Here is a 57,116-nt window from a genome sequence, read left to right on the forward strand (position 1 = left end):
GTTTGCTTTGCTCCTATTTTGATTTGTTTTATGAACTTTTGAGCTTGATTTTTGTTCAATATTTCCATATATTTCATTAGATATGTGAAACATTGTCCTCTAAGGTAAAAAAAAAACAGGCCATAATAAACTATTTTACCTTTAACGTGTTAGGTAATTGCTGAAAATAATAATTTTCTCGTAGAATTGCATCTAAGCTTAAGAAATAATGCACTATCTCACCCAATTTTAAAAATAATAAGATTTTCAAAGCGGTCACTTGATGGAATATATGGAGATAACGTAAAGTATTTAACCTCATTGGTTAAAACAATACAACTAAGGAGCAGAGCTAACACGGTCCTCTTAAACATTAGCCGTGGGATCAGGTGCCATGGAGGAGTTAGTATTCCCTGCCGACCGGTCAAACTCGTTGTGTTCTCTTTTTAATTATTGGGAAAAAGGGACAAACAAAGACAGTTTATAAATAATGGACAAATAATTACAGTGTATATGAAAACACTCCAAAAATTAATATTTAATTTAAAATGCATTATTATGAAGCTTGAAAATGATTTTTTTATGCAACAATTTTCATTTTATTCATCTTTATATGATTCAAGGTTTTTGGAAGTCTTATAAAAGGTCTTATGAAAAATTGACAATTTTACCCTATCAAAGAAAGAAAATAAATACAGTTTTAGAGAAAATATATTTTCTTGAATTTATCCTTAGATACCAATGCTTATTAGCATGATATGAATTAAGAAGTGATTTGTGATGTCTTGCAATGATAGCAAAAGCATTTTACACTGTGTATTATATAACACATGAAGGAAATCGAAGACATAAAATACCAAATAAGCATAAAAATCATGACAATTTCTCTGAATGATTGGATACCTATTGTTTTTTAACCTAAAATACATTTGTTGATCAATTTGCAAATAGAAAATGTATAACTGATATTTCTATTCGCTTTTTCTGCATAAATATTGGAGATTTGACAATTTTCCCTCTATAAAATGATCAACTTTAATGTTTAAACTTAAAGAAAAACTGTGGGTAATTTCACATTATTTTGTGCGTTCAGGGATATTTTTATGGGTATTTTCAATTACTTAACTGTTAATTTTTACGAACCTGAGGATCGGACTACCTTAAAGACACAATCATCTTTTCACGTAATAAGTTAATAAAATTTCTGGATGAAAAATTTCAAGCAAAATATAGAATATTAGAGTCAGAATTTAAGAAAATAGTTGTGTTGAACATAAATACGTACTCATCAAATGAGTTATCTCTCTTACCAGAGAGAAAAGGGAGAAAGAGAAAGATTATATGGTTATAGTCCTGGATAACAATTTCATAAACATTGAGTTATAACAAATTCTCAGATGTTCCGTTTGGCAAGGAAAAAATCCTTTGTATAAAATTTGTAATTCTCGTAATTCGCAAGTCCCGTTGTAATTAGAGTATCTTAAAGCTGACATGAACTCTTAAAAAGCCATAATTTTTCATCTTCGTACGACTTACTACATTCCTGTACGCCTTTGTCCGCCATATTTCTTCGATTCCGCCATATTTAATTGAAAATTTTGGTCACCTGTACCTGCTATATATAGCCTTGTACGATTGCTTCACTTGAGTGATTTTCTAGCCTGACTGTCGACATGTACACATCTCCGATAACAAAGTTTTTAGAAGTCCATAAACTGACCAAATACATGTTTGAAAAGTAAAAATTCAACAAAAAATAGAACTATACCGAGAATTAAATTATTTTTGAATGCATTTGCTGCAATATAGAAAACAAACTAACACGGAATACATACATGTACATCAAACACCCATTCAGGTCGAGAAAACGCGTCAAACGCAGTGATAAAAACATTTACCTGACTACTGCTATCGTTTCAGAGATGTGCACATGTCGAAAGAATTATCCTATTTTACTTTTATTGAAAAATGCATCTCAGAATTCATGTAATCCATTGCTAACTCAACAGTAAAAGATGCTTGGACACACGTGGCCCATGCCGATCATTTTATTTGGTAAGGGAAAATATCAAAGGTTGAAAGCTCAGTTGGGTTGACTGAAAAAAATGCAAGTAATTTTTTCAAAAATAAACATTACTCTTGTCTTGACATGTTGTAAATAAAATTTACGATTAAGTACATGGTTTAACTTCATCAAATTCATAAAAAGCAGGCATTATTACGAATCATTCACCTTTTGAAGATATTTTCCCGTGATATGAGGGGGGGGGGGGTGTAATAAAACATGCATAACACTCTCATAAAAATAATGTCAGAAAAACGTCTGAAACAGATTGGATTTCTTTATGATCAATTATTATCAAATAAATACTGTGTATTGGCTTTATTAGACCTAATATAATTTGATTTAAAGTTATTTATAATTTTATGCACTATGAAAGAAAAAGTGAGCACGTTCACATACCCCACGCTCCCCCAAAAGTCGAAGTGCTGAAGTTCCCAGAAAAAAATAAAGGAATCGTAATTTCCTTGTAATATGCTTATCTATACACATTGTGTCCTAAATATCTGCAAAGTTTGACGAAAATGTGTGCAGCGGTTTATGAAGAGTTGCGCTGACAAACTGCTCACCTCTATATTCAAGATATGGCCAAAATTTAAATGTAAAAGTGCGGAAATTCCCGAAAAATAAAGAATTCGGAATTTCCTGGTGACATGCAAATCTACACACACATTGTCTCCTATAAATATCTGCAAAGTTCGACAAAACTCTGTACAGTGGTTTATGAGAAGTTGCGATGACCAAAAAAAAAAAAAAAAAAAAAAAGACTGACTGACGGGTCAAAAACATTATACCTCACGCGTGGGGTATAATAAACGAGTTTGATTCTTTGGTACAATGATAATGAAAATAGAATTTAATGTGAATTAAATTTCTAGGCATAAAAAATTAATGATTATTAGAAAAAGCATATACATGTAGGAAGAGAGAGTAAACTCCTCGTGAGAGTTCCACATTCTACCTAAAACTAGCTTTTTAAAAGTTCTCTTGTCTGTTGTCCAAGTTCGACACATAGGTTTGAGAAGGTATTCGAGAAAGTTCTCAATGTTTCCATTCCTGTGATTTATATTTCACGTTTATCATATCCCCCGCCTGAAAAGTGGGAGGTAATCGTTATGTCCGTTCGTCTGTCTGTTACGCTTTGGGGTACCCATCTCTTATCCGCAAATCCTCTTACACCACTTAGAGAAATTTAATGAAACTTTCAAAGAATCTTAAGTTTATTACATATTACATGTACCATTATGCACCTTCTATTTTACTTTTTGATCTGACACGTATGGGTTTAGCGAAATATGGACTTTGCCATTATAAACATATGGGAGGCAGGGGGTATCATATAGTGAGTTCATTGCTCATAATACATGTACGTCTAGTTTCTCTTTCAATTTGGGCGTTTGTGTTAATTTCCTGTCCAAAGTAAAATTATTATTCAATTTATGAAGTTTCGACATCCCGCCTGAAAAAAATCCTTGATCTGCCCTAAGGCATAATAAATGGTACAGCACAAAGTGCGTAGGATTTTATACCTATCCTAGCCCCAACGGGTGGTTACAGAAAGAGAGAGAGAAAGCGTTCAATATACAAAAGAATAAATAATAATTATCCGTATTCAACCAGTGTCAAGTATCCCTACCCTAACTTTTAAAATTATCTCCCAAATTCACCTACAGAAATTATTTATATATATAAAACAAGATGTGTTTGTGAAACACTATGCGCCCGGCGGCAGCAAAGTTAGAAAAACGCTATTATTAGCATATAGGTCACAGTCAATGTCTCAAGGTCATTGACCTTGGTTTCATTTGATAGACCTTGATTAGTTAAGTTTGTATGCCAAATATGAAGTCTGTATCTCTCATGGTTCAAAAGTTATGGTTAAAGTTCAAAAAAGCTATTTTTAGCATATAGGACACAATGAAGGTCACAAGGTCGTTGACCTTGGTGTCACTTGAAAGAGCTTAATTAGTGGAGTATTCAAACCAAATATAAAGTCTCTATCTCCTATGATTCAAAAGTTTTGGTGAAAGTTAAAAAAAAGAAGCTATTTTTAGCATTTTTAGCATATAGGTCGCAATCAAGGTCACAAGGTCATTGACCTTGGTGTCACTTGAAAGAGCTTAATTAGTGGAGTATGCACACTAAATATGAAGCTCTCTATCTCTCATGGTTCAAAAGTTATTGCGAAAGTTCGAAAAAAGCTATTTTTAGCATATAGGTCACAGCCAAGGTCACAAGGTTATTGATCTTGGTGTCATTTGAAAGAGCTTCTTTAGTGGAGTATGCATACCTAATATGAAGTCTCTATCTCTCATGGTTCAAAAGTTATGGCGAAGGTTAAAGTTTGAAGACAAACAGACAAACAGACAAACAGACAGACAGACAGACAGACAGGACAAAAACAATATACGCCCCGGATCTATCGATCCGGGCGCATAAAAAAATACTTAGACTATCAGGCAGGGATACTGAAATCTCGAAATACTTCCTGTAACAACATAATTATAAAACAGTTACATTCCTCAAAATGCACATACTTTGTGGTCGGAGTGACACATTTTAAAAAAATCTCAAAACTGAATTCGGCAGAAATGTCTGTCTTCCAAGAATATTTAAATAACGGTCATGTCAATTATTTCTGTTTGCCCCCGCCCCCCCCCCCCCCCCGGTCCAAAAAATCAAATGCCTAAATGTCAATCTGAACAGGGGATGGCCTTTCTCCGTGTGTGTGTGTATGTGTTAAAGAATGTATAGATGTACACATAAAAATTTGTATTCTGGTTAATAGCTTTTAAGATTTGAAGTAAATTATAGCCGTACATCAAATTACTTTGTTTAGATTTGAGATTAGTACTAAAATAATCAGTTATAATGGACAAATGAATTTTGCGACGCAAACCAACTGCAGACTATATACATTACTTTGTATAGAATGTATATTAGAACTACATGTAGATAAACAATTCACAATTATAGCTTATGAACATCAGTTATAATATCCCCCCCCCCCTTTCAGCCGCGCAAATACCAAATAACTTCTCTTTCCACTTTTGATATTTTCCCTGACCAAAATCTGATCAGCACGGACTAAGTGTATCGTCGTGCTAGTGTGTACGGAGTAATGACAGTGTGTTTACTATTGAGCTTTTATGGAGTTTATTTCTTTTTTGTGATGCATATTTCAATAAATGGAATTCAGGGTGTATATCACTTGACTTGTGCACATCTTCGAACCGATGCAGTAGCCTTATTACCAGGTATGGGTACGTTTACAGCGTTCGAGGCGTTTTCTCGATATGCATCAATTGCATAGGACCTGCAAATCAAAGACGTTGGGTGTTTTGTTCCATTCAAATGATATAATTTCAAAATGTGTTTGCAAATTTTACTGCTTTTTATTTCAAGTTTATTCTGCATAAATTGGCGCACTGTAAAAATACGTACTCATGCATCTAAATTTCTCTTCCAAACTTGCATTTTTTTCTTTTGATTCAAATCAATAATCATTCAAAAATATAATTATTAAGTTGTTTATTTTGTTTTTGAAATGTCTTGATCACCTCATGTGTTCTCATATGCTTTACCATCGGAGATGTGCACAAGTCGATACCCAATCCAAAAAATCATTCAAGTGTAACGAGCGCATTGGGGTATACATCGTTACAATGAGACAAGGTATCTGAAAGAAATATGGCGGAATACGGCTATAATTGGTATGAAACAAGTCGTACGTAGATGAAAATGTTGCGTTTTTAAGAATACATGTCAGCTTACTACAAATTTGCTAACCTGGCGTTAAAGATTCGTTTTGAGTCTTGAATTAATTACGATGATTTTTTTTAACAAATGATATTATCCATATAACAAGTAATTATCTTTGCGGTAGAATAGTTTTTATGTCCAATAGACGCGCGTAAGCATTTCTTGTGCCGTGGACTTTGGGAAAGAAATCCACAAAGGGATTTCGATACTACTAGCTATAGGCTACTGGGACAGTTAAAAAAAATGTTTTTACATCGGTGAAAAACAATTGAAACATATTTCCAGGTGTGTAGCATGACGTTGCAAAATGTAGAGCAATTCATATCCAGAAGTATATGTATAATAAGAACACTACCCGGAGTATATTTCTTAACTTGAAAAGTTGAAAACTCCTGGAGTAAATTTATTAACTTGTGTTCCTAGAGTACACATTTACAAAATTAGAGACCCATAGGCCTCAACGGTAACTTTAGCCAATATGGTCTTTTTATTTAACATTTTGCAAAAGTTCTTTCATTAGTTTCCGATCATGACAAGAAGCGCGCGGTTATCTCTAACGAATAATTCTTTTTCATTCACAGAATCTTTAGAAATTCTGTACTTCAGAAGTAGCAAGTCAGTATTCCGTGAAGAAAATGAAGTATTGTTTGAATCGGAGATAGCAGATAACTCAAACTTTACTGTCCAATGGTCTCGCGATGGAGTTATAATAAAGTGGTATTTTGTCAGGAATACTCATCACTTCTTCTGCAAAGGCCAATGGTACATTTCTACATCAGCTAAGGATATCAAGTGTTTATGAAAGGGATGAAGGTATAGTTACAATAATTCAGTTTTTCGTTTTGAGAGAAAAGGAAAGAAGAAAATCTGTTTTAGAACTTTATGTAAAAATTGAAGTTCGAATGTATTGATTTTTTTAAAGGAAATTGGAGTATAATGGCTTCCAACGGGGTGACAGTGGTGAACAAGGGTATCATCATACGAGGTGAGAATAAAGAAAGGAAAGGATATTTTGTCAAAGCCATATTTTCTTTCAATATGAAAAACAATTTCGAAAGAAATTTTGACTTTTATAAAGAAAATTAAGTTAAATTTATCTTTTTTTGTTGCCATATACTGCTTCCATTTTCTGTTTTTTGACAAATAAATTCAACAAGGTGGAATTGTATCCCTTTTAATTCAATACATTTTTGATTCTATGAAGTTCACTTTCTCTATTGTTTTTGTTTTCCGTGATCTATTATCACTTTTTACCCGGACATGACAAAGGACAGATGCAAATGTGACAGGGAATGGTTACTCCTCCATTGCATCCTATCCCTCTTCTGATGTTTTCAGTTGCCTCTTTGATATGCTGATTAACTGTCTTTTGAACATGATAACTGTTCATTAACGTCATATTTATCACCTAACCTCAACATTTAATGAATTTTACAAGTTTATTTTTTGTTTAGTGCTACCAAAACTGGTGCTGCTGATGATACCACAATATGATCTCTCAATTGAAACCAAAGAAAATTTCACCCTTCAATGTGTTGTGGTGAACCCTGGATCCCTGATTAATTTGACAAGTGGAAGTCTTATCTGGGTAAAAGATGGGAAGCCTTTATTGACAGGTTATTTTTACCAATTTTTAAAAAAAGATTAAACATGACAAATATATAAATAGATGCAACTCTAAAAAAGATCAAGGATCTTTTTTTCTCATTTGTCCTTATTTTCTTATAGTGTGCATGGACATTTTCAAATTGATATATCTTTTCCTAATATGAGATTTTACATCATTGCAATATTGCTTTTTTATATTACCTAAAATGTTTAGGTTCTATATTCACCATTAATACAACACAAACTTCGACAATTTTAAATAAAGCCTCAGCAGAGATCAGTGATTCTGGAAATTATTTTTGTTTACATTCCACCTACCCTGACCCATTAAATGTTTCCATTCACGTAAACATCACAGGACCAGGTTTGTTATTCATTTAATTAAATTATGAAATACTATTTATTCAAAAAATATTCTTTTTGTCATAATGACGTAGACAGATTTAATCTTTACAATAGTAAATCTTGAATTTCATTTCTATTTGTCGATAAGAAAATATGTCTTTATTTAAGAAATAAGGTATCATTTTTTCACTATTCGGATGTAAAACGGGTTGGCACATAATCAAACTTCCATAAAACCCTTCGGGCTTTATGGAAGATTATGTGCCAACCCGTTTCGGGCTTTATGGAAGATTTGATTATGTGCCAACCCGTTTTACATCCCAATAAAACTCAAAAAATGATACCTTATTTCTTATATTTGCATTTGTGAGTGATTTATTACAAATAGTAACGTACTTAACAAATTAAGTTTGAAAACCATAACGTTTTCTTTTTCAAAATTCAACGGTATAAATTGAATGTGTTTATAACGTCGATCGCTTATGACGTCACTATCAAACTACGTAGATCGATTATGACAAACAATCGATTTTTGGTACATATATAGATGTAAAAACGCCTTGTTTAAATAGTTTATATAAGGGAAAACATTTGCAAATGTAAAAATAAAAAAAAAAAAACAATTTTATTTTTTACAATATATAACAAGAATAAGATTACAAGAAACAGCATTTGGATTGTATGAAAAGGCACGGATCTGTCTCTGTTTAATTTTAGGATATTTTAAAATTGAAAAGAAGGAATCCTAAACTTTTTTTTTAAATTTACAGAATCTGTGGAGATACTATTCTTCAGAATTAGTGATTCAATATCACGAGAGGGGAAATCAGTTTGGCTTGAAACAGAGATATATGACATAAGCGACCTTAGTGTCCAGTGGTTTCACAATGGGAACTTGATAACCAACTCTTCATTGAGATATAAAATAACATCATATTCAACCGGAAATGGTACATTACGCAATGTGCTCAACATACCAAATGTTCTACAACAGGATGATGGGTTCTAAAATTTTTCTGGGAACATTTTGTCTTTAGGGCTGTTCAATAAATAATGTCCTCGGTGCTCGAAAAGAAGCAAAAGACGCTTTTCAATGATTTAGTCTTAATGATTTAACTTAATATCCTCTTTTAACTAGAACACATGTCCGTAAATTTTTTTCCCCAATTTCTGATTGTTTTTAGAACTCATTTTTGTGTATGACCCTTAGTATACTAAGAAATGGCAGATGTTATGGTTTCCTGGACTCGTTTTCTTCTTCTGTAAGGTATTTTTTCAAGTTTGGAAAATGAAATAAGTCAAAAGGCGAAGATCTGGCTAATATTGTTAATGTAAAAAAAAATTAATAATGCCTAAAGATCCTTTACTCTTCATGGCGTGCGGATTTGGACGCTCACACAAAAAAGGAAGAAATTTAATGTAGTGGATTCCATTCTGGTTCTTTCCTCTTTATTAACCTTTCGATTTTTTAGCAAAAAATTTGCTTTACTCTTCCAGAAATTAAACTGCCGCCCCGAATAAGAAATTGAACAACAAGACCACTTATATTTAAGAAAATTGCATATAAATCTGTCTTTGTGCTCTTGCAATTCTTTGCTCTTTTCAGACCTTTGCCGTTTTTGTTAAGTTCTTCTTATTGTAATTTTTATTTCCAGAGTTTTAAGCAATTGATTCAAGTTTCATTATCTGTTTGAATTTCAAATAAATGCGGAAAACTTCAATTACTGATATTTTAAAATAGTTGTTTAGATATTCTTACACGCTGTCGTTTACACAAATTTATCAAAGCATAGGGTAACTTTTGAGAACTAAGTTTTTTTACTGTCAAACGTATCTTTAAAACTGTGTGAACTACTCCCGAAATGATGTCTATCAAATTTGACAAATTTTTGTGTGTCTTAAAGTCAATTATACAACATTAGTAATTATTTGTTGAAATTTGTCAAACAGTACATAAGTTGTTATATTTTTTGTTGGCAAGGACGGTACCCATTTTTGATGCCCAATATTTAATTATATATCATTGAAATCCACCTGCTCATTTGTCCATAAAACAGACATTGGTTGCCGTAGATGTTACATATTTCAATGAATATATCTTTGGGATTCTTTACGAGTATTTACAGCACCATTAATGAAGCGTTTAATTTCACTCTAGTATACTGATTCTTTACCATTCATTTTTAATACAGTGTCTCGAATAGCTCTTGTTTTCCAGCTTCTCACAATGAAACTATGTGATGAAAAGTGGACACATAAGCTGTTATAAATTCATTAAAGTTCAATAATGCGAAAAAGTCAACCTTAATGTCATATGATGTCTGTATTTTATGTCATACAGTTCAGTACATTATTTATTGAACACCCCTCGTATTTAACTTTTCGGAATTATAATGTTGATTTTTAATATAAATGTTTATTACTTATTTAGGAGACTGGAATATCACGGCATCAAATGGTAAAACAACAGAAAGTATGAGTGTTTTCTTACGAGGTGAGGAAAAAGAATAAGAAGAATGCGTTTGTCATTTCTAAGTCAAATGTTTAATTTCTTACCCTTTTGAAAAACGAAAACCATTGCTGGTTTTTCCCTCTCTTGGAACAATAATCAGTTATGCTCAGATACATGTATAAGAATACAATATTTGCAGACAATTTTTTACATGGTGGATGGGGTCGGTTGGGTTAAGGGGTTGGTAGGTATGTGAAAAAGAATTAAAAATAAAAAAGAATCCTTGTATAAGAAATATTTTTCCTTTTCATGATATCTCGGTAAATAAGAAATATAAATTATATAAGTGCATTAGATACAATAATCTTCTTTGCTATGATAAATTTAGTCCCATATTTATTGATTGGTTAAAAAAAATATTCTTTACGATTTTTTCTTTTGTAAAGTACTTCCAAGGCTTGTGCTGCAGGTGATGCCTCCAAATAATATTTCAGTTGAAAGCAAGAAATCGATAAACCTTTCATGCGTTGTTACCAATCCTGAATCCTTATTTAATTTGTCTGGCGGGGGTTTATTCTGGGAGAAAGACGGCAAAAAAATATCACCAGGTATCAATTTTGTCTTTTTAAAAATAAAATAAAAATGACCTTTTTCCTAATTTGGCAATTATTAAGTTGTTTTAAATATACAAAAATAGAGAAATGTTTTACTTTTTTTTTTCAACATGTTATTTTAGTTATTGATAATATATAATATAATTGATATTATACTTTCTGCAAGGCAATTTGATGTTTTGTAGATTCTGGATTCAATATAACTACAACAGACACATCCACAACTTTAATGAAGTCATCAGCAGAAGTTGACGATTCGGGAACTTACTTGTGTGCTCACTCTTCCTATCCGGAACCTTTTTATGTCTCCATCTATATAAATATCTACGGAACCAAGTACTTCAGATATTTTTGTTATACCTCTTTTGATTTTTCGCCTATATAAAAATTAAATAGTAAAATGTGAATAATTTAATCCTAGAAATTAATACAAAATGGACTAATCCACGGCCTTAGAAACATCAGAAGTGGGATCCCTGCCATGGAAGCTGAGCATCCCCTGGTTATCCTCACATCCGCCATGTGCTACTTTCGTATCAGTATGATATGTTATTCAGGACAAATAAAGCGTTAACAAGTAGGAAATCCCCGCGTCGGAAAGCTTTTCCAATGATAAATTGGTATCCTCTACAAGGTCATTGTATCGACCATTGAACTTACGAAATGATGACTTTAAACAGGATATTCTTGTTTCATCAGCTTACATGTCAATAATTTACCTCGTTTTAGAAATTGTTCATTCGTAGAACAAGCTCTTGCTTATCGAATCAAGCTGAGATATATACTACATTCCGTACACGCAGGTGATGAAGGTATATTGCTGCATAAGTAAGGGAGTTGAGGATAGAAAAGGTAATGTCATCACTTTTATCATAGAGCTTGGTTGTTGGATAACCATTAACGTCTTTTTCAAGTAAAATATCCAAATAATAAACAGATGTGTCAGACTCTGTGGAATCTTTTATCTCAAGCTCACCAGGATATATCGTATCGACAAGAATGGAAATTACCGCTGTTAATTGACAATTCGTCGTCGATATATCTAAATGTCGGGTTGAAGGCCACGTCAAGTGTTTTCTTCTTTCCACACATAAGATTTTGCACAATTCTGCTACATATGAATATAAAAATAGGTCCGCTAATAACGGAGCGCAATTGGTACCCATGGGAATTCCAATAGATTGTTGGAATACCTGGTCTCCAAAAACCACGTAGATATTGTCAATCAGAAACTCAAGCATCTTTTTGATGTCAACTTCAGAGTACTTGTGTGTGTAATCAGAATCTTTTTAACAAAACAATTTGCAAATGACCAATGATCAGGTTAAAGTAAATTTACGAGTTCCATTTTTATTAAAGAAGCAGCTGTCAATGATATCAAAAAAGCATGGATTTTAATTTATCGTGGGGAATGGTTGTATATAAAGTTGAAAAGTCGTAAGTTTTTAAGCTGTTGATTTTGGTAAAATCTTGTGATTTCAAATTATCCAAAAGTTCTTTGGAATTTTTGAGTATTCACATTTGATTCACACCACTTCTTGATTATATTGTTGCACAGTACTCCTGAAGTTTTTCCTTCACTACTGTCAATATCTTCGTGAAGAGTAACGAAAGAGGCTTGGTTGAACATTTACTGGAACCCGCAATGTATCTTTGTTTGTAAGGATTTTTATGAAATTTCGGAATCCAATATATATAGATATGGTAGTTCAAATTCCTTTTGGATCTATGGAATATTCAAAATATTTAAAACTGACATTTGATTTTGAAGAATTTCTTCCTTAGAAAGGGAAGTATGAGTATAAGTAGGATTACCACCGGTAGAGTTAAATCCAAGTTCTTCTAAAACACAATTTATATAATGAGCCTTACAAACGAAGACAATGTTGTTACCTGCTTTGTCGGCAGGGAACGGTACGTACTGATCATGTAATCAATCTAATTCTTTCAATACGCGACTTTAACATTGATCTAATTAAAAATTCAATCCATTCTGACTAGGTGTCAACGTCTTCTTTTTCATATCTGGCCCATCGTCTGGATGTAATTTTCAACGGAATCCATAATACTTATGAAATTCTGACTCAAGTTGAAAGATCGGGGTTCTCTATATTTAGGAACTTCTAAAATAAGTGATCTAAGGTCCTCATTATTAACTATATTTACGTCACCTCTAATAACGTGTCCAGCAGGACTATAGTTATAGGGCGAAAATTATTGAACATGATGGATGACTATGTTTCAGATACTCAGAATCCAGGCCATGTAAAGTTTTTTTTTGTAAAGTTTGGAAGCAATGGTCGATGTGGATTTGTAGGAAATACAAGGCGTGCAGTCTTTAACTTAAAATATGGTGGAATACAAGACTGGACCCTTTTGTGATTAAGAATATTACTCATATTAACTACGTCAATTCCCTTATTGGCATATTGAAGTTTAAGGAAAAGACGGATTGTTTTAGCTGCATTTTCTTCCGTAAAACGTGCTTTCTAAAAGTCTATGATATGCAATATCCATAATCACAGATCCGAGCCTTTATTCTGGTGACGAGGAATCAAAAATTGGACATTCTTTGGCCTTTTCAAGAAGACTATTAAAGTTTCAAAAGGACAGAGTAAAGTTTTGTGCGAATATGCTGTAGACCTACAACTGCTGATTTACATAAGGTAGTAATGAATGAAAAGCGACGTCGTGTATTGCAGGTTTATTGTACGAACGATCTTTAATAAAAATCTTTTGTTTTTATTATACTCAGGTTCTTTTGGCATTCTTTAATGCAAACTTGCATATCATCATGACTCGGCAGGTTCCTATCCCCCACTTCCCGTACTGCCCATCCTTTGCAGGGGAAGTACCCCTTTTCTTTGTTATTCCACACGAACAAGTTTCTTAGCAACATATCACACCCCATAATTATGTAATTTGATATTGGCTTTATCCCGAGCCTAGAAATACATCATTTTCGGATCTCTGAGGACCCTCTGACGTCACTTACAGGATCTCTAAAAACCCTCTGACGTCACCACAATACTATATATACCCATGCAGCAATGTTGCTAGATATCGATAAACGTCTTTTACTGGTTTAATTTCAGATATAAAATTTAAAACAGATGTGTCAAACAACTGCACTATTTGGTATCTTTTATTGCATGCAGTTTGCCTTGGGATATGTCGTGTCGACATTAGAATGGAAATAACAAAATGAATTAGTTATTTTTGTCAATACATCTAAAAAAGGCCGCAGCAAGTGTTTTCTACTTTTCACGTTAAAATTATTCAACACATCGGCTCCATAACAATATTTAGATTTAAGGAAAAATTCTCTAATGTCATAAAATTGGTTCCGCTGTCTGAATTGTCTAAAGGTTCATTACTCGAGCGGCACAAGTTGGCTGTTCAAATGCACGAGCTTGCGACTGCATTTGAACAGCCAAAGCAGTCCGATGGGACTGTAAGTTCTAACTCCTTTATTATGTGTAAACAGGTTGGGTCATAATTTGTAATAATTATTTCAATTAAAAACAGAGACAAATTTTTTTTTAATACCGATATTCAAATTTACGTCTGTCCTGTAATCAGAAAGCCTTAACCAAGTCGATTATGATTTAGAATGTTTACAATGTTCTAATACGTACAAATCTTTAATAAAAATTTCAATTTGTGTGAAAAATAAATACATCTTACCTAAATGACACTTCATTTCATTAAAAATTATTTAGCTCTGAGAATTTGACCAGACGACTTATTTTGTTTACAACGCGGCGTTCGATATTGAACGCTCGTATTCGGAATGTTTCGGTGTATTCCCCCCCAGCACGTAGTACAAAGTCAGCGTTCAATAAAACGTCAAGATATTGAACACTAAAATTCTCTAAATTTTTGGTAGTATTTTATTAGAGACTATTTATCAGCTATATAATAATAGTGGTTATTGCACGCATAGTTGTGCAAAAAGACACTCATTTTTGTTGCTTTCTTCAAGTTTCTCTTGCCCAGGTTTGGATCATAAAAAGTTGATCTTACTTTTTTACTTTTACCGATTTCTTTCTTAAGGTTTTTTCACCCTCACAATTTCAATGGTTCAAAGTACAAGAACTGCATTTATTTTCATTTATTATAGTTAAAATTACCAATTATCGCAAAAAAAATTATAGATCACCATATTATTTAAGACGGGAGACATAGATGAACAAACGTGTATGTTAACATGAAAAAATCGTCTATTTTTTGAAAATATTACCTGGCCCAGTATTCTGTAAAAACTGGTTCAAATGCATATATTCTGATACTAAGAGCTCCAAAATACTTGGCCCCACTTACATGTATAAGAAAATTTTGAAATGCGAATACCTAAGAATCTATTTTACATTAAAAATATAATAAGGAAAATGTCATAATGAAAATATCTGAGAAGGAGTAACTACCCTTTTCACATTTTTTTAAAGATTGAATATATTGATCTAATAATGAAAATATACATTTTTAAAGTGCTTTTGCTGAACAATATTTATCATTACACCTATTGAAAGCATTCTTTCAACAAACTTTGTTTTAAGTGGTATGAATTTAAATTAATGACAGTTTTTGCAAAACCCTTTGACATGATATTGGAGGATGGAATTACCTTCAGGCCAAATTCAACTTTCATAGCTCAAATCGTCAGAATTTGCCCAAAGACCCAACTTTGTCAGCGTATCAGTGTTTTAGTTAATTAACTTTCCACTGAACCATAGGATCGTATGAGAAGAAGATTTTAAAGTTTTAGATGAAATACTTTTATTATACACACGTACTTTTTCTAACCTTAAGCTGATAGTATAGACTACAATAAATTTAATTCACGGATTATTCTCACATCGAATCATCTTACTAATATATGTGTTCTTTGTTTAGTTCAGCCAGGGTTTTCGCTACAGATGATACCCCTATATATTCATGTAAAACTTGCAAGGAAGACATCAACCCACAATGCCCTGGGGGTCAAGTTTCTGATCAGTTTAATTGGGGGAAGTTTTATTGGGCAGAAGAATGGAAAGAAAATTTTATCTGGTATTGAATGAAAATTGTCTAGAGTTTTGTTTTACTCTTTTTAAAATAAGAAACTAATCTATCATATAAAACATGCCGAGGTAATTTTTAACAGTAATATAATGTAAAATTTTTATGTAAAAGGAAAATGTTTACTTATGTTGCATTTAATTTTGATTACATGTAATGAGTTACATGTAACAACATTTCGATTTGTTCTTCTCTGAATCCTTATTGAAAGCCTTATTAAGGCTTCTTTCAGAATGTTCACATTGTTCCTGACTCTCACTCAAAATAAAAAAAAACCTTTCAATGGACTTGATTACTGTTTGTTGTTTCCATATTTAATATTAAAAGGAATGCTCTCTTGTTTTTTTTTAAAAATATAAACATAGGAAGCACCAAAAGTCTTTGTTATGTAAATCCATTATTACAGTTGAAAATTAAGCATCGATACCAATATTTAAGTAGCTTTATGAACCCCCTCAATTTATTTTAATCCTGCTAAAGGCAATATAATACACATAGTAACATACATAATGATAGCCTTTAAAAGGGTGATTAATAATAAATTAATGAAAACATAGTATTGTGGACGAATGAACAACATCACTGTTTCTCTTAGGTTCTGGGTACAATGTGACCTCGGGAAAGATGTTCACAACTCTGAGGAAACCCTCAGCGGTGCTGGAAGATTCTGGAACTTACGCATGCTCACACACAGCTTCTCCGGAATCAGTGCAGGTGACCGTTTATGTTAATGTCACTAACTCAGGTGAGTGTTGTAAAATTTTGAGCATGATTAAGTACGTCACTGTGTACGAAGTCTGCTGATTCCGGAATATCATTCTTCCACTAAATGCGGTGTTCATTTTCTTAAATATTAGAATGATAATTATGATAATTAATAATTGTTTATCTTTTTTATTTCATTGTAGTTTAATATTTCTAGCTGTAAAGAATCCACTTTTTACATGTTGATGTACATGATTGCAGATAAGACTTGCACAGGTGCCTGGGTGGTGAAATAGGGAATGTAAAATGCTATCTCCAATTATCTTAAAGATAAAATCAAGTTGGACAGAGAGATAAGAAAGAAGGCAGAAGAAGGAAAACTAGATATAGAGAAAAGAAAGCAGGAAACGGAAATGTTCAAAATAGAAAAGGAGGAAAGTATTGAATTGCTAAAACTGCTGACACTGTTAATCAAAGATCAAAGAGACAAGTTACTCAAATTATTATCGTCATGGCCAGAAACCATCGTAATTCCGTAAATCACTGAACATTGAATCCTGTATGAAATTTATAAGATAACTAACTTCAACAATATTTTCATATATCATTGCTATGTGTCTTCATTATAGAACTTGATGTTCTATTAAATTGTAAAGCTTTTCTACTAAAGTGTTGTTTAAAGTTATCATTTTGCAAATATTAAACAAAGAAATGCAGTCAGTTTAAAAGTAAGAGGGCTTAGATTAAAGTATGTACGTGTGTCTTAAAGAAAAGGTGATTGGTTCCTGATCAGTTGGTAAATGTTCATTCGCGAATGCATTGATCTACGCAATACTAGTTGTTTATCTCTCTCTCAGGACCTGGTTGTGCTGAATGGATACGACGAAGGCCCAAAAGTTGGGAAAAGAAGCTAAATCCTGGGAGGCCTAAAGTCCATTTGAGATTCTCTTGCACTCTTTTTTGTTGATCACTCGCTATATGTTGAATTTTAGTTGTAACACGTCTTTTGATTGGTAAAAAATTTAGTTTATATCATATAACATAAGTTAACTACGTCACAATGAGTTACGTCAAAAACGTATTACTCCGCTTGACGTCAGTATATCGTATAACAGAGGTCAAAATGAGCTTCAATCGTTATGTAGATTGAAGCATTTGAAAATATGTTACGTAATCACCTCCATCGTAACGACTATCATTCAACGTGTTTACTTGTTTATTTGAAAGATGCTTTTTAATGCTAAATATGAGCCAGAATGGTAGAAAAATATATAAATTCAATGAAAACAAGCTAATTCAGAGAATTTGTGTCCCCCGCTTAATGAAAATTAAACCATGCGCAGTTCGGGGGTCGGGGGGGGGGGGGGTCAGAGGTTCGGATCCCCTTGACTGAATTTGTAGAATTATTAAATGTAAACTGAAGTAAATAAAATATGCCAATATGGATATAAAGGTTTGATTGATTATTCTTTATAATATGTGTAGAAGATTCTTTTTAATTGGAATATTTATCACACTGTAATGATGATTTTAAGTTTGTACAAGCTAGACCTCATAAATTTTTCATTTCACATGCTGAATACTATCATTTAGTTAAAAAAAAGTATTTCGGAAAAAAAAAAAGAAAATAGATCGTCCTGGAATCGATCCCGGGACCTCTCACATGTGAAGCGGGAGACATACCACTTCACCACGGAACTGCTGTACGTTAGTGAAAATTATATGCAAACATGAAGTCACAAACATGTATATATTCACGTTTGATATTGTCAAAATTTTACACAATACATGGTGTCTTATTTGACCTTTACTAAACACGTTACGCGCGGTGTTAGTGCCATTTTTCAATTTTAGAATATGACCTATTAAACTCATCGGTGATTTTTAAAATATACTCGCAATATAGATGATTTTGGTATGTATGGATAGGGTTTAAACAGAACTACTTGATTCTAGTAAGAAAATAACATTTAGATAGTTTTTATGCAAAAAATAGAATTTTAAAGCGCAAATAAATTTTAAGTATTATAGGTATTTTAAGCGTGTAACGCGTTACATTTTTTAGCAGGGGTCATGCATTTTTTGTGAGTAGCGCGTTCAAAAGTGAATCTAGAATTACTAGAGCTATCCGTTTTGTTGGTGACTGTATTAACGATTTTGCATTAAATGTTCAAGGCCGTAACTAGGCTCAAATTTTTAGTGAGACAAGGGTGCTGGGCACTAGTCCCAGACGGAGCAACTGTAGTACCTGATGGTCAGTGACGGGGGTTTCCAGGGGGAGGGAGGGCGATCCTGAAACTTGGGTACATAAAAGATTTAATCTTAGAAATACGTTTGGAATTGTCGACCGAATGGCACAGTGGTTAGAGCGAACGCTCTAAAGTCGCAGAATAAGGAGTTGATCCTTACATCGCGAGTTCGAATCCCACTGCGGGATAGTTCGGTCCTTCGGATGAGATTAAAAACCGAGGTCCTACGTCCCAGTAAGTGATGGCACAAAAAATATCTCACTGTTTCATCATCTTCAGTGACCCTGAAAGCCTAGTGCAGATTTAAAACTTGAGCCCTTTATCGACAAGGAGTGATGTCTCCATATGAATGAAAAAAGCTTGGAAGGGATGTTAAACAATCAAACAATTTACAAAACATATTTTTCTAATATTTTACATTCGTTCTAAATGACAATGAGGCACCGGGTGAGATGAACGATTTACATATATTGAAAAAAAAAATTGAAAACATTAATTTAGTACGAAGACACACATAATTTATAAGTTCACTGTAAAACTTTTTCACTTTTCAAAAAAAAAAAAAAAAAATCTAAACATTTAGTGAGGCATTTGCCTCACTTGCCTCAATGGTAGTTACGGCCTTGATGTTGGCAAGAAATAGAGAGCGATAGTTTTTACAGATGAAGTATCTGTAACGCTTTTAATTAAAAACGTGCATATCAATATAAACAATAAATTTACTCATTTACAAGAAACTTTAAATAGAAACAAATTATATCAAAATAATGTGCTTTTCATATAGATTTTAAATATTTCATTGACTTTGATATCAAACTGCATCCTTTGGAGCTATTAATTGGGCTATAAGTTCAACAGAAATGTCCAGCGTCTAAAATGACATGCAAAAATAAGACAATGCCTATTTCCGAATCGCTAAATTTTATTGTTTTCCCCATCAACTACAGAAATAATTGAATGTTCATAATGTGCTACTCTAAACGGCCAGATTGAATGTCAGAATTATAAATTTACTCCATTAATTAATTTTTTACGCAACATTTAGGAGGTTCAACATATTTGTCCAGTGGACGTTTTTAACGCGTAAAATTCGTTTTGCTTCAACGTAATACATGAAAAAGCGTTTAAGAGTGCTTCGAGTAATTAACAAAATTTATCATATATGTATACAAATCCCAGCGCCTTATATGTTCATAAGTTTAAATGTTAGTAGCTATGACTTTTTAAACTCGTATTTCAAGTACAAAGAGGAAGCGATAGGGTACCAGTCAAGCAAGTAACACTATTAGAAGCATTACGTCAATTTTTCTGTAGCGCTATTAAAGCGTAACGTCAAACGTCACCAACATCGCGCGTAACGTCTAAACAGTTCTAATAGATGTGATAAGAATATAAATTCCGCCAGAACAAGTTTTAAACGCAATAACTCTCCTCATGCCCCTGTGCTAAAAATAGCGACATGTAATGCTATAAATACTAATAAAACAAACGGGGCGGGGCACTTTGACAGGGGTGAGAGAGGTCCTAGGGAGTTTTGGTTTAAAATACATTGCATAAGCTCAAAATCTTCTTGAAATATCGCCCGGAAATGATAGTGTTACACACAGACAGAATGTATAAATTTACGACCTTGAACTTTGACTTTTTGACCTCAAAATCAATAGGGGTCTTCCCTAGGCCACAGGGAGTTGTTATGTAAAATTTCATTGCAATATCTCAAATGGTTCTAGAGATATCGTGTGGAAACGAAAGTGTTATAACAGACAGAATTTGCTTATTTATGACCTTGACCTTTGACCTTTTGACCTCAAAATCAATAGGGGTCTTCTTTAGTCCATAGGAAGATGCTATGCTAAATTTCATTTCAAAAGCTCCAAGGGTTCTCGAGATATCGTGTGGAAACGAAAGTGTTACAGACAGACAGAAAGACGGACGGACGGACAAACCCGAATTAATATCCCCCACTTTTCAAGCGGGGGACAACAATGTCGAAGGGGCACTTTTTCTTGAGAGCTAATTGCATTTAACATATCCATAGCTTTAAAAAAATTATTATTAAAAAAACTAGAGATACTATGAGTAATGAGCTCACTAAATAAATTCACTAATTCACGAATTGAATTGCACTAGTTCACCGATTGAAAAAAAAAAAGCATTAGTGTTCTTACCACTTAAAAGCCTCAAAGACTGAAATGATATTCAAAACTTTTAAATATTATTATATAATTTAGGACTGCGCCTGAGCGATATGTCTTCTACCCATAAAATTGACATAACGGCATCATAAACATCTGCTTCCTCAATAAAAATGGAACTCATAAATTTTCATATTTTGCAATAGGCCCGCTACAAAATTACTTCTGGGTACAATGTCCCTGAGGCTGACGTTAAAAAATGTTATAATTCCTCATTGATATATCCTATATAGTCAAGGCTTTGGAAATATGGTGGATTCTGAAAGGGCACTAATCGGTATGCCATCATTAGCAGACATATTTTTATGTTCCCATGAAGAAAATTTTCGTTAGAAAATTCATAAAAAAAAAAAAATCTTTTCCTGTGTCGATTCCCTGTGTCAATTAAGCAAAAAGATACTTAAAAATATTTATACATTTAGTCTAAAACAAGACAATAACCCTTCCTTTAGTATAATTTAATAGCTGTAATAAATATCAATTGTGAATAAACAATTTTAAAAAATGAAATTTTCAATCTACAATGTTTTCTGTTTCAATGCACAAAGGAAGTATTATCGTTATTTTGTTTTATTCCTTGAAAGTATTTATTATGGTCATTGAAGTAAGAGCAAACAAAAGTATCACCTAGGGTACTGAAAACAACACATTTTACATCATATTTGACAAATGTACAGTGTGGTCGTGTAACTGAACGGAACTATGACGTTGACAGCTCTAGCTATTCGTCTAACAAAGAGCAAGAGCCACGTTAGGCCTTATTTGGCCCTGAGAATTTCCGAAAAATCAAAAACGCTCAGTTTAGGTTGCAAATGCAGTATTTATCACTTCGAGTGTTGGTGACCACGTATCTATAAATCATGAGGTAATTTTTCCTGTATTCAATACATTATGACGTCATAAAATGCGTCATTTCCCACATTTCCAAATTTCTTTGAAAATGGCCTAAAGTTGAAGTGTTTTTTCAATATTTCATATAGAGTACAACCTCTGATCCAAGATATGCAAAAACATAATGAGAGTTCTTTTTCTGAAGATCAAAAAACATGTTTTATTTTTTGGATCGTGGGCTGTGTTCATATTTTAATTCTTTGCTGAAGGTAGTCAAAATTATGCATGTTTTCTGCAAATTTCAAGAACATTGCAATTTCTCAAACCTGTTTTCTAATATCTAAATACTCAAAACGTAATTTTATTATAGAAAATGAAAGCACCAAGTGTCTACTTTATTCTGATATATAAAATGGGAAAGAGGGTGATAGTTAATTAATTGATAGAAGTACAGGGCCATTTTATGCATAAGATGGTTCTTGCTCTTTAAAGTATCAAAATAATTGTTCTAAAGGAAGTGAGATATTTTGTTACTACCAACCCATTACTTTAATAAGATGTTTAGTACCTTGGCACCTTGGACTATATGTCAAGTAATAAAGATAATGATCCCCCCCCTCCCAAAATGTATAAAATACTCTTTTGTCTCAGACGAATACACTAAATGTACATTGCATACTTTGTTTTATACCTTTACAAAATACCAAAAAAAAAATGAATTTAGTCTTCACCCTTTACCAAGGACTTGTGTACGTAGTGGAGTTATGCAAACGTGAATTTAAGGGTTGCAAGTAATTTCAGAGGATTATTGTAAGTTCCATCTGTAGAGGCATAAATGAGGTCGTAGAATGATGGTGACAAGGAATAAATAAAGATGTTTTGACGTTGATGGCATCGTAACTTTGTTTAAGTCCTCATTATCTTCCCTTTTCTTGGAATATATTTGATCTTTTTTTGTACAGAAAGTTTTTAAGGAGTCATTTTTTGCTATGACTGAAACCGTAACACTTATTGTCACAGGTTTGTGTAAAAAAAAGGTCTGTAATGATTAAAGTATTTGCTATCATAAACTCATTTTAGACAACGATTGGTTCATATCTTTGACAGTTATCATAGCAATATACCTTGAAGTTTGAAAATAGCGTTTATGAATGGGATCAAATAGTTACCATTTGCAACAATGCAGAAAAGAGAAAGTGTCTCTTTCCAAACTTCAAAGGCTTTATGTGTTATACAGATGGTTCACACATTTTGAAACCGAGTATTATTGCTAGCGCTATTTTAGTCTTATGTTCCCAATGGTACCAATTTTGATGGATCGGATGCGCATTTCGACAAATTATGTCTCTTCAGTGATGCTTATTGCCGCAACATTGGAAATTAGGAATATCCTTAAGAATTTAGTTGAAATGGTAAGGGGCCAATGATTGGAGCCAAGTACGTATGTACGTACTCTCTTATCATTAACTTTGCCCCACTGTAGATATCGACGATATCGAAGATTTATTGTTAAACTTATAATGCTTTAACCAAAATTTAACCCTAACACTAACCATAACCCCCTGTCAATAACAACCCCAAGCCCTTTGTTTGTCATCCTAATTTATTTTTATTTCAATAACTATCAAAATGGACATCGCTTGTTGCCTTGTTAAATAGTGTTATATCTCATTTTTAAAAAAATACGGAACAGAAACCATATTGATACGACAAGATATTGTCATGATATTGTCGACATAGAATTGTCTCTTAAATGGCATTTTATTGGCAATTTAATTTCTGATGTGGATAAATAGCGTTACGATATCGTTCAATTTGTATGTTGTATTTTGGCGAACTGTTTATATTGTACACATTAAATTTGTCTAAGGGATGTTACGATGGATGAGAACGGTCAACAGGGGATGCTTAATCCTTCTAGGCACCTGATCCCAACACTGGAATTACCAGGGGTCCATGGTTGTCACCCAGTTCTCAAATGTACTGTTTATATTTTTAAAGATAGAATCCTTTTCTTCATATTCAACGTTTGTATAAATAAGAATTGAAATGAAGAATCACAACAGGGCTACAGTAGTACTATTTGTTGATATGACAATCAGAATTGCTCCATATCAGTGCAAGGAAAGACATGTAGATATATATGAAGAAGGCCGTTCAGAACACTTGAGCTCTGTTGTTTTCCTCCACCGTTTTTCTACAGAACACTTGATGTCTAAATGTAAGTATGTTGGATTCTACTTAACTCCACCTAGATCTTTTTCGGTGAAGATTTTTTTTCACCCAGAAGGGCAGCCTTAAATTCTGTGTAAAGTAACGTGTACGAACAAAGATTTTTTCTGAAATTGTTAACACGGGAGAAAAGGTAATTTTCTTTAATTTTTTCTCAAATAATAATTTATATTTTTCTAGGGACATACTTTGATTTAAAAGCTTTTTTTATACCCACACCAACCTAGATCCTTAATACCTCGAATATATCCCACTAGATTTTCAATGCTTTATATGAAATTCTACAATTTTCCAGGAAAAATTACTTTCCAAAACATCACTGAAATTTTCAATTTACCAATTTGGATAACAAAATTGTTACTTGTAATAAAAGATCATTTATACGATTCTAAAATTTTATGAACAAAAGTTTATATACCGATAAATAAAAATCAGAAGTTGTATCACAAAGATATGTATCAGATATCCTTTTAGGAATAGTTTTCTTTCGCATAAATGAACAAGAATATGTATTATGTTTTAAGACGATGTTATGTATATATGCCTCAAAAATGTAACACAAGGACGAATTAAGAAGCTATGCATATAGATATAGACCAACATAGATATAGATAAGCCGGAAGATCATTTACAAATATTGGAAGCTTTTCAAAAGCAAAAAATTAAAAAAAAAGAAGGAAAATAATACTAGTTTATCAATCATGATACGATGGAAAACTTTCTTCCTTGATTTGGGCGAAACTTGGCAAAGGTTTACAGAACCTTAGTTATATGTTTACATATGTATACGTTTTTCTATTAAATTACGAATATTGTATGAATACTTTATTTTCAAAAATGAAATGTTTTATAGAGACAATATTTTTTCTACTTTTTAATCATAATTTCTTTCTGAAATAAGAATCTAAGAAATATTGCATCATTTAGTTCTGTTATGCATAAAAAACAAGATTGAATCGATCTGAAATATAATCTTTAAAAAAGTTGATTCTATAACATGTTGTTTTTCTTTAAAATTCAAGTATATAAAAATCAATCTAATTCGAAGAAAAAATAAGCATGATCAATTAAACGAAAAGCCCAATAAACGATAAAAAAAACTGGGAGAGAGACCAAACACGGATCTCTGAAACGAACAGAAATAAGATCAGTTGCCATGAAGGAGTATGTAACCGTTGTTCACCAGTCATACAATCTTCTATGGAATCATGGTAAAGTTCGTGGTGGCTAGGTAATCGTGGTATTTATAGGGTACCCTGCATGCACGACCTCACATTCTCAACGAATGATAAGTGTTTTTTAAGAGAGAAGAGAAATAGAAAAAAGTTGATTAATGCAAGAAGATAATTCGTGCACATGGGAATTAAAACGGTTTGTTGAATATTTCTGTTTTCCGAAGATTCCATAAACATACAGAAAATGTGCTCTTCGTACTAATTCGTACTAATTTTTATGAAGAACATAAACCTATACCAAAAATATCTAATACGATAAAGCACCAGATTAGAAGCCCCAAAACTATAGCTAATGCTCCCGTTTAAAAATATAAATAACAAGTTGCTGTCCTTTAAAAAAGGACTGCAATACATATATCATATGCATGTGTTTCTAGCCGAAATTCAATTTAAGAAAATTTCTAGGTGTAGTGAATATTCATGTAGGTTTGTTCACATTTTCACACAGCTGTTCTAAATATATAAGGAAGAAATCTATCATGGGAAAAATAAATCTGATGGTACACGTGTAGCACAGCTTTGTAGTACGCATATTTTTTTTACGGAGCCCCCCTCCCCTCCCCCTTAAAACCGTTGCTACAGACCTCTATCAAACAGTATGGACTGGAACTTTCCTCTAATCGCTGATTGGTTGCTCGTACAACAGACAATTTCTGTGTCAATGTTGATAATATGACTTGACCAACAATGTGAATTGTTTACGCTGGATGCATCTGTCGAAAAAAGATCGTGACGTAATGTAAAACTTCACACTAAACTGAAATTAATAGTTTTTGCTACTTTTTAAAATGCTTGTGCCATAGAATCAATGTTTAGTTTGTATACAAGAGTACATGTATACATTAGTATATGTATAGGAGAGAAATTCGGAATCGCCAATGAATATATAAATACGATATGCGGATTTAAAAGCGCGATTTGCCAATGAATGGCATATTCTAATTCGAATAGGGCGAATTATTCTACGGGCAAGTTGCCTAATGCCTAAGGGGCGAACGCTCTAGCATTCTCGCGCATGTGTAGCCTGTCGTTTGCCAATGGCATCCGGTTTAACCTCCCTTATATATTTACTGCGTGGACCTCAGGGTCCACGCAACTAACCTCTACTCTACTTTAAACACGTGCATAAATCCATGTGGTTAGCCATAAACTTTTTATAGGTTGAGCAAATCTTTCACAAATACCTGAAGCAATTAACATAAATTATATCTTTGGTAATAGAAGAGGTGCCAGTAAATACGGTATGTAAAGGGTAAATTGATGCTTGATTGATTGTGTATTGTTTTATATCACATTCTAGAATTTTTTCTCCTATATAGAGACGTCATCATATACAGGTGAAGGGCCTCAAATTAAAACCTTTACACGTCATTTAGGGCCATTAAGCAGCGAGGGTTCCTTATAGTGACAACGCCTATCGTGAAACTAAACCTATGTTTTAAGGTCTCATAAGGAAAAACTAATGTCATATTTATATATTTTCAAGTATGACTTTTCATGGTCTGTTATCTCAATTTATCTGTAAATTGCCAAAATTTGTCAGGGAAGGTGATAACAGAAGGCTTGTATAAAAATATTGCACAATACTAAATTGCAAAATTGAATTTTTTATCCGTACAAAATTTATATAAAATATACAAGTAAATGTTTAACTACAAAGAATAATAACACACGTACGTGAAATATACGGAAATAACGAACAGAAGCTCAAGCTCAAAAGTCCATTGAACACAGATCAGAAGCAGAGCAAACAAGGACCTCTAAAACATCACTCGTGTGATCTGGTTTCATCGGGGAGTGGACATCTCCTGCCGACCAGTTACGTATATCTGTGCATTTTATCATTAATTGGAATCTAACAGAACTTCCGTCGACAATTCAGTATATAAATATTGGTCTGACAATAAGTATTAAAAAAAACCTGTCAACATTTGACTAAATGATAGAAATGATAGAATGAATTTGCTGCATCCCCGATTTAGATACGTGCATGTATGAGACAGTTTTTATACGATGTAATTTTATTTGGGATGCAGTATGTCAATAAGTATTAAAAAACAAAGTCGACTTATCAAGTCAAACAATGAACCCATTCATAACAATTAGAGGAAGCTCTCCTAGTCGTGTACTGAAAACTTCTGTTTTACTACCACTTATAAAAATCCACTTACTGTGTAAACTGTATATCAGGGAACTTAAAAGTAGTGGAAGGCAAATGCATAATTCTACTGATTTCATATATCTTCCTTGTCCTAGGATAAAAATGCGTATTTATTGTCGGAATGACATATGGATCAGATAATTCATCTGAAAAAAGGTCAGTTTATTTTAACAGTTTAATATTCCATACATAAAATTAAACTACTAATTTACTATCATTTTGTATTCCTCTGTAAATTGATATAAATCCTATTCATAATGTACATTTTCCAAAAAGTCAAAGTAGAGATATAAAATTAACACTTTTTTTATTTTACTATGAAGATATGGCAGTAATTGCAACTATGTAGAATTCAGTTACAAATATAATTTATTTATAAATGAGGTTTATAATTTTTTAACAGATTTATTTCTTATTGGTAAATGGTTACCCTTGTTATTTTGAATATTTTGCGGAGATAACGAACAGTATTCTAGCTCAAAAGTCCATTTACCGTTCATTGTAGTTCAGTCGGTAGAGCTCTCCCTCCGTAAGTTCGAATCTCGGGCGCGACTGACCCAAGTCGATAAAAATTGGTGAGCAACTGTTCCTTCGCCATGTGCTCGGCACTTGAAGTAAAAGTTGCTTGTCCTTCGGATGAGATCTTAAAAACAGAGGTCCCGTGTCACGGCTGGTGTTGGCACGATAAAGGTCCCTCACTGCTCAATGGCCCTGAGTCCCGAGTAAAGGTCAACATTTGAGGCCATGCACAGGTCCGGTATATGGTTACGTGTCTCCATGAGTAAAAAATCTCCAACGGAACGCAGAACAACAACAATCAATCAATCAATCAATCAAAAGTCCATAAATCAATACAAAATAGGAGCAGGGCAAACACGGAACTCAAACACATCAGAGGTGGGATCATGTGCCATGGAGGAGTGAGCATCCTCTGCCAACCGGTCACACCCGCCGTGTTCTCCTTGTCATGATCGGGAAATAACGGAAATATCCGTCATTGTATATATAATTTTTATATAATAGACTAATAATTAGTATGAAAAACGTCAGTAGGCATTTAAATCAATGATAAATGGTATTTGCTGACAAAATCATTGTATCGACCATAGAACTTACGGAATGATGAATGTAAACGAGACAGTTAATTTTGTTGTTTCATTATCTTGTTTGTCAATAATTTACCTCGTTTTAAAAATTGTGCATAAGTAGAGCATGTTCTTGTGTATCGAAGAAACTGAAAGATATAAACCCCGTATGCAAATGATGAAGGTGTATTGCTACAAGGGTAAGTGAAGTTGACAATTGAAAAGTTAAAGTCGTCTTGTTTGTCATAAAGGTTTGTTGTTAGATTACCGTTAACATTCTTTTCAAGTAACAGATGTGTCAGACTCTGTGGTATATTTTTATTTCAAGCTGAAATATGATTTAACCAGATAGTGCTTGACCTACATTCAAAGGAAATATTAATGTGCTTATATAAGTACATCAATACATAATCTGTAAAATGTAACTATCTACATCCTTTTTATACAAAATATTCCCAGGGTATATTTTAGTATTCTTTATGCATTCTAAAAACAATTACTAACTACGGATTATTACAGAGGATCTTACAATAGTTTATATAGAAAAATGACTTGATTAACTTAGACTGTCTGAAGTCATACAGATTATGTAGCATGCTTTAAATTACCTACATATATATCTTACATTCTTACATTCTTTCCTCATCTCAGACTTCTTTGCAATCACAAAAGCATGGTCTTATGTATCTAATAAAAATATTTTAAAACTTATGAATTTTGTTATAACTTTTCATGTCGAGACTACATCTATATTTAAATCTGCAGACATTTACAGACACTTTAAAGCAACACGTATAAGAACTATTACAAGGAGTTGTTTCCTACAGTGGCTTATTTTAGTTTGATATCCTGATATATCACCAGTACTGAAAATTAAATTAACGATGATAGAGCTCTCGGTGCCGTGACTTATAAATATAGAATTAAGGTTTCATAATAATACTAAGAATATTTTGAAAATATAGTTCTTCGAAACACATGATTGAAACTTTTTTGGCCTTTTCTATTAAGACTCTGATATTTCAGCCCATAAAAATACAAACTCCTGCATCATCTGGTTTCAAAATGTTACAAGAACTACTGTTACTTTCATGTTAACAACACTAATTGAAATATGTATCGCAAAATACATTTGAATTTAATTTCCTGTTTGCAGTGTTAATATACAATTAAAGTATAATTTAAGCAAACATTATATATAAAACTAGTAAACTCTTGTGCTATTTTTGAAACATTTTCCACGGCCTTAGAATGGATTGGTAAGGTTAAGGGGCATATTCCTCACATAACTCATATATTGGACGATTTTCTTTTTATTGGTCCACCTGCATCGGGAATATGTAATCAAAGTTTACATGTTTTCAAACTTACATGTGAAAGTCTAGGTGTTTCTTTAAAGGCAGAAAAGACTTCTTGGGCAACTACAAACTTGGTATTTCTTGGTATTGAAATCAACACATTGGCTATGGAGATTAGGTTGCCGCGCGATAAATTGGAGAAATTAAAACAAGCTATAGATTCAATGAAATTTAAGCGAAAGGTTACCCTTAGAGAACTTCAGTCCTTGATAGGACTGCTTAATTTTGCTTGTCTAGTGATCGTGCCTGGGCGTACATTCTTAAGGCGGCTCATTGACCTAACAAAAGGCCTTTCAAAGCCTCACCACCACAAAGACATGGTTAGAGAGAGTAGGCGTGATCTGGCTGCTTGGTCATTATTTATAGATCACTTCAATGGGAAATCATTATTATTTAAACATATCTGGGTGACATCGAAACAAATTCATCTCTACACTGATGCAGCAGGTTCTCTGGGGTTTGGAGCTGTATTTGAAAAGAAATGGTTCTATGGGTCTTGGCCAGAAAATCTGAAGGATTATGATATTACCCTCAAGGAATTATTCCCGATTGTGTTAGCTGTCGAACTATGGGGATCTAACTTAAAGAATTCTTGTGTCATATTCCATTCAGATAATGCAGCAGTTGTTCACATTGTGAACTCGCAAACATCAAAAGATTCAAAAATCATGATTTTGGTGAGAAGATTAGTTTTGGCACTTATGACATACAATATTCTCTTTTCGGCAGAACACATCCCAGGAATGTTCAATATTTTACCAGACCTACTTTCACGCTTACAGATCGAGAAATTCAAAGAAGTGTCCGTGGATATGGAGGCCAAACCCACCAGCATACCAATCCATCTTTTGCAACTCTCCAAAGCACAGCATGTAGTTTAATAGACGCAGCATTGGCTCCTAACACAAAGAAATTGTACAGGCAGGCCCTAAATTGTTTCAGTAGTTTTATTCAGAGTTATTACAAGACTGACTGCATTAAGGAGATTTCCCTTGGACAGGTTATTTGTTTCGTGTCATACCTATTCAGTTTAGGAAAAGCACCAAGCTCAATATCAACTTACCTGGCAGCATTGGCTTACTATTTCAAAATGACAAATGCCCCAGATCTCTCAAATCATTTCTTGATCAAGAAAATGTTAAGTGGGGCAAAACGGCTTGTCAATTCTTCAGATGTCCGACAACCAATTACTTTGGATATTCTTGGGAAGCTCCTGGTGGCAATACCACATGTAGCCAATTCCAAGTACCAAGAATATTTGTACATGGCGATGTTTCTTTTAGCATTTTATGCTTTTCTAAGGTGGGAGAAATCACAGTTCGTTCTGGCTCAAATCCAAACCTGTTGCTTCGAAGAAATGTTTCTTTCAGGCGTGACAAAAAACAAGTACGCATGGTTGTTACAATGATCAACTTCAAACATAATTTAGGTAAAAAACCTGTCCAGCTGGAAATAAATCCCCAACCCAAATGCAGCTTTTGTCCGGTGCAAGCTATGAGAAATTATTTGGAGATGCGAGGTGCAGAAGAAGGAGCCCTATTTTGCTACAGATCAGGACGACCCATCTCGCGTACAGAATTTTGTGATGTTTTGAGGTCAGCACTAAAATTTTCCAAGCTTGATTCTAACACATTTAAAGCACACAGCTTCAGGATAGGAGCAGCAACCCAGGCACATTTACAGGGTTTTTCAGATTCACAAATAAGAGTCATGGGACGATGGCACTCAGAGTCATTTAAGAGATACATTAGGGTATCAATGTTTCCAACATTTTAGTGTGTACATGTTTTTGTGAAGAGGTTAGAAGCTCCAAATATAAAGGATAACTGTCTGAGGCGGTATCCTTTATTTTTGGTCACTTGATTGTATTTTGAAGGAAGGGGGATTCTGTTTGAAGCATTTTTCATCTCTTTTCATTGCATCCCTTTCCAGGTAATAAATTCTTAATAATCTCATAATTTGGCATATATATGATGTTTTAGGTTAATTTCATGGTGTCATATTTTTTATCATGAATGAGAGAGTTACACTGCAACATGTTTGATTGTCTTAATTTATAGCTACATTAACATGTACGGTAAATTTATTAGATTTGGGTGACTGTCTGAGGCGGCACTCAAGATTTTTGATATGGAGGATTGTTAATGTTTCATGTCATTTTTTCTGTTACAAGATATGTAATGATTATGTACATATGTTAATAACTTTCAACCTGTGAGTGGATGGTGGAACTATATCTTACTAAGCCTAGTGTGTTTTATATGTTAGAATTTCTTATATGGATCATTTCCATTATCCGTCTAGTGCATTATATATAGCGGGACATGCTGATTACTATTACTTGATTTTGTGTTATCGTTTAACAGACAATATACATGTATACGCATATATTTATATTTGGTTAATGTTCGGACAAGGCTATGTTCCTTATGGGCAGGATAAAACAAGGGGAATTTAAACAGAGGATTATTTGAGTAAGAACAAAAATTTCGTTTCTATGCAGTATGGTCTATAACTTAACAGTAATATTTAATTAGAGTGATGAGTATGTGTATAATACAAGATGACAAAACTTTATATAAAATTTTTGAATGTGAATCGATTACTGTTCCTCTTAAGTATTCCATTGATCCCTATATCAATTTATTTGTTTTATTATCATACTCATGTTGAACTGAAGCACATTTTTGGGTGGGGCGAGGGACCCTTCTCTATAAGTTCATTGTCCCTCTTGTGGGATATTTTTTGCACCCCACCTTCTGCTGCATTCTGAAATTGTAAAATTTTTCATTTTATTTGGCATTTGTAATGTAATAAATGCTCTATTCACAAACACTCGCTTTATCATTTTAATGGCTGCAGAACAGAGCTGCAAATGTGCTTCAGGTACATGTACATACGAACTGAGTTGTTCATGATTGCCCGCATTTAAGAGCACATAAGTGTATTTATGTATATAAAGGAATTTATGGGATCTAAATGCTCAAAGGTTTTTGTATTTTGATTTACTAATAATGTGTATGAATGTTTGGGTCTTGAGGGGTTTTTCCGGGTTATAGTTTCCAAGCGTTCTCTATTTACGGCTATTAGCCTAACCCATATTCATAATTCCGCTTGGCTCCAAAAAACGTGGTTTGAAAATTTTACCCTCCTCCACCCCCCTTCAAACCTCCATGCACATTTTTATTATTGTTCAGATTACTGATTTTCTTGTGTTGAAGGTGTGGGATATTTTTTGCACCCCACCTTCTGCTGCATTCTGAAATTGTAAAATTTTTCATTTTATTTGGCATTTGTAATGTAATAAATGCTCTATTCACAAACACTCGCTTTATCATTTTAATGGCTGCAGAACAGAGCTGCAAATGTGCTTCAGGTACATGTACATACGAACTGAGTTGTTCATGATTGCCCGCATTTAAGAGCACATAAAACAGCAAAATTCTCATTTCTCTACTAGGATTTTAGATCGGGCTCGCAGTTGGTGTAATTTTACCCTAAACAGACTTCCTGGATTGTTTGCAGTCGACTCGGGGATAACCACGATTTCATTGATCACGCAAAGAGAGCACGTTAAAAACGTTGTAACACGCTCCTATGTGTATATATGAGCTTGAATTAGATTGTTTTCAAGTTTAGATGTAAGGGGTAGTGTCTGATTAAAATTATGATATACCTATTAATATGAATAACATGCATTTGATCTGCGCATCAAGACGGAAGCGCAAGTGAAAACGTTGTGAAATGTCCCATGTGTACCTGCATCATAGGTGCATTATACATGTATTAAAGAGATGTTTGAAAATATCCGATTTGAGTTGTTTTATGTTTGAAATGGATGATGATAAATTATTTAAGAGCATGAGAGAAACATGAGCGAGAGATGCAAGGCAGTTTTGTAATTATGGAAAAGGAAAACAGAGAATCGGGTTCGGATTTTAACATTCCTGACCGAAATAGGCATGAAATTCGTTGTAAGTAGCATGAATAAAATTCCAAACATGTAATTCTAGATGGGAAACATAGGGAGGAAACGTGTATTTCTTTTTACTATGCTGAAAGTCGCTATTTCTTGGGATTGTGTTATTCTAGGAAAAAAAAAATCAAATTTCAAGATGAAATCAAGATTCATTCCATTAATATTAAATCTAGATAAAATTGAAATAAATTCCACATAGTAAAGAAAGCTAGTATACTTGGTATTGAAATGTCTTATTAGAACAGGAGAATGGAATGATATAAACAACAAATGAAGAAATAGACAATACAAGCTTTAATTCATCTTATGCCTATCAGACTTTAAATTTCAGACAGAAAAAAATGTAGTTTTTGCCGATAATCAGTAGAATTTCATTATACTCAAGAGACTCACCGTAAAACTCTTAGGACAGTTTCTTTAAGGTGTCTTCTACCCAAATCCTCAATCTTATGTCGAGCTCTGGTGTTGTTTGAGTTGTAAATTTTTTTTTATACATAGCCATTGATTTTTTTTTTTTTGAAGGGACGGGGGGGGGGGGATGGGGGGTGTATTTCATAAGCATTTGTTAAGGTGAGAGTTGAAAATACCTCCACATACTTAAGCTTGATTGTGACTTATGGGTCAATGGGGTCAAAGGTCAAGGTCATTTATTAAGGTCAAAGGACAAGGTCATCAAAAAAAAAAAACAAACATTATAAATTTTAATTTAAAATTTGAAGCTGAATCAAGGTAACGGTAGTGAATATATAATTTAACTTTTTGGTCAAGGTCAAAGGTCAAGGTCATTTAAAAAAAATGCATACATCAGCGATTTTAACATTTTCCCACTGACCTTGACCTTTGACCTTGACCTAATCTTCAAGGTCAAAGGTCAAAAGATCTCATGCAGTTGGGCCCATGTCTTTACAACTTGTCGTTATGAAGTGTTTAGTTCTTCGTAAACATCATAACCTCGCGGGGGCAATAACTACTTAAATGGGTTACGAATTCTTTTGCACTAATGGAATGAGAAGTGTTCTAAATTAGTCGCAGACATTGTTGAAGGTTTTGCACCTCTACGGTTTACGCTTTCGGAGGAGTAGCGATAACAAGGGTTTAAACTGGAAGGGGCACTAACTAGTAGAGGGGTCAATCTTAGGGGACAAGCTTGGAATCTCTGAAATGGTTTTAAGAGTACATACTAAAGATGCAAAGATGTGTAGAATTTGGTGAAGAACAAAAGAGCTATAAAAAATGCTTAATTTTACATATTTTGAATGACCTTGACCTTTGACCTTGACCTAGATTTTAAGGTCAAAGGTCAATGAATCTTTTGCAGTTGGTCCCATGTCTCTATGCACTTGACGTTTTAGAAAAGTTCTTGATATTCGTAAACATCGCAAACATTCAGGGGCAATAATTCATTATAGGAGTTTACGAATCCTTTCGCAATGTTTGATTGGAGAGTCTACTAAATCAGTCGTAAACATTAATAAAGGTTTGGGATCTCTGCAGTTTACGGTTTCGGAGAAGTAGCGATAACAAACATTTCTTGCGAAAGGGGCAATAACTTCGAAAGGGGTCTAGGTTCATTTATGCAGGGTCAACTGCAATAATCATTTACAGAGTACATTCTTATGGACTATAAATCTTTTCGATAAATCTTCAAACAAAAAAACATGCGGCGGAAAAATAATAAAAAAAAAGAATAACTAGGAGACTTATTGTTCACAGAACAATAAGAGGTCTTTCCGCCTTCTTTGAATTTTAAATTTGTTTTATACCTGACTCCTAAAAATTAAATTCCATGAAAAAGAAACCAGAACTCTCTTAAAGCAGAGAAAAAATTAAAATAAAAAAAATGAATGACCTTGACCTTTGACCTTGAAAAAATGTTCAAGGTCAAAGATCAAGGGTCACAATGCAATTGACACCATGCTTGTATGACTTATAGTTTTCAAGTTATAAGGTTTAATAGTAAGTACAAAGAACTTAAAGGGCAATAACTCATATAAGGGGTCATCAGATCCATTTGCACTTATACAGTGAAATAAGGCCTAAAGACCCTTAAGATATTAGTGAAGGTTTGGTGTCTCTACAGTCTACGGTTTTGGAGGAGTAGCGATAACAAGGTTTTTCGCACAAGGGGCAATAACTTTTAAAAGGGTTAATATTAGGGTACAAGAGTGAAATCTTTGAAACAGTTTTAAGAGTACATATTAATGATGCATAGACATTAAGTATATGTTAAAAGACAAAAGAGATATAAAAAGAGCTAAATTTTCCATTTGGAATGACCTTGACCTTTGACCTTTACATTAATTTCATGATCAAAGGTCAATGAATCCTATGCAGTTGGTCCCATGTCTCTATCACTTCTCGTTTTTAAATTTTTTAATTATTTCTAAAATTAAAAAACTTTCAGGGGCAATAACTCTTTGAAAGGGTCTACGAACACTTTCGCAATGAATAGATTGAAGAGTCTACTAAATGAGTCAAAGACTTTAGTGAAGGTTTCATATTTCTACGGTTTACGGTTTCGAAGGAGTAGCGATAACAAATAATTACATACAAGGGGCGAGAACTCCGAAAGGGGTCATAGGTCATATGCGTTGGGTATTTTTTTGAAATAACTTTTAATGGCAAGTATCATGAACTGCGAAGTTCTTCGATAAGTCTTTCGGTTCAGTTTTCGATAACGGAAAAATAATAACTAGGAGACGTATTGTTCACAGAACGATAAGAGGTCTTTCCAGCTTTTTAAGTGTTTCCGTGTCATTTGGGTTAAAAAAAAGAAGAAAAATGCAAAAAAGAAAAAAAGGACTCCTAGCAGGATTCGAACTCGGGACCCTCAGATCTACGCTTCAGAAACACGTGTATTTGTTTGTGGCACAAAGTCGAGAATAATGAATAGTTCTGAGAAACACGATTGGTGTATAATGAAAATGCCGATTTCCTGTAAAAACAATTCATTTGAGTTCGTTTATACTTTGAATAAATTGAGTTAATCATACAGAACTTATGATGCATTCGAACTTCCGTGTCGGCACTGTGTTTACAATGAAATGAAAATATAGGCGCGTTCGTTTTGACACATATGGTGAACTCATAGGTAAGATTGAATATTCATCTCTATTTAGATTAAATTAATAGTTATCAGCATAAATTAAACTTAAAACACGCATTTCATGGAAGAAAACTGTGTCACAGAGAGCGTGGAAATTTATCTGATAGGAAAAATTCGCTATTTTCCAGATTCATTCGATTTTATATTAAATCTAAATAAAATTGAAATAAATCTGAGTTAGGGTCAAGGTCAAAGGTCAAGCTCATTTTAACACCCCCCCTGAAAAAAAAACCCTATATAAGCAATTTTGATATTTTCCCAATGACCTTGACCTTTGACCTTGACCTTATCCTCAAGGCCAAAGGTCTAGAGATCCCATGCATTGTCCACATGTCTTTACGACTTGTCTTAAAGAAAGTTTTCAGTTCTTCGTAAACATGAGAAAATGTCAAGGTCAATATCAACTTAAAATGGTTTACGAATTCTTTCGCACTTATAGAATGAAAAGTGTACTAAATTAGTCGCAGACATTGTTGAAGGTTTTGCACCTCTACGGTTTACGGTTTCGGAGGAGTAGCGATAACAAGGGTTTACACTGAAAGGGGCACAAACTTTTAGAGGGGTCAATCTTAGGGGACAAGCATGGAATCTCTGAAATGGTTTTAAGAGTACATACTAAAGATGCAAAGATGTTTACAATTTGGTGAAGAACAAAAGAGCTATAAAAAATGCTTAATTTTACATATTTTGAATGACCTTGACCTTTGACCTTGACCTAGATTTTAAGGTCAAAGGTCAATGAATCTTTTGCAGTTGGTCCCATGTCTCTACAACTTGTCGTTTAAGAAAAGTTCTTGATATTCGTAAACATCGCAAACATTCAGGGGCAATAATTCATTATAGGAGTTTACGAATCCTTTCGCAATGTGTGATTGAAGAGTCTACTAAATCAGTCGTAGACATTAATAAAGGTTTGGAATCTCTGCGGTTTACGGTTTCGGAGGAGTAGCGATAACAAGCTTTTATTGCGAAAGGGGTCGTAACTCCGATAGTTGTCAAAGTTCATATACGCAGGGTCAACTGCAATAATCTTTTACGAGGTACATTCTTATCGACTCAAAGTCTTTTCGATTAATCTTGAAACAAAAAATCACACGGCGGAAAAATAATAAAGAATAAGGAAAAAAAGAAACAGAAGAATATCAATAGGTCTTTCCAGAGAAAGCTGGAAAGACCTAATAATAATAATAAACAGAAGCATTTCAAGAGGTCTTTCCACAGAAAGGTGGAAAGACCTAATAAACAAAATATTAAAAGAAATACGGTTATTGAAAAAAATCTAATACAAAAGCTACTTTTTTGGCATCTCTGAAGGTGTAAATGTAGGTATGACTCCACATGTGTGGATCATATGACAAAAGGAACCACTATATCAATGCTTTAACTTCTGTTTTGATAGCAAACCCATAAAAACTATTTTACTAAATGTAAATAAATGGAATGAGTAGAGATATTGTTTTAAACTGAAATCCTTTTCTATTTGTATATTTATTAACCTATTTGCATAAAATGCATTTGCTACTACTTGGTTTTCAACACATAATTATAGCTATCATGGTTTGTTTTGATTTGATAAGAATTCAGCGTCTCGTAAATTGAAATGCTGATGAAGACTGATAAATAGGTCGGTGTTAATGTGTGAACAAGGTAGACATTACCTTTAAATGTTTTTTTTAAACAAAGTGGCCTAAGTGGCCTAAAATGATGATAATAAAGGAAAATACAAGCAATTAACCAGAGAAACGTTAAACTGTATGACTGAAAAAGAAATATAAAAATCTGCATCTTCAATTGAATTCAGAATTTAACAAATCCTTTCCTATTCCATATATTAAACTAATGTTTCTTTTATTCTGATTCAATGCGATTTTTTTGACATGTATGTACTGAATCGAAGTTGCTCTCCTAAACCTACTTTCACATACTTATATCACTCATTTTTTTTGCTTTTTGCTAGACTTACAGAAGTAGCAAAATGAAGAAACTTCTCACAGTTTTCCTGTTTATTCTGTTTTCTGGTAAGTTCCTGTTCAAAAACAAACATATTTCTTTATTGTAAATGTTTTACTCTAATAGTTTTCTGAGAAATTTCATTTTTATCACTTTAAGTTTGTTAAGGAAGGATTTAAAATACCTTGAAATAGATAGATATTATTGACCTTATTTACCATTTCATTTTAGCTATTCTGAGTCTTCTATCCTCAGCCCAAAAAGAGTGTCCGGTGTCCGTCTTTTACATTTTTGACTTCTTCTCTAAAATCATTTGGTCAATTTCAACCAAAATTACAAGAAAGAATCACTAAGTGAAGAAAATTCATGTTTGTTCAAATGAAGGCTAACGTTTTCATGCAAGGGGAGATAATTAAGAAATACCGGTAGTGAAATTTCGGTATCATCTTCTAAAACTCTTCTCCTTAAAAAACTGCGGTCAAGAAAAGTTGAAATTTATTTGAACGCTTTACTGCAAACTTATTGCAAAATCTAAATTCATGTTCATACCATAAGCCCAAGTGTACGTTGGGGCCACAGGAATGGTCAGAGTTTGAAAAGAAATAAATTCAAAATGTCTTCTAAAATCTTCTTGAGAACAGCAAAGTTATGACTAGTGCTATATTCTTAAGTAGTGTAGATTCAAATTTATTCAAATTGAGGATGGGAAGAGTGAGGTCACAGAGAGTTTTATATATGAATACAAAGATAAAATCTTAAACTCTTCTGCTTAATAACAGCAATGTCATGGTTAGTAATATTGATACCAAAACATCCTAAGTTCGTGTAAATTTAAGTTGCCCCCAGTAAACTTTTCGATACTGAACTGCTTAGTTCTAGCCAATGTGCTGAGGCGAGCAATGTGGCCAATGACCTTATGCTATATACCTGTTTTTGTTGTAATTCATAAATACTAAATGTAAATACATTTATCTTTCATATTGCAGATAGAGAAATCTTTCACAGAAAAATAAAACATGTATTAATCTTGTTATTTTGTCGCCAGTGTCCACAGTAAAAACGTGTGATGGGGTCGAGGAAATAATCCTTCAGCCTTATTTGGGGAGAAAAGTCACTTACCCAGACGATTACCCGGTGAAAACAGGATATGAAGCGTAAGAATTTTTGAATATGTTAACAACTAGAATTTTTCATACTTGTCTTTCAAAGTATATGCAATTAATATCAAATGCTTTCAGAAGCAAGAACTGTTCCTGGAAAATTTCTGCACCGAAAGGATATCTTATTGTGGTTTATCCGAAATGGGTGTGTGAGGCTGGTGTAACTATCGATCTATATTATGGTATGTTCCCCGCATCTCTCTCAATATTATTTCGTTCTGTGACAGGTCTTAAACAGCATCTATTCACTTTTAATGTACACCTTCTGATTTAGTAACTAAGCACCATTTTGTGGATATATTCAAACTGATAAAGATTTCAAAACTATACTTTACTCTTAAATTCTCGCTGAATTTTTCCAGAAGATTTTGAAAATAAACATTGACCTTTCTAAATACAAAATTAAGGGCATTCGTGGTTCGTACCACATTCAAAGACTTAATTAAATGCATGAAACTTAAATCTGTAGTATTTGTTTTTAATAGGTAAATTGTGATGAACCTACCGGTACATTAATAGAAAAATATATTTATTGAATTCCCATAAACATGCTACAAGGTAAAATATAAGAATATCAATATGACTTGACATTAAATAGTGAAATATACAGATAGCAAGGAAATTTAAAAAAAATTGTAGAATATGCGAGATTTGTAAAAAAAAAATGTTAAATCAAGAAAAAATTAATCTATAAACAAGGTATTATTTTCAATATTAGTACAAAGAAGATTTAGACTGCACAGGTTGATTTCAAGATAAGAAAAAAAATTATAACGACGCTGAGCGCAATTCTATAAAGTATATGTACCTTTACTCCATTAAAATATCCTTGAAGATATAAATAAATATAAAATAGAATATCATTGGTAGATGCATTTAAAAAACAAATAATGGATGTTCATTATGTAAAATAGATGCAAATTTCCGCGTGATACACGAAAATTCTGTAAAAATGTCATATGAGAGAATTGAAACATACAATAATGACCCTGGTCCAGTAATGCAATAGGTATACGTATGTTTAAATCCCCCCTCTCCAAAAAAATTAATATTAAGCTTTTCCCTTTTCTAATGAAGCTGTAATATAAGAAATGTTCTATACATTTTACCCCATAAGACATATTTCTTTAAGGTTCAACAACTTCAGCACAAAAAGACGCCTGTGTCACTTGTCCCAAAACTAGCGTCTGTAACGAGATTATACAAACTAGAACATCAGAGGTCCTACTTTCTATGTTGACTATTTCTTCCAATAGTGGAGGCGGATTCCAGCTTCGTTTTATGGCTGTGGAAAAGGATACAAGTAGATATAATTTTGCAATATCAATACACTGTCGATGCCCTCGTTTAAAATGCACATTCAATGGCAACATATACAGCTCCGTGCACTTTTTTAAACTCGCATGGTTTTTTGCAAAATTAAATGTCACATTATTGCAATACGAAATTGAGTACCGAAACAACAAAATACATTTTAAATTGATCATTTTGCTTAATTTTAATTTAATTGCACTAATTGAAACTAGCTTAGTTGCAAATTTTCAAAGTTTTAAACTGCCAAATAAATGAAAATGAATTTTCCTTTCAATAGTAACAATCAATTATTTTGAAAGATAAACCTTCAAAAGAAATACTAGTACTATATTATTCTATTTTTGGCATGACTTCTTTATACAACATTGTCCCTTTTTCGGCGCAACATTTCAACGAAATCGGGCGAGTATGCATATGGTATATGAGCAAAATATTTAAAAAAAATACTCATCTGAAAATTTAAAAGAAATATTATTCACGAAAGCTCAATTAATTCAATTTGAAAATAGCTATTCTTTTATATTTAGTCTATGTAAAAAATAATTATTAAATCTGAATGTGTATTATAGTTTATCTGTTTGTTACTTATACAATTGTTTGTTTGACATCAATAAAAGAAAAAAATGTAAATACTTGTAGTAGAATTATTCAGATGTAACATCGTTCCATTAATTGATAAAGTCCCCTTAAAAACAGCGACTTTGAAAACTTAAGATAATGCTTTTAAAGGACAAGTACCTTGGCATGAGATATTCAATACATATTTTAATTATGTCGTCATACTGAAGTTCGATGATGTAAGGTTGTATTACAAGAAGAAGGCGACATTAATTTGTGCAAAAATCCACGTGAGCTGAAAGAGTGCGCAGAATTGTATACTTATATAAATTTGTTTAACATGACATTGTAATTTTTGTCCATAAAAATCATACAGTCATGCACGCATTCCAAATCATTTTTTATTTACGCAGATTCTACATGCGTGAGTAGTGGTACAAGGCTGCTGGCGGAGAAGACACCAAACTTTATTATGTCTCCTAAATTCCCATCCAATTATGAAAGGTAATCAAAAAGAAGAGCTAAGAATTTATCGAATTTCATCCGTCAGCTTTTGAGAAAAAATTGTTTAGATCCTATGATGTTTCAATTATTAGAATAAACTAAATTATTGATTTATTTTACGATATTAAATTATGCAAGTTGCACAACATACAATGAAACGCTATGAATGTTGGCAATACTTTAAATTTAGAAGACTATAATTTCTTGTGGAGGAGGGATTTTAAAAAGGAAATTTTCAAAATGTAGAGGCTTAATTTCTTTAATATATTGGAGCGTTGGCACTACATGTCTTTATTCAAAAAAGGACGTGGCAACTTTAACTTTACAAGGAAAGTTTAATGTAGGTGTCTATTGATGTTTTAAAGTAAATGTTCACATTTTTTCAACATATTTGCCATATGTTGCAGATATTCCTAACAAAAATCTACAATAGTTATCTATAGTTTACTGCATGAAAAGTAAATACTTTGATACTTTGATTCACTATGGAACTTAACTTTAGAACTTTATTGTATATTTAGAGCCTTAAAAGTTCTAAAAATTACATACCGATGGTGTAATTTGTTTGAAAGAAAAATATGTAAATGAACAAGACACATGTCTTATGAATATCAGAAAATTACTTGAAAGGATAAAAATAAGTAAATCATATTGATCTGAAATTCATAGTAAAATTACCTTCACATATACTATAGAAGATCCTTTGATTTAATATAGTTGACTATAGTACTTTTTGGTAAAGGATAAATTGAAAGAGGCAACACAAAAATGAATTAGGTTAATCACATCTCTAAATTTACATAAATAGTTACATGTTTCGTTTTATATTTTGGAATTACAGAATACTTTTTCATGCTGAGCTTAGACCACATAGTTAATTAAATGCACTAGTCCCAATGTTTTTAGTACTACTTTTTAATAAAAAAATGACATTATTAGATCTGAAAAATATGAAATGCTGTTGCTCAGTAATATCTACAATGGCTTCAAACTCCCCTTGCAAATTTGAGATTTGAGGTATAAACAAATGTCTAAACTATACTTCTCTAAACATCATTGTCAATAGTGAAATATAAATTATTTATCTAATTTTGCAGCAGCAATAGTTGATAGATTTAATGTATTGTTGTCTTTTTACACCATAAGAATCAATTCCATATTTTAATTGAATTGATATAAACCATTAATTATATTGTCTTTTTGAATCTATGAAAAATTTAATTCTTACTACAATACTTACTAGAAGGATCCTTCTTTATAATTGTCTTATTTTCAGTAATTTAAATTGTCTATGGACCGTGGAACCAGCAGTTATTGAGAGAGATACCCGTTTGGTATTTGAATTTCGATCCCAATATCTAGAAATTGGGTTTGGTGGCTGCTCTGATTTTGTGAAGATAAATGGTCTCGATGGCAAGTATATATTGTGCATTTGTTGTGGTGAATTTTGTACTTTCAGATCCATTCTTACATATTTGTTACCCCTTATCAAGATTATACGAACACAGTTATCAATTTAAATTTTGACATTAGTATCAGCTACTCAGAGTCCTCGTCCTTACAGTTCAAATGTTATGACCAAGGTTTAATTTTTTCGTAATTACGGAAATCTCCAAGGTCAAGGTCAAAAAGTAAAATTTGTTGGTTTCCGATGAAAGGTCTTGCCACAAAAACTTGATATTTGAATTATGAAATTCCTTGTATCTACCGTATAAAAATTAAAGTTATGGCCAAAGTAAAAGTTTGGAATTTTTGTGTAAAAATGGTTCATACGCCAAGGTCAAGGTCAAAGGGTCAATGTTCTTGATATCAAATGAAAGGTCTTGTCACAGGAATTTAATATGTGACGTAAAAAGGCCTAGTTCTTATCCTTCAAAAATTATGGTCAAAATTTTTTTTAAAAGTAGGTCAAACTCCAAGGTCAAGATCAAAATGTCACATTTCTTGATAACCAATAAAAATCTTTTTGCCTTTTCACAAGAATTGTATATGTAAAATATGAAAGTCCTTACTCATATTGTTCAAAAGTTATGACCAAGGTTAAAGTTTTTCCGTAAATCTCTAAGGTCAAGGTCAAAAGTATGAAGTATGAAAGTTCTCGTATCTACTGTTCAAAAGATACGGCCAAATTAAAAGTAACGAATTTTTATGTAAAAGTAAGTCAAACTCCAAGGTCAAGGTCAAAAGGTCAAATTTGGTGGTATCCAATGAAAGGTCTTTTCACAAGGAATATACATGTGAAATATGAAAGTCATAGCTCCACTAAATTAAAGTTATAGATAAGGTTAAGGGTTTTGCGGACAAACAGACAAGCAGAGAGACATACAAACATACTTCACATATGGAATCCTTGTGAAAAGACCCTTCATTGGATACCAAGAACTTTGACCTAGTGCTTTCACACTTTTCATATCTAATCCTTGTGACAAGACCTTTCATTTGATATCAAGAATTATGACCCTTTGACCATGACCTTGTAGTTATACCTACTTTTAAAAATTGGTAACGTTGGCCATAACTGTTGTAGGGTTTGGGCTAAGGCTTCCATACTTCACATATGTTTTCTTTTTGACAAGACCTTTCATTGGATACCAATGACCTTGACCTTGGAGATTTCCGTACTTATCAAAAATCTTTAACTTTGGCCTACTTTCATATTTCACTATTGTATTTGTCTATTTTTGGACACCAATATATTAAATTTGCATAAAAGAAAGTTTAATCTTCGCTATGTTGCGAAACGGGGCCATCAGTGTTTCACAAACACATATTGTTCTTAGATGAACCTATTGAAGAGAAAAAAAATTCAATTCTATGTAAACCTTAGGGGGTCAGAGGTCATAACTTGACCGAATCACACGGCGAGATGATATATTGATTACATATATTTCTGTCTAGATCATGTCTGCTTTCCGAACTAAGTTTTAAGTGCTATAATAATTAGCCGAAAATCGCACTTTTTAACCCGAAATTCCTTTGAAGTTACGTGAAAGTGAACTAAAACAGGAGATATCACCGGTTTTGAATTCAAATATATTAAGAACTCGTAAATATAGTAATATTCTCAGTACGGATCATTGTCCTTACATTATAAACAAAGAATTTCTGAACTGCATCGACTGTGAATACCATTGTTAATATTCAAATGTTGGAGCGAGGCGAACTATCAAGACCAAAAAACTTCTAGGTCATTGCGCGTCAAAACAAAGCATTACGGCAGTCTATTCGTGTAATAAATGTGGTTTTACAGATACTCGGAATTCATTTTTCTCAAATGTAAAGATAAATGATAAACAACAATATTACAAAGTTCACTGTGAAATGAACTTAGTTGGTACTTGATCAAATCTACTGAGAAACCCTTCAGGCTTCACAGGCTTTGATCATGTAACGAACTAAATTCATTTCCCAGAGTCCTTTTTAACATCTTTTGAAAAGTACACTTGTATGTAAATTCCACCAAATGCAGGTGGTAGCGGTATAATACTCATGTAGAAGAAAAGTAGACGATGGAAAACTTATTTAAGTCGTCTCGTTTGTCAAAACATCCAAACATGAAACAGATGTAATTAACTCTGTGTTATCTTTTATATTAAGGGATAGAGTGAATAAGACTGGGAATAAGTACTGGTTATTGATAATACATCCTCGATATGCAAGTTGCTCAATGTCACTTTGAATGCTACATAAATTAAAGTGTTTTGAGGAAGATTTTGAAAAAAAGTCCGCTTCACATAGATAAAAACGGGTCGACTTTTTGGCAAAGTTGGTTCTGACGAATAATAAGCAAATATTTAATAAATCCGGTGACCATTCAAGCCCCCCCCCCCCCCCCCCCACCCCCAACGTCATTGATTCCATAAGCCATTATGCCATAATATGCAGACCTGAATTATGACAGTTGGGTATGGTGTTTAAAACGTTGCTTTATTCGATAATCTTGTGATGTATATTCAAAATCTTGTGATGTATATTCTTAAATCTTGTGATGTATATTTAAATCTTGTGATTTATATTTAAATCTTGTGGGTTATATATCAAAATCTTGTGATGTATGTTCAATATTCTGTGATGTATATTCAATATCTTGTGATGTATATTCAAAATCTTGTGATGTATATTCTGTAAACTTGTGATGTATGTTCAATATCTTGTGATGTATATTCAAAATCTTGTGATGTATATTCTATAATCTTGTGATGTATGTTCAATATCTTGCATTGATGTATTGATGTAAATTCGAAATCTTGTGATGTGCTACAATCTTGTTATGTATATTCAAAACCTTGTGATGTAAATTCAGTATCACAAGATATTGAACATGCATCACAAGATTTTGAATATACATCACAAGATTTTGAATATATACACTTTACATCACAAGATTTAGAATATACGTCAGAAGATTATCGAATAAAGCAACGTTTTACACGCCAAAGTCGGGTAGCTAATTTTATTTGCTATTTCTTTTTCAAGTAACAAATATTTACTATTGAGAAAAAACAACAACAACAAACAATAATAATAACCATGTATGAGTCTGAATAATATCTTATTCTCTAAACGAGGCTGAGTATAATTCTTAATTTCATGCAGTCATTTGTGCGATAGTACACCTTTGCCAAATATTTGAATTTAATACAAAATAAACACTATCCGCAACCCCTACTGGTCTAAAAAGGTGATTTTACGACAATAATTAGAAAAACACCGCTGATGTGGCGTCAACGACGTCAACGTTTTCGATTTTGTAAGCAATGCATGGCGCTGAAGAATGACGCATGACTCGCTTGTATTTTCGAGACGTCCATGGATATTATACTAAAAACTGATGACAGAGCATTCAAAGAAACATACTAGCAATCTAAACATTGCATTTTTTTTTACCGAAAAATCATAACATGTATGCGCCCATAATTCATCTGCATTGATGTATGTATTTATACTGTAATGAGGCAATTTTAAGGTATTGAGCTTTGAAAAAAATAATTAATTCCTAGACCATTTTTTTTTAATTTCACAATTTGGTGATTTTTTACTGTAATGAAATAGAATAATTATGATAAATTAAAATGTCTCTGAAATCATCCAATCGAATCATTTTATATTTAACCAATCAACGTTTATATTACAGCCAATCAGAGTTCCCAAATCATTTGTAATTAGAAAAGAAATAAATACAGACACCCATAATGTATTCGGTTACTTGGTGGTTACTCATCGCTTGAGTAACACCTCTTTGGCTACGTTCTTGGGCTGTGTCGGGAAACAGTAGAATTGTTCGTTAGACCACTCAGCTCAGGAATCTAGTTCCTTAATATCTAATGTCTCAGTGACTAGTTCCTGGTGACTTAATTTATATTGTGTGACTTTTAATAAAGGTGTCTCGGTGACTGGTTAGGGTGTATTTAAAGGTAGTTGCAGACTGTGTCGGGAAACAACTGAATTGTTCGGTATACCACTCAGTCTGCAGCTACAGAGATAGGCTTTAGATTTGATTATTGATTTAATTGTGGTTGATTTTTTTCTTATTATTTGTTGTTGATGAGTTCATGTTTGTTTGTTTGCTAATCATTATCCAGATATCCAGGTAAAATATTTATAGTGAATTTGAGTCAGTTTAAAGTTTGTTTTGATTTTATATTATAAACGTGATTCTTAGGAAAGAAACCTAAATAAATCCAATTGGTAATTTTTTGTACTTTGTAAAAACGTTACATTACTATAAAGTTCACCTACTTGAATGAAAAAGAGATCAGAAGTACGTAAAATATGGATAAAATGCGATAATTTGGTGCTTATCCAACAAATACCCTTTGGATCCAATGGTTAAATTTGACAATATTTGAGATATACCCATAAGAAGTCGGAATGGTAAACATTCGATTTTTTAATATTAAAACAAAAAATATAACAATTAAGATAATTGAAATAAATTATTAAAAAATCCCTAGGGCAGAAATAATTAGACTCGGCCTCGTTAAGTCCAGTTTTAGCTTCTGTTGTGACCAAAATGGTTTTTAATTTTAACAGTACTGTTCAGGTTTATGTCCCTTGATAGACCATTACTTAAAAATTAATTTTTTTTCATTAGACTTTTGCGAGTCGACGGAAGACAACATGTTGCATACTTCTTCCCCAATAAAATTGAATGGGACGACAGCGAGCGTGCGTTTCACAAGTGACTATGGCTATTCTAACAGCGGATTTGTATTGGCCTTTTACATTGAAAGTAAGTTAATTTTCGATATACATTAATATTTAAAATATTACTAAAAGACATATTACAAACCCAGCCTTTTTATCAATTGTTACCTTGTTAAAAAAATTCCAGCTGTCTTTGAATTTGCTTAGTCATTTTAAACCAAATATAGTGGGTATGATTTTAGTGTTTTAGGAAAACTTCACAAAGCCTTCTGTACAGGTCATTAAAAATTAATAAAAAAGGATAGAACAATAATGATAACTATGTGTAAGGACTTTTTGAAGAAAGCTGTTGAATAAATGAATATTTCAGACCTAATAGGGGATATCAGATTAGTTTTAAACAGTTTCAATCAAATAAAAAATACTGTATACAGGGTTATTTTCGCCCCCCCCCCTTGTTATTTTCGCCCATTTTGTTCTTGCAATCAATATCGCCCCGATTTAAATTCGCCCAGTCATAGTTCTGTTTAAGAAAGTATACTGTTTTCAATGATTTCCCCCGTTTTAAATTCGCTCAATCATGAAGAGGGCGAAAGGGCGAAAATTAAACGAGGGCGAAATTTTCTCTGTATACAGTAATCATCATACTCAGATATGCGACAAATTGTCCCCTATGGCCAAATTACAGAGCATAATATAATATTTACCTTTTCTGATCAAAATCTGTCCGTTGTCTGTTGTTTCGTTGAAAATTTTCACATTTTCATCTTTTTCTCAAGAACCACTGGGCCAATTTCAGCCAAACTTGGCACAAAGTATCCTTGGGTAAAGGGAATTCAAGTTTGTTCAAATGAAGGGCCACGCCTTTATTCAAGGCGAGATAATTAAGAAATAATTAAGATTTAGTAGTATGTTTGAAAAATCTTCTCAAGAACCACTGTGCAAGGAAAAATGAAAAATGAAGCATCCTCAGGTAGTGTAGATTTAAATTTATCAACATCATGAACCCCGGAGTAAGGGCTGGGCCAAAATGGCCCGTAAAAGTTTACATAGAAAGATATAGGAAAATTCTTTAAAAATCTTCTACTCAAGAACCACTGTGCCAGGAAAGATCAAACTTGTAGAGCAGCATCCTCAGGTAGTGTAGATTCAAGTTTGTTCAAATCATGACCCCGGGGGTAGGGCGGGGCCACAATGGCCGATCAAAGTTTTACGTAGAAAAATATAGGGGAATTCTTTAAAATTCTTTTTTTTTCAAGAATAGCAAAGGCATGAATGATCATATATATGGAAGCATTCTCAGGTAGTGTAGATTCAAGTTTGTTCAAATCATGATCCCTGGGGTTAGGGCGTTGCCACAATATGGAATTTAAATTTTGCATAGAAATATGTAGAAAAATTCTTTAAAAATCTTTTCAAGAAAGGCAAAGCCATGATTAGTCATGTTCATATGGAAGCATTCTAAGGTAGTGTAGATGCAAGTTAGTTCAAGTCATGACCCTTTGGGGTAAGGCGGGGCCACAATGTAAGTTCAAATATAAAGGGCAATAAATCCACAGGTAGTCAAAGAAATATGCAAGCATCCTTAGATAATGTAGATTTAAGCTTGTTCAAATCATACCCTCTCCCCTTTAAGGACTGGTTGGGACCACTTTTGGGTTAAACTTTTTAAGTTTAAAATCAACTGATTTCTGCTTTTTTCCAAGCTACAGTGCTAAGGTGAGCAATGTGGCCCATGGATCTCTTGTGTTTAAAGTTATTGATGAATATGACAATTTTATTATAGGATCGAATTGTAGCATATGAAATAATGCATTGTCTCAGTATATATATATATAAAGCACATTTTACAACAACTCAAACTAATATAACTGCCCTAAGTGAAGAAATATTGATATAGAAAGCATAAAGAAATTCACTTTTACATGGATATCCACTTCCGCCCCAGCCCGGGGTTGAACTCTCGACCTTCTGAATCTGTCTCCTAGCAATGCAGGAACAGCGCGCTAGACCGCTCGGCTATCTAGGCAAGTCTAAAAACTTGCTTTCGATGCCGATGGAATTCTCGCGGCGCTGTCCTACACTACACGGTCATTGAGAATAGAAGTGAGATACAGTTATTTGGACATTAGTTTTAACAGAGGATTGTTACCAATACACGTTGTAATGAAATTAATTATTATTTATAAAGCACATCTTACAACAACTCTTAAACTAATATAACTGCCCTAAGTGAAGAAATATTAATATAGAAAGCACAAAGAAATTCACTTTTACATGGATACCCACTTCCGCCCCAGCCCGGGGTTGAACTCTCGATCCATGTAAAAGTGAATTTCTTTGTGCTTTCTATATATATATATATATATATATATATATATATATATATATATATATATATATATATATATATAATTCTAAAATTAGTCACTTGATGGGCTGTCTGGAGTTAACGAACAGTATTAAAAGCTAAAAAAAATTACAAATCGGACAGAGCAAACACGGACTTCTTAAACGTCAGGGAGGTAGGATCAGATGCCATAGAGGTGTGAACTTTTCGTGACGACTGGTCATGCATAAGCGCCGTGTCCTTCTAGTAATAATCGGGAAAAAAAACGTAGACAATTTGTAAATAATGGACTAACAAATCATATATGAAAACATCAGTTGTGTATTTTTACTTTTTATTCATTAGAGAAATCAACACCGTGTTTTTGTCAGCATGGAGGGACTTGCATTGATTCATCATGTGTATGTTCTCGTGGCTATAAAGGAAGCAGATGTGAGAACGGTAATAACATATCTCAGTTTTCTTAATGTTTTGTTTTAATCATCAGTCATTAGTAGCACCTCATTTTAAACTAAAGGTAAACAAAATGCACATAAAAGTTTTAAAACAAAGCCACCATTGTATTACTTCTCATTAATAAAACGTTGATTTGCACAAATTATTAGAGTCTTCCGTCTTCAGCGGAAGACCCTTCTATTATTTTTATGTTTTTTTTTTAATTTTCTTATCATTATTCTTTTTTTCCGCACAAATTTTGTGCAGACGATTTCTCAGGGATGGTTGGATTGATTTGCTTCAAATTTTCAGAGTTGTTGCTGGATTATTAGAAGTAATTCCGGCTAAAGGATTTTTAGAGAAATCACTTCCGGTATAAAGTTATCGTTCTTTTGTTAAAATTCAGAGGACACTCTTGTCTGTCACTGATCTCAAAAACGGCTTGAGCTAGAGCGCTGAAAATTTCAGTGATGATAGAGGACATGTTTCCATGTTGCTATGAGTTTGGATATTTTCCGAAAGTACCTAGGGGTCGAAATTTTGGACACGAATCATGATTTTTGGAGACATTTTGCATAATATCTTTTAAAGTGTAATTATTTTGTTAAAAGATACAGAACAATATTTGTGCAGAATGACAAGATCTTTAAATTGATATCAGGAACAATACGCTGACTCATCACAATAAGGGCCGAGAAGGGCCAAAGTTATTTAATCGATAACTCTTTAACAGTCAGTATTTGTCATACATTACTGAAGCAAAAATGTTTATTTATACAATCTACAACTATGTATTATGATTTTTACGTCGTATGGTAAATAATTAGAGGCCACAAGGGACCAGAATGCTAAATCTTTACGCTTTTTATCTCAAAAGTGAGAAATATTTTGAAAAGTAATATTGAAAAAGATGTTCAAAATAATGTTCTGAACAATATGCAACCTTTCATTTTTCTCTAAACGTATCCATTAAGGAGTTGAAGGGTCGGCCCCTAAATATTTCTTACGCAAATAACTCGAAAACGAAAAAAGAATCTCTAAACACTTATTGAACAAAAAGTGTTTAAAAGCATGAAAACTTTAAGATGATTTGAAGAAAGAAAGAGCTGGCCCCTCATACATCGGTCCAAGAGGGTCAAAATTCGAATTTATGACTAATGTTCAATACTTTTTAAAAATATTTCGGGTGCAAAATCGTTTTTCTTAACAATAATTTAGTTCTAAAAGAAAATCTCAATCAAAATCTCATCACATCTCATCAAGAATCAGACTGAAGACCCACTCGTTGCTCGCAACGAGATCGTATCTAGTTAATATCATTATGTTGTGATGTATAAACATGTCCGAGAACTCATAAGATGATTAAAATAAAAAATCTGCATCTGAAACAAATTAAAATGAATACATTTTAATAATTACGTTTAAATCAAATTTTGAAAGTAGAAAGTAGCTCAAACGTACATGGTATCTGAATTATAAAGTACAAGTATTTTATTTTTAAAATAATCACTATGGTCTGGCAGAAAATACAATAGGTTCTTGTTAGTTTATGCTTTCTGAATTTCACGTCTTCTATCTGGATGAAGTCTTTAGAAATAAACAACAAATTTGTTAAGGTTAATTTTAGTCTGTATTGAACTAAGCATAGCGATTCTTGCAGGAATCGGCAGACCTTGCTCCGTGATCGTAAGGTCGTGAGTTCGAATCTCGGCCGAGAGTGACCTAAGTAGATTGAAATTGGGTAGAGCTTTTCCATCGCCATGTGCTTGGCGGTTGAGTTGAGACCTTAAAACCCAAGGCCCCGTGTCATGCCAGGCGTTGGCATGATAAAGATCCCTAACTGCTCAATGGCCATGAGGGCCTAGTAAATTTCAAAATTTCGAAGCCTAATACATTAGTAAACTATAATTAACTTTAGTTTACTTTAGTATTTTTGCTAAGTTTTCACCGGTAGATGGTGACGTCTTCATATGAGTGAAAAATGAAAGTAAACAGTAAACAGTGAATCAAAAGCTATAATCAATCAATCGTCAAATTATATTATCATGTAACATGTTATTATCTTCGTGGTTGAATGCTTTTCGTACAAAGCTAAAACCGACAAGACAATGAATTCAATTTTGCCATTGACAGTACAAAGTATTTTCAGCCCCGGGCACTTTTTAAGCATGGTTTTTGAACAAATTAAGGTCACATTCCTCTCGTAATGAAACTTAACAGTATCAAAGTAAAGTACGAGATATAACCCTTATATGAACTCGATATCTCATGTCAAAGTTACAAATTCTTTAAAATCATTACTGGTATCTTAGGTTTTCAAAGTCGATATTTTAAAGAGGATGTTAATAATAAATGGCATGATTTTACATCAATCTTTATGATTCTACCTAAAGTATTTACAAGTTACATTAATCCAGCTTTCCTGGATACTATTCAGTTGATATTTTCAAATTGACTTCTTAAAGATGCGTATTTTTCGAGGTACATTGCGCATTTATCATACTCGTCTTGATTTTGTCGAAATGTAGAGAGGAAAATGATAATGCTGCATAAAGCAATCATGCCAAAAGATAGGAAAATATTGTTTATCTTTTAAAATAGGAAATTGTTACTTTAAAACAGAAGATTCCTTTACATTTACTATCTGTCATGTTGCGAGGTTTCAGAAAGTAACTCTTAAAAAATGTCCATCTTTTTAACATAGAAAACCGTCGAACAAATGAGAAAACTATTATCATCTTGCGCTTTAGGGTCATGTTAATGCAGAGAAAATACAGAAGTTCACTAGTTACATTTTGGATATTTCATTCAAGTATATAAGTCACCATATGCCGTCGAAGGGGCCTTCAGAATAAGACCTACATTCAAAATTTAGGCAATTTAGTAGAGAAAGTTCTTTAACGTAATTTCAACTATTTTGAAAAGGGATCTTTGTGCGGTAAGTCTCATCCAAAAGACCCGTGTAAGCAACTCTTGCGCCGCGAGCTTAGCAAAGAAAAATCGGAGAGCGAATGCTCTTTAACTAGGGTACTGTGACAGGTTTTATAAGTGACAAGTTTTTTATGTAACGTTGTTCAAAACCAATTACAATGTATTTCCAGGGTGAACAATATGACGTTGCAACATGTCATGCATTGGGTAGTGTTTCATTGTCTAAAATAACCAATCTTGTGCTCAACCCAGTCAATCTTTGTGTAATATATACCTTTGCCAACGTAATGATTGTTTGCAACAGGGGAGATACCGTTGCCAAATTTATTGTTCTTTGTACTCAGGAAACATCGCGGTGATCTCCCCTTAACTTTATTAGTGTTATATACTTATTGTCATTTAATAAATGACAATTCTCAATATACATTGTTTTGTTATATTTCAACAATTGTGGTAGCCTAGCCAGATCACTAGGATTGCAAATCATATATGAGTAAACTTAATACACCGACCCGTATTTGAGTGGTTGAATTGTGTTAGTTGATTGGAAAATAAAATCGGAAATGTGTGTAATTGAAATTATTGCTTCATTATACAAGACACAAAAATATCTATGGAATAATACTTTTTTCTCCACAGAATCTTTAGAAATTCTGTACTTCAAAAGTAGCAAGACAGTATTCCGTGAAGAAAATGAAGTATTGTTTGAATCGGAGATAACAGACAACTCAAACTTTACTGTCAAATGGTCTCGCAATGGAATTATAATAAGTGGTATTTTGTCAAGATACACAATCAGTTCTTCTACAAAGGCCAATGGTACATTTCTACACCAACTAAGGATATCAAGTGTTTATGAAAGAGATGAAGGTATAGTAATAATTAAGTATTTTTCGTTTTGAGAGAAAAAAGAGAAGAAAATCAGTTTTAGAAATTTATGTAAAAGCACTGAAATACAATTGTATTGATTTTTTAAGGAAATTGGAGCATAATGGCTTCCAACGGGGTGACAATGGTGAACAGGAGTATAATCATACGAGGTGAGAATAAAGAAAAGGATAGAAAGGACTTTATTTGGTAATAACCAATATTTGCCCCTCCAAATCAAACTTTGACGGAGAAATATTTAATTATGTTCTTAAACGAGGAGATATATGCTGCCTTCAAATCACTCGATATTTTCATAAACAATGACGTCACGAAAAGCACGTAAATTTAAAATTTCCATGATTTCTACAGAAGAAATGTATATTATACGTCGATATTTTAAGTAAAAGTCAAGGAGCTCAGGTCTGATCAGGCTCAATATTTTCATATAATGTGTAGAATGATAATATCAATGAAATATGTAAATATTGTTCCTGAGCAAACTTGCGCTCTATAAGTTTTAAAGCTAAAATTGTTGAAATTTTGTCTATTTTGTCCTCTTTCTAAAAAAAGGATATAAAATCGGACTTGTTTGTGACGTCATAAAACAAAAATTGTCAATAAACTACTTTGAAACTATAATATGTTCCGTTAATTTATATTTCTCATACAATTTATAGACTTCAGCACATTTCAATTTTTTTTTTCAAAATTTGACTTTTGTGGGGGCAAAGATATGCAATATACTGCATATAGTTCTTTTGTATGTTGTCAAAGCCATGTTTTCTTGCAATATAAAAATTCTTTTGATAATCATAAAGATAGTTTAGCTAATTGTATCTGTTTTTTTACTACACACTGCTTCCATTTACTGTTTTTGGACAAATAATTCAACAAGGTGGAGTTGTATCCCAATCAATTTTTAACTCTATGAAGTTCTTCTCTATTTCTATTGTTATCCGTGGTCTATAATTACCTTTCACCCAGACATGACAAAGGACAGATGCTGTTGTGACATGGAATGTTTACTCCTTTATTGCATCTAATCCCTCATCTGATGTTTTCAGAGTTGCGTCTTTAATGCGCTGATTGTTTGTCTTTTGAACATGATAAGTGTTCACTAACCCCATAATTTATCAACTTAACATTTTATGAATTATATAAGTTCTGTTTACCAATTTTGCTTAGAAGCCTAAGAAGCATTTGCCATTTTTTGAAAGATTTAAAAAATTAGGAAATCCCCTCTTTTATTGAGGTTTGGTTGTAATGTAACCTTTTCAGCATCAAGGTCTTATTTTTCTTCCGATCGATTTGCATTTTTAATAACAACGCTTTATATATCATTTTTTTTTACTCTTTGTTGTTCTAAGGTATGAGGAAGACTAGTATTTTTTGTAAAAAAAAATATCATTGTACATTCTCAGAGGCGGAGTTCATCAGTTCATCACAAATGATCCTAGGAATGAATGTTTACTTTATTTTTACACTTTTGGAACAGCTGTATCGCTAGTCAGAACATATTACGCACACATAGTCCTTAAACGAATGCCTTTTCATGAGGCATAATTTACATGTCGATCAAGTATGTAACTATCGAATACCCTGTTTTAGCTACATTGATGCGAAATCCGTTAAAGGCACATTCTCATAAAAGATATTTTGAAATTATGTAATTATAAGACATGTTTATAATAACCATTCGAAATATACAATGTACCATTATTGTAGCCTGGTAGCTTAGACAGATATTCTTTATGTTTAGTTCTTCCAAAACTTGTGCTGCAGATGACACCACAGTACAATCTTTCAATTGAAACCAAAGAAAACCTAACCCTTGAATGTGCTGTGGTGAACCATGCATCCCTGATTAATTTGACAGAT

General features: G+C 32.9%; 1 protein-coding gene, 2 long non-coding RNA genes and 1 pseudogene across 3 annotated transcripts; all 4 read left to right on the top strand.

Moving 5' to 3' along the window:
• Nucleotides 1–6,521: 6,521 nt before the first annotated feature.
• Nucleotides 6,522–8,765, top strand: LOC134237954 (hemicentin-1-like). Its single transcript, XM_062720086.1, has 5 exons — nucleotides 6,522–6,616; nucleotides 6,726–6,788; nucleotides 7,258–7,419; nucleotides 7,626–7,775; nucleotides 8,527–8,765. The coding sequence occupies exons 2-5, from the start codon at nucleotides 6,740–6,742 to the stop codon at nucleotides 8,763–8,765; spliced, it is 600 nt and encodes a 199-aa protein (XP_062576070.1). The 5' UTR covers nucleotides 6,522–6,616; nucleotides 6,726–6,739.
• Nucleotides 8,766–10,171: 1,406 nt separating this feature from the next.
• LOC134237953 (uncharacterized) lies at nucleotides 10,172–11,141 on the top strand. The gene is made up of 3 exons (XR_009985910.1): nucleotides 10,172–10,250; nucleotides 10,655–10,816; nucleotides 11,008–11,141. It is a non-coding gene; the product is annotated as an uncharacterized LOC134237953 (long non-coding RNA).
• A 4,665-nt stretch (nucleotides 11,142–15,806) lies between these two features.
• On the top strand, nucleotides 15,807–16,899 carry LOC134237955 (uncharacterized). The gene is made up of 3 exons (XR_009985911.1): nucleotides 15,807–15,874; nucleotides 16,479–16,628; nucleotides 16,850–16,899. It is a non-coding gene; the product is annotated as an uncharacterized LOC134237955 (long non-coding RNA).
• A 13,651-nt stretch (nucleotides 16,900–30,550) lies between these two features.
• Nucleotides 30,551–32,767, top strand: LOC134237951 (uncharacterized; annotated as a pseudogene).
• The last annotated feature ends 24,349 nt before the right edge of the window (nucleotides 32,768–57,116 follow it).

This window comes from Saccostrea cucullata, unplaced genomic scaffold, assembly GCF_032062105.1.
Source record: "Saccostrea cucullata isolate Sc308-1 unplaced genomic scaffold, CSIRO_AGI_Scuc_v1 ctg3357, whole genome shotgun sequence".
Lineage (NCBI taxonomy): Eukaryota > Metazoa > Mollusca > Bivalvia > Ostreida > Ostreidae > Saccostrea > Saccostrea cuccullata.

Coding starts and splice junctions, on each gene's coding strand:
- LOC134237954 (XM_062720086.1), top strand. CDS start 6,740: ATGGCTTCCAACGGGGTGACAGTGGTGAACAAGGGTATCATCATACGA. Junction 6,789..7,257: donor CAAGGGTATCATCATACGAG/GTGAGAATAAAG, acceptor TTTTTTGTTTAG/TGCTACCAAAACTGGTGCTG. Junction 7,420..7,625: donor TGGGAAGCCTTTATTGACAG/GTTATTTTTACC, acceptor TAAAATGTTTAG/GTTCTATATTCACCATTAAT.